General features: G+C 43.3%; 5 protein-coding genes, 5 long non-coding RNA genes and 2 pseudogenes across 10 annotated transcripts in view; 6 read left to right on the forward strand and 6 right to left on the reverse strand.

The window, feature by feature from the left end:
• Positions 1-4770: 4770 nt before the first annotated feature.
• LOC130515593 (Na(+)/H(+) exchange regulatory cofactor NHE-RF2) lies at positions 4771-18903 on the reverse strand. The gene is made up of 6 exons (XM_057015943.1): positions 18268-18903; positions 17650-17934; positions 9896-10117; positions 6283-6436; positions 6112-6212; positions 4771-6027 (listed from the first exon to the last, which is right to left on the reverse strand). The coding sequence occupies exons 1-6, from the start codon at positions 18472-18474 to the stop codon at positions 5869-5871; spliced, it is 1128 nt and encodes a 375-aa protein (XP_056871923.1). The 5' UTR covers positions 18475-18903; the 3' UTR covers positions 4771-5868.
• A 2943-nt stretch (positions 18904-21846) lies between these two features.
• On the reverse strand, positions 21847-26043 carry LOC130515134 (somatostatin receptor type 5-like). Its single transcript, XM_057015182.1, has 4 exons — positions 25748-26043; positions 23667-24373; positions 23209-23577; positions 21847-22817 (listed from the first exon to the last, which is right to left on the reverse strand). Exons 2-4 carry the CDS (start codon positions 24348-24350, stop codon positions 22710-22712), a joined length of 1161 nt encoding a protein of 386 aa, XP_056871162.1. The 5' UTR covers positions 24351-24373; positions 25748-26043; the 3' UTR covers positions 21847-22709.
• Positions 26044-27029: 986 nt separating this feature from the next.
• Positions 27030-29026, reverse strand: LOC130515136 (myeloid-associated differentiation marker homolog). The gene has a single exon (XM_057015184.1). The coding sequence runs from the start codon at positions 28679-28681 to the stop codon at positions 27830-27832; it is 852 nt and encodes a 283-aa protein (XP_056871164.1). The 5' UTR covers positions 28682-29026; the 3' UTR covers positions 27030-27829.
• A 681-nt stretch (positions 29027-29707) lies between these two features.
• LOC130515135 (myeloid-associated differentiation marker homolog) lies at positions 29708-31070 on the reverse strand. Its single transcript, XM_057015183.1, has 2 exons — positions 30690-31070; positions 29708-30344 (listed from the first exon to the last, which is right to left on the reverse strand). The coding sequence occupies exons 1-2, from the start codon at positions 30954-30956 to the stop codon at positions 29754-29756; spliced, it is 858 nt and encodes a 285-aa protein (XP_056871163.1). The 5' UTR covers positions 30957-31070; the 3' UTR covers positions 29708-29753.
• A 3701-nt stretch (positions 31071-34771) lies between these two features.
• LOC130515335 (lipopolysaccharide-induced tumor necrosis factor-alpha factor homolog) lies at positions 34772-38050 on the forward strand (annotated as a pseudogene).
• A 6067-nt stretch (positions 38051-44117) lies between these two features.
• LOC130515185 (interferon-induced protein 44-like) lies at positions 44118-47946 on the forward strand (annotated as a pseudogene).
• Positions 47947-51877: 3931 nt separating this feature from the next.
• Positions 51878-70557, reverse strand: part of LOC130514888 (uncharacterized) — a 71379-nt gene continuing 52699 nt past the window's right edge. Inside the window, 9 exon segments of the mRNA XM_057014758.1 lie at positions 51878-52317; positions 52402-52502; positions 55971-56076; positions 56078-56143; positions 56256-56405; positions 56939-57140; positions 64506-64536; positions 64727-64744; positions 65042-65204. Of these exon segments, the coding sequence (XP_056870738.1) occupies positions 52144-52317; positions 52402-52502; positions 55971-56076; positions 56078-56143; positions 56256-56405; positions 56939-57140; positions 64506-64536; positions 64727-64744; positions 65042-65204 (1011 nt within the window). The 3' untranslated portion in view covers positions 51878-52143.
• On the forward strand, positions 53586-58045 carry LOC130514934 (uncharacterized). The gene is made up of 2 exons (XR_008947091.1): positions 53586-54167; positions 54409-58045. It is a non-coding gene; the product is annotated as an uncharacterized LOC130514934 (long non-coding RNA).
• LOC130514935 (uncharacterized) lies at positions 54395-54889 on the reverse strand. The gene is made up of 2 exons (XR_008947092.1): positions 54686-54889; positions 54395-54597 (listed from the first exon to the last, which is right to left on the reverse strand). It is a non-coding gene; the product is annotated as an uncharacterized LOC130514935 (long non-coding RNA).
• Positions 59817-62239, forward strand: LOC130514941 (uncharacterized). The gene is made up of 2 exons (XR_008947098.1): positions 59817-60939; positions 61478-62239. It is a non-coding gene; the product is annotated as an uncharacterized LOC130514941 (long non-coding RNA).
• Positions 63605-70557, forward strand: part of LOC130514933 (uncharacterized) — an 11478-nt gene continuing 4525 nt past the window's right edge. Inside the window, exons 1-2 of the long non-coding RNA XR_008947090.1 lie at positions 63605-63990; positions 64229-64380. This is a non-coding gene — a long non-coding RNA (uncharacterized LOC130514933). The remainder of the gene's footprint in view (positions 63991-64228; positions 64381-70557) is intronic.
• Positions 66175-68347, forward strand: LOC130514931 (uncharacterized). The gene is made up of 3 exons (XR_008947088.1): positions 66175-66620; positions 67122-67296; positions 68015-68347. It is a non-coding gene; the product is annotated as an uncharacterized LOC130514931 (long non-coding RNA).

Consider the following 70557-nt stretch of genomic DNA (forward strand, 5'->3'; position numbering starts at 1 on the left):
AGGACAGAAGGCCTTTGGTGACCCCTTTTCTACGACAAACAACAATCTGTCGTGTCAAATAATTAGAACATTCGTAAATAAAATGATCATGGGCCCTTCACCACATTTTGATCGCATAAAAAACATCAAAGCTGAAGAGTAATTTGTTTTAATTAGTTTAACTAAAGATGGTTTCAGGCCAAACCTCTGTAGCAATTTGACATGGTGTAACAAAGGAAGGGCAAGACTTAGTTGCAGTGTTCTTTTGGCACCGTTTTATTGTTGGAATAAACAACCCCGTAAGCAATGAACGCTTGCATTTTCTTGTGAACTTTGCCCAATAGGTCCAATCGCTCCTTTCACAAACTGCCAAGATTTTTTCTGTGTGGGAAGCGACCCACTGTTGAGGTTCACTCCCGAACACTGAACTAGCAACCTCCCGGCTAATAAATGGTCTCACCTGGCAGCCCCCATCTCCATCACGGCTGGGCCTCCGCCTCCCCGCCCTCTTTTTTTCCCTTCATTCACCCATGACCCTGTCTCTGGATATTTGTGTTGGTAACTTTATCCAAGCTGGACCTCATCACTGAAACCCCGTCCAGAACAACACTCGGCGAAGTAAATGTAAACAAATTTTAGCCTAAAACTCAAACCGGCGACGCGGCTTTAAATGGATCCGCTCGGCTCTGGCGGGCCTGTCTTTTTTCTTTTTTCTTTTTTTATACTCTCTGGTCCCCCCCATTTCTTCACTTCTACCTCTCTGGTATTTATGTGTTGGCAGTTGCTGTGGCAACAGGACACACAAACACTGTGGTGGTAGACAGGAAGTGCTGCGGAACCACAATGGCGTCACTGCGGCTCTGAGCACGCTCTTGCCCTCTCTCCCTCTCTGTCTCTCTCTTTCTGTCCCAGCCGACGTGCTATTATCCTTAGCAAGCTAAAGCGCGACCACACTTCTATCTGTTCTCTCGATTCTCTCATTATTGTTAGCATTGTTTTTTCAGCTGTGCCCTCTTCAATTTTAGACCACATTAGCTTGACTTCTTTTGGTGGTGTGTGTGTGTGTGTGTATGTGTGTGTGTATGGTGGGGGGGGGGGGGGGGGGGCTGTCTGATTTGCGGTGTCTGGAATTCCGAGTGTTGGTAGATGTGCTGAAAAGTCACTGGAGCATTTTAAAGGGAGAACCTACACCCCTTGTTCCTAAGAAGTTCCAGAATATGTGTGTACATGCTGTGTTTATGCAAATGTCTCACCCAGTTGTGGATTAGTAGGTCGTACGTAAATATTTACCAGACTTATACTTTATATAGGATTGTCTGTTTGTGTGTTGGGGCGGGGGGGCATAAGTGAGAGCAGGGAAGGGCAGGAATGTGTGTGGTCCTCTTGCAGACTCTTACATCAGACTGACATTGCTGGAGCCGTGCACATCTCTCCTGTTGTCCTCCCGGCTTTTCTGCACACCCCAGCTCTAAATATACTCCTCTGGAAAAACCCTTTGAGGAGATACCGCCCTCTCCCACTCCACACACTAAAAATATCTAGCCGAGACCACCTTTACACCCCCCACGCTCACTGGCTTTTCTGCCCTCTGCCATCGTTTACTGCTACTACTGTTGCACTGATGCAGTGTGACTCTTCTCTTGTCTCTTCCTTTGCTCCTTCTCCTTTCCTTTGGTGCCTCCTTTTTCCAGCTTGGCATTTCTGCTGACATGGGAAGCCAAGGCAGCCAGTCGCTCCTGCAGCCAACCCAGCTGACCACCCAGACAGCCAAGTGGCCAGAAGAGGAGCGGTCCAGCTATCAGGGGTCTGGCTGCCGAGACGAACATTCAGGGCAACTAAACACAGACACAGAGGTGGATTTTACTGAAGTGAGTTCATGCGTGGCACGGAGCGTGAAATGAGATCCTGCTACTGCCAGTAAATACGCCTCATTTCTATGCATCATTCCCCTAAAATTGCTGCCACCATTTTCCCCCTTTTTTTCGGAGGAGCGAAACAAAGTTTATGAATCGACTGCATTCTGTCTGAAAAACTATCTTTGCAGCCCTTTTTGCTTCTTTGTGGTGTCTGACACCAGGGGAAGCCTATCCGTGACCATCTGCTCTTTCTGTTCCTCCATATAACCGCTGACATCACCTGAATTGACGGCTGACTTCCTCTTAGCCATTAATCACATGTACGTCAACGGCCGGCATTCGGCTCTGCCTCCTTTGTTGCAGCAGGCGCTCTCTAACGATCCTTCTCCGTCGGTAACCTTTGACCCTTTGATAACCCCCGCCATCCACCTGTCTCTCACCTGCTGTGAAGGAGCGGCCTGTTCAAATCCAGCTATCTCACATTCGGTAAAAACTGCACTCGCCTGCGCAAGAATCAACAGTAGAATCAGCCCGTAGCCAGTGGATGAGCGGCGACATATCAGGACTGTTATCTGTCCAGAGATAAAGATGATGAGCTCTGATTGGCTGGTTTCCAGTGAAGCCATTAGGCGGGTGGTCATTCAAAAATGTTTTTATCCAGACTTCTTGGACTAAATGGGGTTCATTCTTTACTGGGTTATTACTCTTAAATAATCTTTGGTGAAATTGAAATTACCAGAGAAAATAGAGAAATAGCAGCACATCCATTTTTATGATGCTGTAAAAGTATGCAGATGTAGCGTTGGAAGACGACGGATCCAGCAGGGTGGTCGACCTGCCGCTGCTCAGGATGAGCGGGGGAATTTCAGGGCCTGCTCAGACGACGTTAAAGTAGATGTCTATACGCAGGATGAGCTGTATGTTAAACCCTCCTCATTGTAAAATTAGTCATTAGCTCCACCTAACGTGCTCCGCTGCCGCACTGAGGGGTTGTGGGAACGCAAACCCTTCCCCGGTCGGGAGGGACCCAGATGACAAATGCATAAATAATAAGGCTACTCAATGTCACAATGCAAATACACCATTAGACCCACGCAGTACTTAAATAAAACCCACCCTACAACGCTAAAGGATCATTTTGGCTTCGTTAAATCAGCAACTTAGTCTTTTTTCCTTCGCTACCCCTGAAACATTTGCAAAACCAAATAAATGGAAAGTTTGTGGCGGCTTTTGCTGAACATGTAGGCGTCAGACAACAAATAGGTGGCTTAGCGAGTTGAGCCAAGGTGTGTGCACAGACTGGGTGTGTCCGCATGTGTGCGCATCTGCTCCCTCATGCCCAATGCGAAGGGTGGCCCATGGGACCCAAAATGTGCCCGTGATTGTGCCCTTTGGTTCCCCCCATTCTGGAGCACAGGTCCCTCCTCTTCTCACCCACTCAATTCCTCCTTTCTCACTCACATCTTTTCCATTTTGTTCCTTGTTTTTCTGGGTTAACACACCAGATATCCAGCTGGCTCCACGCACTCCCTTTTCCTCCCTCTCCATGCCCGTTGGCGTAGCTGTCCTTATTTGGCTTCCTTTGAGAGTGTGGGAGTATGAGCATGAATGTGACTGTGTGTGTTTCCTCCTGACTGTGAGTCACCGCCTGTCTGACTCACGAGCGCTAACAAAAACACTCGGTTGCCATGGTGGCAACAACCAAACCCCCCAACCCCTCCCTATTCCTGTATCTCCCGCCCTGTCATTCTCTGCTTCTTTGCTCCTTGAGGGCACCGCTGCATCTGAGGCAGCGCAGGCAGTCTGACATGGGTGTTGCTTCAATGAGGGTGGGGGGGGGGGGTGAGGTGGAACTATTTTTTTGAAGGGGTGGGGGGCAGTAACAAAACAGAATCGAAGGGAGGCCAAAAAAGGCTGAGGTGAAGGGAAAGTTCAGAGTCGAGCAGGACAAGAGAACCCTTAGGAGGGATGCCTGCATCAGGTCCGCCAGAAAAGGGGGCGCCTGTGGCTCTATTGACGACCTCTGTTCTCCAGCTTTTACCGCTTGCATCATCGGCTTGCCTTGGCGTCACCTCCCAGGAGCATAATAATAATCACGTGTAGCATGACATTGTCACAACCATCATGTCAGAGGCAGGTTGCTGTGTCTGCAGTCTCATGTTACACAGTTACTTCCTGGATGTCATTGCGCCGCCTTGTGGACAAATTATATAGTGCTGCGGCGCTGACTGACTGTTTCTATTCAACACATCAAGATGGTTGATGGTTTTAAATATATACATATTAAAGTGCAGATCAGACAGTGGATTTTTCATCTTGTTTTGCTGTCTTTTTTTTCTGAACATGATTTTAATGGATTCATCCATGAAGATGTGACAAGCAATTAAAAAAAAACGTATAAAGGAACGCACACATACTTCCTTTGCGAGGACTCTTTTTGATATAATGTATCCCCAAGCTCCTAACCATCACAACTAAATGCCCAACCCTCACCCCAATACCTAAAGTCAATTCTAACCTTTGCCTTCATCTTAAAGTTTTAACTCTCAAACGGTCCTACGCTTCATGGGTAAAAAATTGTATTCTGGTAGTATGTACAAGAACACACACACACACACACACACACACACACACACACACACACACACACACACACACACACACATTTTGAACTCTTTCTAACCCCTGTGTAGCCTGAGAGCTCAGAGCAGCAGCTGGTTAATTGAGATCAGGCAAAAACTGAAACTTTAAACTAGAATAATCTAGTGACAGAAAGGCCGACGGTGTGTACACTCAAAATAAAAGAGAAAAGATCAGCCGGTGAATCCGCTGGTGAGGCTGGTGGAAAAGAAAATACTGAACGAGGACAGATGAAATAAAAGCACAACAGTAGCAACATATGATAAATTAATGGGACGATCTGTTGGAAACGATGCCAGCTGACAACTTTACTGTATATTTTTATTGTTCACGAGATGTTTAACTGTGGCCGAACAGACAGAGCGATCACTCTTACACACACTGGTGACCCTCAGGACACCTAATCCAAGTGTGGATAATGCACGAGGCTGTGAATGGGTTTGATAAAAAGGGAAAAAATAAAAAGATCCCAACTTGGACCAGTGACATTAGAGCTCGGATCGTGCTATTGTGTGGGGAATGTGTATGACAGCTGTCCCTGTCTCATCCTTCGTAAGCGCTACAGTTCCCGCAGCGTCTTCCACCGTAGCCTCGAGAGCATCTCTGACCTCACGATGTGCTCCCCCCACCCCACACCCTTCTTTTCCCCCTGGCCTTATTGCTAGCTCGGTCAAAGGGAAAATGTGTCATTTTGTAAACTAGTTTGCTCTCCTTTCTGCTGCAAAATAAGGTGAGAAGATCTCCACTAAGACACCGGCTCATGTCACATACTCAAGCCCGAAAGGTTGCCCACTCTGATGGCCAGGCATCGTTTCCCTGAGGTAATAACACATCTCCTCCTTCACTCTTTTAATGCCAGTGGTGCCTCCCTTTGTGGATAGGATTGTCAAAATTCAGTCCTAATACAAACATTTGGATAAAAAAAGGCCTGATGCTACAAACAAGAAGACAAGAAGATGGAGGGCTGAGAACGCGCAGCTCAATAATCAGCTGAAGCTGTCCCGAAGTCCCATAATTATCACAGTCATTGACATCACAGTGTCCATTAAAATTGGTTAAAAAGCTGCACTTTACATTTGTTGTGTATTTACATATATATTTTTTATATAAAAAAGCAACATTCTCCCACTTCTGTGGGAAATAATGTCTCTAGTAATAAACAAAAGAGTAGAAAAAAGTGATGAATAAAGGCAGATGTGTGAGGATGTAGTATTAGTTCCCAGCGATGGAGGCGTATCGCTTCCGCCTTAAACAGTCCGAAGCAGCTTTGAGCGTGTGAATCTTCCATTCTTCGCTTTCAAATGCAAAAGAGAAACATCTGCTGCGTCTCCTGCGTAAAACCCGTCCGCAACGAGCGCGCACGCTCTGGTCCGTGTCCTTGAGAGGGAGCGCCTCAGAAGTTGCTGAACAGCTCGTACTTCTTTATCCAGTCCATCTGCGGGGCCTTCTTCTTCTCTTTGGCATGGATCTTCATCTTCTCCTCCGCCGCCGTAGCGCTGAGGCCCATCTCAGCGAAGGGGTCCATCATCCGGCTGCCTTCTTCATCTGCCAGCTAGGAGACATTGGCGATAACGATGACATGTTTTTTCAAACTTAAATCCCAAAGGCTCCTCCAGGGAAGACCGCCTGGACCCACCTGTGTGCTGTTTCCGCGGCTGCTGAGGGTGGAGTGTGTGGAGGAGCTGCCGTTCAAGCGAGCGCCGGTGGAGCCGTTCGATATTGATGGGCCATCGTAGTCTGACGATAGAGCACGACAGTGCCATAAACATCACAGGTTATGTTTAAAACGTCGTCAGTCGGGTCCTACCTGTGACCAGGGCGACGGTGGGAACGACCCCCCTCTTCTTGAAATGGGCGTCAGTCTCAGGGTCCACCACCAACAGCCAGGTCTCATCTCCGCCTCTCTTGATGAAGGCCACCACGTCCGCGTGCCTCATTCCCTCGATGTTTGTGCCATTGACCTGACAAACACACCCAGACAAGACAAACGCTTTCTAAGAAAATGGCAGGAGCTTTCTGACTGGCTTTGTTGACTGGTAAAGAACCACCATGCTGCATTCGTTCTCCTGGTTTCATTTCTGGGCCAAGACAATGCTGCCAACTGTCACTTGCTGACTGGTTTAACTGGTACCTGAAAAATGCACCTCTATTCAGGTTCTCAGCCAGTCTCAGCCTGACCCCTGATCACAGTTAAGCCCTGAGCAGGACCAGGCCCACATGGGATGGGCCAGGATGCAGAATATACATACCGTCAGCAAATGTAGCTACTGTTTACATGTTAGCTACAGCTAATGTTTACATGTTATCTATAAAGAATGCACATAGGCTTTGGAAGGCAGCAAAGGGCATATGGCAGCAGAAGAGAACAAGAAAGCAAAAAAAAAAAAAAAATCTCATCACAACATTTTGCTTTCTGCAGCAGACACACAGATGTCGCATTGTGCACAGCTTCAGGCATGACAGCCAACACAATGAGAACCGAGGACTTGTTTGACAGTCCTCATCCAGCCTGGCAACTATAATCTACACATTTTTCCTCCAAGCACTGATTGTTTTCCACACACTCTATTATAGTTTAGCAGTCTAGCTTTTTATTATTACTTATTGCTATTATTGCTTATTATTGCTTAAACTGCATTCGCCACCCAGGACTGCAGTACCACATCTAGACACTAGGTGGGGCCGTGGAACAATAAAACCGCTCATGCCCTGGTGAGAGTCCTCACTCAAAATTGCTCAATAGTCAAAACATATCTCAGACATTCAGTTTTAAGTGACCTTTAACAGAAAGCTCACAAATATCATCCTGTAGATGACAGAGAGGTGAACAATATAGGTTTCTCTCTCCTCTGCAGCTACAACAGCCTCGTTTGGCTCTTGCAGACATATTTGGCCTCAATATCAGGGTTTTTTTCCCCAGGGTTTTTATTTTCAGGGTTTTTTTTCTGCACAGATATTAGGCAGGTATATACTCACCATCCCAAGTTACAGGTGAGCAAATCTATTATTGATGGTTCTTCAGCTCTACAGCTACAGTGCTGGTTTCAGGTGTCAGCATTCTGAGGAGTAATTTGTTTTAATTTTGCTGCTTGTGAAATGTTTGGAAGGATATGCTGTAAGAAAATTGGGTGATATTTGGGTGATGGAGGCAGAAAGAAATGTTTTACAGGTCCCAAAGAAAAAAAGAAATGATGGGAAATGAGAATCTGGCACCAAAAAGGAGCTGGAAAAAGCTGAATCGACACAGAGAGGGCCTCATGATCCTCTCAACAATCCCTTATTCATGAATTTTGAGTGGCAGGCGGACATAAAAAGAAGACATCAGACGGACACTTGGATGGAGAGAGAACAAGCATCTTTGTATCTGAGCAAACAACAGGTGTTGTGTCATGTTTCACAGGCCTTTATTAACACTCCATCCCTCACAGGAGAACCTGCTCTCGGCCCACTGGGCTCATTTATACAGGTTAGAGGAAGAAGATGAGTTCTCATGAGAATGTTCCTCAGGGAACCTCTCCATAATGTCTGTTTTATTAGACCCGTGGGGGTGTGAACATTCTGCATGTAGCGTGTGTGTGTGTGTGTGTGTGTGTGTGTGTGTGTGTGTGTGTGTGTGTGTGGAGATTAGATTTACTGAACTAACTGATTCAATTATCCAAGCCCAAACAGTTACATTAGGAATGATTTTGGGCAAATATTTTATAAAAATCACAATGATAGCAGGTTTTATTGTCTGAGACCATTTAAATGAATATCCCAGAATGAACAATCTACACTGATTTTGGTGTTGTTTGACTCTCAGCAGAGTTTGGTCGTTTGCTCTTCCTCCGGAAACTCCGGTCTCATCCTCTCATACAATGTGCATAATGAAGTTTCTCAGACATTCTCGTAATGTCACACGGACATAAATCCTGAGGCAAATCTTGTATTTAGGCTCCATGCCTGCTACTGTGTGAGTGCACCTGTTTTAAAGCTAATGCTATCGCCAGTATGCTAACATGCCAGAGGTACCAGCGAGAACACAGAGCATGATGAGAGCTGATGGAAATGTTTTATGTTCATTTATGAGGATTTTGGCCTTTTATTTTATCATTAAGGGGACCAACCAGATGCCCATAACATTAGAGCTAATCAGCTGATCAGACTATGGCTGATTGATGAAGTAAAGCGACAGCAAAGAAAAGAGTCCAAGTCTGAGCATAAGAGAGTAATAAACACGCTATTTTAACCACATGATGTCCTGTAGCTGCAGCCTTGCCCCCCCGGTGGCCATTATGCTAACTGATGTCCTGTTAGCACTTTCATGTGGACTGTGTGTACGTCTGACTGGTCCGAACTCCACGTGCACTGTTAGTGAAGCCCGACCGTCGCCACAGCCTTACCTGCTGAAACAGGTGAGCTCCCCTCGCCAACATGTAGCTGACAGTGCTGGCAACACACGAGCGGGACTCCGAGATACGACGGAGCGTGAACGCACCGCTCCAAATAATCCTCGAGCACGTGGTCATCCCCAATGGCGGTCTGCTGCCATCTACAGTGACCTGCTGCAGGATGTTCCCACACAACGACGGTTCTAGTGCGGCACCAGTGCAAAATATGATCAACTGGTCTGTCTGGCTCCCGAGCAGAGAGATCACGTGCAGTCTCGGTCGCTGCCAGGAGGGTGCGGCCAGCGCACGCCGTCACAGGATAAATCATTGGAGGGGACGTGATGGGTTCACCATCCCCTCAGCAAAGATGCGGCTCTGATGGTTGTTCTGTTTTTGCGGAGTTCTGGATGAACTCTGTCTGACCTCCAGTGAACGCTCTGACGTACAGCCCGAGGGGTCAAAGGTCATGAGAACGGAGGCGAATCCCCTGGCTGCTAATAACGACGTCGCCGCCAACCGTAGTTTCTGAAATGTTACGTCCTTGTCAATCAGAAAAAGGTGCATAACACATTAACGTCCAACTGGTCTTTTTTTTTTTTCTTCCTGCATTTCACTTTTTTTTCTGCAGACATCAAAAAAGGTGCCCCTCCCCCCCGCCCTCTGTGGGCCCCCTCGTTCAGGCTGATTTGTAACTCCCCTTCCTCCCCCCACCTCCTATCTGACATATGCAGAAGATTGAGTCCAGACTGTTGAATTTGTTGATGCTGGGAACAGTAGATATAATGTTCTCCTGCCTCACGCCTCATCAGGCAGCGGGAACAGATTAATACTCGTTCTGACAACTGCGAGTGTGTTCAGGATGGGGGGGGGGGGGTGATCTGAATATTGGCGAGTGTTTTATCACAGCAGCTCCAGTTCTAGGACACTTGTGGGCAGTTCTCTGTGTTGGTGTGTGGTGACGTAAACACTCACGGGGGAAATCTAAACTCGGAGTGGAGGCGCCTACAGAGATAGAGAAAAGTCACACTTCTACTAACAACACTGTCCTACCTCGATCAGCCTGTCTTGTGGGCGGAGCCCGGCACGGTCCGCGGGAGATCCCGGGTCGAGGGAGCGGATGTACTGGCCGGGCCGGGATCGGTCACTGTGCAGGTTGAAGCCGTAACCATTTTCAGAGCGCACCAGGTGGCAGAGACGCGGCGCCAGTCTGGACGGGTCCACCTTGGGTTGCGAATGGGACTGGGTCTGACTGTCGGTCTGGGGAGGGGTCTCCTGGGAACAGGAAACAAGTACAATGGAATAATGCAGTAATGCACGACATAAATCTCCTTCTAGCTTCTTCTGTAGGAACATTTATAGAAGGTGTATTAATGTGCCTCCAGTTCTGCAATACGATTACAATGAAGTCCCACCTGCACACACACACACGCACACACACACACACACACACACACACACATTGGGTGAGGACAGGGGACAAAAGTGGCAGAAGTCATGGTGCAGAGTCCAATTCCAGTGGAACAAACATGTTGGTGGGACACAGCAGGCTGCCATGTGACATTTCCTCCACTGTCAGCAGGGGAGCGCTTGATTATCGGCCCTGCCGAATTTTTCCAAATGTTCCGGTGGGAGGTCCTGGGAAAAGGTGAGTGCCCGTGCTTTGTTCCAGGCGCGTGGATGTAGTCTCCAAACACAGGAAAATTCAACACTCGACATGCACAACACACAAACAAACGTGCTTTTTAAGCTCTCCGCTGCATTTTTGCACTGTACAGTATGGAAAAGGGTTGATTTAGGGAAACTACATTCCTTACCACAACATTCAAAGTGACTAATCCAGAAATGGACTGACCTGCTGTAGTTACGGTTGCTATGGCGAGACAATCGCTGCTCAGTTTATGAAGAACGAGTCATGTGAAATGTTTGTCTCAGTGATGGAAAACTACACTGTCAGTCACCCAAGGCCACAGCAGCCAGCGTTCCACTCTTTTATGCTATCAAATATATCAAAACAGCAACACACAGTGTGAAATATATATACTGTACTGCAAACATGCCATACATGGTATAGCTCACGTGCAATGCATCCACACGTAGCGTAGCAATGCACTCAGGCAATGACATGGACGCCTGTTCCCCTGAACATGCTAGCACGTATCAGAAATGCACGCAGAACTGTAGCTTCCTGTAACTTGATCCACCAGCTTCATGTTTACGATCAGATTTGTTGTTTTTCCACATAACTGTCCCAAACGTGCACGTTTGCTCTCGCGTGACCCGCAGCTGTGGCATTTGCCGCTGGTGAAACCAGATCGTAGCCACGTTAATAATTGATCGTTTAACCCTTTCAGGGTCGAGGACCAGCCGACCGCTGCCGGCGCCCATCACAGCGACGTACCCACGGGCTTTTAGGGGGGAATTTGTGTCAAGATAATATTACCTTCCTCATAAATCTGATCAAAATCACACCGAATCGTGCCATAATAATACCCCCGACAGGCGAGGTGGAGGACAAACACAGCATGTCCTGGTGGATCAGTAATCCAGTTTTATCAACGACTAGGAAACATTGTTTCCAACTACGGAGGAGGAAAATCCAGGCTGCAGTGAAGCTAAAAGGGCATCCACGAGTTGTTCCATGGCCTCGTTTCTATTCCCCAAGATTTCCAATAACTCCAGTAGACTTCTGCCACGACCAAAAACCTGCAGTGTTCTATTTTTTTGGGGTTAATTGTGGAAAAGCTCTGCTGGTTTCCAGTGCTACCTGCTAAACAAAAGCTAATATGAGCCCTTGTTTCCAGGGCCTGATCCCAGGCTTGCCCTTTCAACATTTCCCGTTGCTTTTGTTGCAGCACTGTAGAAGAAACACACAATGTTTTTGCAACGAAGGCATCAAGACAAAGAAAGGCTGTAACTGAATCAGGCTGTTGCTGGTTTAGTCAGACGGCTTCTCCGCGACTGCAACAATCGAATTAAACGTAACGGCGGAATGGGAAAAACTGCCCAGGAATGATGTCGTGGTCGATCCCGAGTTGCCATGAGTGCAGAAGTGGAGCCACATGATACAATAACACAGGAAGGGAGGCGGAGAGAGCAGACCCAGGACAGAAACAGAGACTGGATGAACAGGCAGGTTGCGTAACACTTCCGGGACATGATGGATGGCTGCACGTGCGGCGCTCCTGGGGCCACATCTGGCGCGCAGGAGCCGCCGAGGTCTGTGTAGCGGGCGGTCTAGTCGGGTGTAACTCGGGAGAAGAATGAGCAAAACGAGGCACATGTGGACCACAGAAGCAGGAGGTAAAACCGAAGCAGTTCCTCCCAAATAAATCCACATTTGAACAAACCATTTTCACTCTCAGGCGTCAGTCTGGGTGAAGATTTATCAGAATCTACAAGATCAAAGCAGCAGTCCGGAGAAAAGGGTCGCTGGAAGGAGGAGTTCGGAGGAGCTTTAGAGGGTTATGTTCTCCTGGCTGCGGAGGCTCTAATTCTCCCAAAAGTGTCTGTAAAAAAGACATTGCAGGTGTCATTTCATGTACTCGACAAAGCTCTGATAGAGCAACCGGCTTCTCTCGGCTGCGGCTCTGAGCAGAACGTGGGTGGGTCAGCGCCGCTGAGGTTCATCGCAGCATGTTCACCGGTGCTGTCGGAGGGACGGATCTCGTCTGGTCTTACCCACCTCCTCTCGTTAGCGTAGCCTGGCTGCCTTAAAGCCTTTGTTTTAACCTGCACCCCCAGTCTGCTCACGTTAGGACGCACATGTTGATGATAGAGCGCCGCTACATGCTAATTTATTTTTGCTCAATTCTTGCCAAGGCTGGGTTTTTTTTGTCACGTGTGCGTGTGTGACAGGACGGCTGTGATGTTATTCTGCGCTGGGCGTCCACGCCCTCGTTATCAGTGCGTGTCAGATATTTGTGAATCCTGCAGTGAGGGCAGAGGGAGGGGTGCGCCTACAGTGGCTGAACGCCCCAAAAGGTCACAGCCAGCAAACAGAAACATCAGCCCCTTGATTTCAGCACCTAAATCCAAAACAAGTGACGGTTATATGAGTGATGAGACATAAATAAACAAAAGAGATGGAGGATAAACAGATAAACGCCACCACAGAGAAGAGCACGCCCCTAGAGGTCACGTGACCTTCTGGTGGGGCCTCTTTGGTGATTAGGTTCCGGGGGTTGATTGTTGATTTTTGGATCTGGGTATATTTAAGACCAGTTTCAAGTTGCTCAGATGTTTAAATCTAAACTGCCAGTGGTTTATAATCCCACTTGAATTCAAGGCCATGCTGCCCAGTTAGGTAACATTACTGATTATCCTTTAAGGGTCTTCTACCATCTGACCAAATCCCAGTGCTGGACTGGGATAAAACCAGTTCCACAGATGTCAGCAGTGAGTAGGACAACTAGTTTTGGTGCTGCATCAACATTAGGGGCTGTGGTTGATTTGGGGGAAACATTATTTTCCCTCCTGCGCACTCGGAATCCATCAGGGGGCATTTTCCTGCAGCGCCGCACATAAAACATCTTTGTTAGCTCACTTACTCAAACGGAAATCCTGCATTTCCAACCTGAGAGAGAGGACAGCTGCAGACAAATTGTTCCAGAGTGTGTGAATTGAGCGAAACACAGCGACACTGGTGGGAGAGCAGAAGAAAAAAAGACCGAGTGTGTTGAGAAAGAGTTTAAACAGTGTGTGGATGTGTGGGAATGTGCGCTGGCTCACAGCTGTGGGTGCAGCAGTGCAAACAGAACCCGAGAAGAACCTGAAAAAAGATGTGAAACGGAGCCGCTGTGAGCTGGAGAGCTGTAAGAACGGCCTGGTGTGCTAACATGCTAACGTACACTGGATTTTATAAATGATCAGGACAGAGTTATAACAGCAATCCATCCAATTAGTTTATAAAGCACTTCTGTATGGTTGTGCACCATTTTAGCTATGCTAGCATCGTGCTGAGAAACTGCCCGTCCCAAATATTTTTCTTGACTCTTTTTATAGATGCTTGAGTCAACAATCATCTCTCTGTCTCACATGATGATGATGATGATGATGATGATGATGATGATGATGATGTGTGGGCAGAAGATCGATCCCTGGCTGCGCCCGGCCTACGCTCTGGCAGCTAATCTCACATTTAAAGAGTTTAAAAGATGACAGCTTATGTGAAAGCTAAAGTTGTGGGAAATATGATCACCCCACCGACGAGGGATGTGCGTGGCGATCCGAGGATGACAGGCCGGTTTCCCACGCGCACGTTTCATCGAACGTGGAGCCTCTGCGACGCTGGTGCCCCCCCCTGCTTGTTTCTGCCCTCGCAGCCCCGTCCCATCCGAAAGGGCAACGTTTCACTCCGGGAATTGGTTTTGCTCTCCGCCGCCAAACACTGACTCAGAAGCCTGGACCCCTGCGTTGTGATGCAACAGGGCTGGTATTTGGTGAGGGGGGGGGGGGCTTGAACACACACTCCAGATGTTGCAAAGACTGGCTCACCCTCGCTGACAGACACGGCCATCTTGAGACCAAACATTTCTTTAAAGAAAGGACAGGAGTTACTCGGTGTTGACGCATCAAAAATCCTCTCTGTTTCCATCCAGTCGCGGCTGCTCCATTCGGAACCCCCCCCCCCCACCTCCCCGGTCTATGAGGCTGGCAGCCAAATTGGAGCTGACAGGCAACATCTTTTGCCCATTATCCTGGACAAAGCGCGAAACTGAAGGCGGCAGGCCCGAGCCATCATCTCATTTAGTATTATTAGAAACTAATGGCCTCTGACGCTCGCCGGGATGGTTGCAGAGCGACACGGCGGCAGGAAATGAGGATTCAGCGCATCATTCATGGAAAAATGCAGTTTGCAACACAATTTCACTGCAGATTTGGGGGGAGTGTTTTGGGGCCTCTCGCACATCCGCCGTTGCCGCCAACGACGCCGCGAGACTTCAGCGGGTTTCTCAGTGTTCCCACACATCCTGAACACTCTGTGAAGGGAAGGTTCCCTGTCACAACATTGATGAGGGAATCGCTTGCTGACGTCCCGCCCGTGCCTGCTTTGTTTAGTCTCAGCTGGTGTTTGGATGGGAATCGCACTCGCCACCTGCGACGCACGGCCGCTGGCCCGTGACTCGGCACAAACATCCTCTTATAAACCGCCCACCCGTCTCTGGGCAACTAAACGCACCACGTCACCCCTCCAAATACACACAGCTGTACGTCAATCTGCAACTCTTCTGCCTCTGCAGCTGTTTGTACAGTTGTTTCTGGGCTGATGCTCAGCAGACCTCTGCATATCATTTAGTGTAGCGAGAGGCGCTAGTCAGCGTTAGTATCCATGCTAACATGCTGGTTTGATGAAACGGTGCCAGAACCGCATTGAAGCTCCGTTGTTGTAAAGGTCAAAAATCATAGCGGTCATATCTTTAAATGTCTCATATTTCAGAGGAAGAATCCTTTTTTTGGTGCATCCGTCTATTCAGCGCGCTCGGGTGATGCAGCCCGTTACCATAGCGAAGACTTTCTGATAGGCCCGCGGTTCACACCAAGCAGGAGGGCAGCGGGAGTGGAAAGAACAACAAAAAAGAGCACAATGTGTCTGTGTGAGTGATGAAAGCAGAAATAAAGCAGGTACGGGAGTGGAAATACACCAGGGACGCGACCTCCACATGTGTGTCCCTGCGTGGATACACCCCCCCATCTTCGCCTGTCTGTCTGTCTGTCTGTCTGTCTGTAGGGCTGCACCAACGTTCTCCATCATGGTTGTCCTCTTGTTTTCTTGTTTGGACAAATGAAAAACTCTCGTTGGAGAGAGATAGAGGAATAAAAGTCCGATCGTGGGTCTGACGCAAAACAAACCTGCAGCTTTCGTCAGATTCTTCAGTGTGATTTTAGAAAACTGGCGTCAATTTTTAGCAATATTCCCAAATTCTGACTAAGCCTAATGGCCTCCTCCTGACAGAACACAGTCTATTCAGACACATTGGGTTACTCCGACCTGGTTCCAGGATGTTCTCAGGCAGCGATGACCTTGTCTCAAAAGCACGCACGTACAGAATTTTCCAAAAGGGAAGCTGCTGTCTTGGGTTAATGTCCCTCGTGATATCAGGTTTAGTGAACGCATGTGCAAAGGCTGATACCGCCCTGACCTACGGAGGGTTATAGGGTTTGGAACAGGTTGTGCTGGGGAGCTCGATGATGCATTTAGTGGCTGTTAAATGAAACAAAACATTAGCCACTGTTAGCATCCCTTAGCAACATCTGCCACCCGTTCACTGAAACAAGAGGGAAATGACCAAAGCCTAATTCTGGACCGGCACGCTGTCAGTGCTGATGCCAGTGTACGCAGAATGGGTCATTTACACACATTCCTGCCATTTTGGTTGTCAGAGGATGAATCCAGTGGTTAAAGCTGCACTGGAGGCATCTCGGAAAAGATGCGAAAACTTTAATCTGGTGTTCTTTTTCTGTGCTTTGGAAGGTTTCAATCGCTATTAGCAAATAACTTAGCTGCTGCTCCTCTGCCACACAATGCTGTGTTTTTTTTATCTGTTAAACACTCTTATTTTAAGATAAAAGAAGATTCCCAGACAAACAAACACAAATTTGAACTAACAGAATTGTTCAGACCTCTTTAACGTCCTTTTCTGTTGGACACTTCCCCCCTAAAATATTTGCTTTATCTCGCTCCCTGTGTGTGTGTGTGTGTGTGTGTGTGTGTGTGAACTTCCTGAATCTCCTAACATGTTTAAGGTTGTGAGCAGAGACCGATGGCCGTTCTCCTTCCCCTCAGGCTGGGTTCTCTCTTCCCTCCATCGCTTTTCCTCCAGCCTTTTCTCAAAACTACAAACACGCCAAGAAGGGGAATCTGCTGCCGTCGGCAGTTCTAATATGGACCATGTGGTGAGAAGTCTGACAGAGTCTGAGACCCCAAAATAAACAAAGAGTAACAAAAAAAGGAAATAGGACCAATTCTAATGCTCAGGAGACGCAAATAACGGTTCAAACGGGTGGTCAGGGGAGCAAAAGCCAAACAGGCAGAAACAAGAGGCCTTTGAGCATTTCCTTACACACACACAGGCACACACACACACACACACACACACACACACACACACACAGATCTTGTAGTAATCGTGAAATAACCAGTGCTGCTCGCATTGGTTACACAAATTGGAAACACATGTTGTGCAGCCAAGGTTGAGCCGCCTCATCGCCGGCCCACACAGACCCGACCTAATCTGTCAGTTCAGGGGCGACCTCGAAAGGTCGCTGAACTCAAAACCTGAAAACGCAAACGTATCAAGTCACGGACGGCTTTCGACAAAGCGCATGTGTAAATACACCCAGGAAAAGGAGTAAACATGAAGGCAAAGTGAAAAACAAAACTCTGTGTTTCAGCACTGGGGGGAGAAACGAGGAGAAAAGACAGATGGTCTTTATTTCTACTGGATTTCCCGTTTGGCAGATTCCTGACTTTTGATGGATGCCACCTCCTGACCTCTGGTGCCCTTTGGAACTGCCATTAAATGTTTGAATTTTTGAGGAATTCTTCTCTCAGGGCACACACACACACACACACACACACACACACACACACACACACACACACACACACACACACACACACACACGCACACACAAGCAAGTGTGGTTGTGAGATCCCACAAGATTCCTTACTTGGAGCAATAACATTTAATTTTCTGTCCATTTTCCTCTCTAATTGGTTATTACGCTTCACACAGGTTGTCCAAGAGCTGTTTCCCTGACAACCAGCATCTGAGGGATTTCAAAGTTTCCTTTGACCAGCTTACCTTTGTCGCAGCCTTGGAAGGTGACCTCCTGGTGGGCTTCTGGACCTGGTTGCTCGCTGCCATGGGCAGCTTGGACGCTGATCCATTCTCCTGCTTTTTGCTCGTGGAGGACGGAACAGAGGACGACGAGGCCGTGGGAGAGGGACAGGAGTTGTGCTGCCCTGTGCCAGGAACAGCCATGTCCTCTGTGGCTGTGAGACGCAGGCTGCGCAGAGATTCTTGTGTCTCGGGATCCACCACCAGGAGCCGGGTCTCATTGTCCACCGCTTTGATCCGCTGAACCACCTGAGGACAGGTTGGCAGGACACAATATTTAGAATTTAAGTTTATCAGTGGAGAAAAGTGACATTTAATAACTGCCAAAGCCCAACAGGGATCTAATACAGCGGCTTCTGCTTCACTTGGATTGAAAATAGGAGCAACGTGTGAAAAAGCTGATTTAACGAGGGGTCAGGGCGCCGTGCCGGGTCTAAAACCAACAAACGGCAGAACGGAGGTGACTCTTTCCAAAGATATTGAGCGCGCAGGTTCTGGATCACGTGGTTGCAGGTGCGTCACAGACAGGTTCCACTCGCTCTTTTATTAAAAGAAGTGGAGAACTTTTCAGATCACTCTTACCTGATGGTGAGTTTCCTTCTCCACGTTGACGCCATTCACCGCCACCAAACGGTCCCCGGCGCGCAGCCCCGACGCTTCTGCAGGGGAACCGGGCTCCACTTTGCGGATGAATTGACCGCTCTTTCCTTTCTCACCATGCAAGTGAAATCCATACCCGCTGTCCCCTTTTGTCATGAGACAGAGCCGCGGTTTCCGCTCGCTGGTCATTTCCTGCTGCCGTTTAAAACCCTCGTGTTGGAGAAATACGCAATTTTCTTTTAAGAAAAATGGGACTTAAAGCAGCGGTTGGAGGGTTAAGCGTCACATTCTACCCGCCCAATGAGAGCGCATTGCAAACTATAAAAACTTCAGACGCCACAACACAAAATGCCAAAAAGAAAACACAAATTCAACACAGTTAAGAGTCAGGTAACGACGCGGAATGTCGTCCAGATCGAATGTCCCTGCGCAGGGCTGGAGCGCACTGCTGGCAACTCCAAGCGCGATGTCTGGCAGTGCGCAAAGACCCCTAGAGCCTCCAGCGGAGCATCACCAGCAACACTGCGGGCCTGTTTTTGAAGTCGAGGGGATCCCCGTCATGCACCTCTCTCTGACGTGCCAATAATAACAGATGCATGCGCGCACTGCACGCCGTTGCTGCCTGCGCAGACTTTGCGCGTTGTGCGCAATAGCACCTCCCTCTCCCTCTGCGACCAGTACTGGGAAGAAAGCGCGAGGACCAGCGACCAGGCGATTTTTAATTTCCCAACACTGCCACCTAGTGGCGCAATAAATTAGTGCGTTAAAATGGACCAATCGTGATGACGTCACCAGGGACCGCAAATAAAATGCAAATGAACACGATAGGGATATCTTCATTCAACACGTTCACAACTTGATTCTTTTTCAAGACACGAGTATTTTGGATGAATTCCTCAACCACCATTTCAAGGTACTTATGTAATTACGAGTTTTTGCCACAAGAGGTCACCAAACAGCAAACAGCATGAATGATGTGGCATTGAGACGTGTGCATGTTTTAACTATAACAGTATGCACAGATTAAGGTTAGATTCAAAGCCCAACAGTTTTAATGATAACGGAAACAAAAAGTTAATATAAATAAGCAGAAATTCAAAAATCTAAATTCATTTTACCTATATTTTAAAATAAATCTGCAGGAAATCTGGTGTCAGACAGCATCACTTGTCATAAAGTGAGTTTTCATTTTGGCTCTCCTGCAGTGTCCTGCAAATGTTTATGGTTGCTTTTGGAGCGACTGAGATTACACAGACAGTAAATACCTGGATATGGGAGAGGGGGAGATGATGGGGAGGAGAAGGAGGAGAACCAGTGGATCCTGGGCTGTTGGTAGATGTTAAGGAAGGAGTTTAGAGAAGCTTGAAAATGTAAAGAAAAACATGTGGAATGCCTTTGAAATGACTGACTGGGTCTTAAACTATCAGCATCACACACACACACACACGCACACGCACACGCACGCACACGCACACACACACACACACACACACACACACACACACACACACACACACACAAACATATGCAAACACACACACGTTTATACTAAAATAGACAGATGCTGCTAACAGCCCTCGGGGTGGGTCCACCTTTTTCTGTCACCTAAATATACACGGGTATCAACAAACACATGGACACACAGGTCATGGGACTAAAAAGGTTAGTTTGTCATCAGTGAATCTGTCATAACTGGACTGTTTATTCTAATCTGTTTATTGAGAGGACGATCAGTTCTGCCTGTCTTTGGTGTGGAAAAGAGAAAAAGGTTTAGGTTCAAGTAAAAATAAGCGCGTAATGAAAATTCCAAGTGACACCGCTCACATATCTGGGCCTTGGCTAATTGCTGAAATCACCTCTTCTCTGTTATTAAAACAGACAGAGGCAGAAGAGGCTGCAGGGTGAAGTCCACGTCTCCCATCTATGTTTAGCAGCAAGGGAGAAACCCACACCTCCGTCGGCCCCTACAGGTCCCCCCTGTGCTCCTCACGCTTTTGTTATTTGCAGCCACAACAAACTGTGAAACAGCTTAAGGTGAATGCAGTCATTTGCAAATCCCATAAAGCCACATTGTTCCTGAAGAACACAAACAACACATTGGATGTGGCGAGATTTGAGCATATTTTGAATGTGAAGGCAGCATGTGTTGCTCCCTTCAGCTGCACACGTCAGCAGCCTTTATGTAACCCCCCCCCCACCATCAGAGATGCAGGACGTCCACTCCTCTTTAGTCCACCTGTGGTTTACAAATGGAATTTAGAAATTTGAATCTGCCGGATCCTAAATAAATAAGTTCTGATTTAAACAAATGTTCTGGTCTCACAGAATCACTGCAGAAATTCTTGAACAGGAAAATTAGGGAGCAAGAACTCTGATGTCACATCTGCTCACAATCACTTCAGTATCATCAAGACTGATATAAAAACTGCTGTTTATTTACAGAGGGAGATGTCAGTACACAAACTGTCATTTGGAGTTCACATTTTCTGATTTATGTCCTCCCAGCACCATTAAATCTTGGTCAATACCAAGAGTTCCATGTTCTGACATTCCGTATAAATGTGCCTGAACGGGTTCCTGGAAGAGAAACCGAGCCCGGAGAGACATTCAGCTCTCATGAAGGTGCTTTAATTAAAGGCATGAATGTTGACACGGGCGACTCTGGACCGGTTAGCTTTGGCTACGTGGATATTTGCAAAACATTATGGAGACTTTTGAGGGGTTTTCTAGAGCTAGGGATGGATTTGTTGGTATGTTTCAGATGGATTTTAGAAGGAAACAGACAACATGTGGGTGTGTGCGACCTCGCCCCAGAAACATCTGGTACATTTTTTCAGTAAATTAGTGTGTAGGGCTCCGTCCCCAGTTTGATGATAATACTGGTTCTTTTATTGGAATCAACACACACTTCAAGGTAACAGTAGCTTCACAATGCTCAGATCATGTTTCTGCCTCCATGCTGAGGTTTTCAGTAAACATACGGGCAATAAGGGCAAAGACAGAAAACACACAGAGAGCTGAGGAGGTGTTTAAGGAGCGTCGGAAAGTAAAACACTCCTCGGGGAGAATGCGATGGATGAAGGTGGCTTTAATGAAAGTTTAGTCTGTGCGACATGTGATGATGGTGAAGAAAACATTCTTCATCTCCTGAAATCTCCTCCAATGACCAGCAGGACTCTTTATGAGTGCACATCAAACACCATGAAATTGTTGCATGTTGATGGTTGAATTTAGATTTAGAAGAACCCGAGAAGGGTTAGATCACAAAATACCACCACCATTAAGAACAACAAAATTTGCTTTAAATTAATTTTTTTAAAAAAAAGCTTGTTTAATTTTACCGACATTGACGTTTGGTTTTGTACATATGGTACGTTTAAAACACATCAAGCAACTCGGCCTGTAACACAAACTAAATGTTTTGGTGCTGAAGAGTGATGAGATTTTAGAAAAGGGAATGCTCTTGAAATTCATTTACCGTAATAAATTCTATTAATTTTATGTGTTTTAGAGGATTTGGAATCAAAGAGTTACTTAAAACAGTCCAAAATAATACAAATATTGTCTGAAGCACAAGGGAAATCGATTTATTGATCTTGATTCAAGTTTGTCTGCTTTAATCAAATCCTAACAGCAAATGTCCTGATTCTTTCCATCATAAACTATTGAAACCTGGTGGAACAGTGACTTTTCCATCACCTTCTTCATTTTTGTTGACCAGCTTTTGGCACCCACAGACCACCCAGGCTAGTTAGCATACATAGTAATTTGACCCCCAGCCACATTATGCTCCGACTTTACTGCTGTAATACAATTTCAACCAGACTAACTACTTTAAAAGTTGGTTTAGTTTTAGCACAAAACCTTTGTCCACCACTTCTAAATTCCCTTCTTCTTTTCCAGATAACTGGCATCAGTGTGAGCCAAGAGTCTGGTCGGGTTGCCAGGTAAAGGAGGACATTTGGCCATCTCCTAAGATAAGTGATGATGCCGGGGGTGAACACAACTGGCCGTTTCACCCGTTTACCAGTCGGGAGCTGGAGACAGGCCTTCACATGTAGCCTGCCAGGATCAAATTCCCTTTTACAACAAGGCCTGAAAAGAGATTCACACCAGTCTTCCCGCGGCCTCATCGGCTGTGAATAATCAGAATTGATTCCCCTAATAGGTAACCAAAAAGGAACCCTGTAATCACAACAACACCCCCCACCCCACCCACCCACACACACCCCCTTTTAAAATAGGATCACGATTACAACATGACAATTTTACACAGATGTTTTTGGTGCCACGGCAGTTGTGCCCAAGTTTATGTTTACGCGACCACATCTGTAATAAAATGAGCCTATGCAAGGTGGAGAAAGGCCGTTTACAGTCTTCTTCAAGTGCTCAGCAGCAGCACGACGTTCCCCCGGTAACACGTCTCACTGCAGCGTGACCGGTGTCATATTGGTGTCCGACTGAAAGCTCTGGCCGTTCTCAACCGTTTTTGAAGTCAAAGGTTCGCTGTCATGGTTCTTGATTATCGCCATCTGGAGAGAAAAAGAACAGACAATAATGTGACGGAGTAAACATTGGGGCTATTACAGATAAAGTTGAGATTGTAAACAAGATGATATCAAAATTGTTGTCACCCACTGAACGATATTGCTTGGAGTACAAATGACCGCCCCCTGCTGGTGTAAATAGCTATTGCAGCACTCTTTCACCTGAGTGCTGAATGTTTGAGCTACTTACCATCATTTCAAAAAATGTATTAAAATCAGGTTGAAGATGTTTGGGGGAGTGGTAGGGCTGTCATGGCGGACTATAGATAGATCTCAGACCTTTTGCTCTAGTTTCCAAATGATCAAAACTCAAATGTAGGGAGGTTTGTAGACGTGGAAGTGAACGTTCTTCAGCACACAGGTGGTGATGACATACCTGCAAGCACTGTGTTTCCTGTGTTGGGTTCCTGCTTGTGTTTTGAGCCGCTCTCCTCTGGTCTATGGCGTCAACACCATCTGGTTTGTAGGCACACAGGACCTTCTGGAAGCTCTGTTTGAAATTTTCGGAGAGGAATCCATAGAGGAATGGGTTGATGCAGGAGTTGAGGTAGGTGAGGATGACGATGATGAAGTAGATAGTGGTGTTGGCCTCTGGGATTATGTGGATCAGGTTGACCACGTTGGTGACGAAGAAGGGCAGCCAGCAGATGAGAAACACCAACACCATGACCACCACCATGCGCGTGACCTTACGCTCTGACCTCCGCCGCGTCGTCAGGCCCGCGCGCACGCCTACCGACCTCACCTGAAAGACGGATTGAGATGAGATTTTAAAGGTTGGACGTCCCCGAAACACCTAAAAGGTTCAGGTGGACGGCAGATAAAGGCGTTTACCCTGATCACGATCAGCAGGTAGCAGAGGCAGATGACGACCAGAGGAACAAAGAAGCCAAGGATGGACGTGTAGAGGATGAAGGCAATGGACCACGTGTTCTGTGGTTCCGGCCAGGTTATGTTGCAGGTGTTAAAATCCTCCTGCAGGTCTGAGAAGAGCGTGACCGGCAGGACAATCAGAAAGGACACCACCCACACCGTGGTGCTGAAGATCTTTGCCACCTTCAGCTTGCGCAATTTGAAGCTGCGAATGGGGTGGACCACGGCCAGGTAACGGTCGATGCTCATCACCATCAAGGAAAAGGTGGAGGCAAACTGGCTCACGGCGTCGGCGGTCATGCACACCTTGCACAAGAATTTTCCATACGGCCAGTAGGAAAGCACGCTGTTAGTGCCCAGGAAGGGAATTCCCAGGATGTAGAGTTCGTCCGCAAGGGCTAAATTGAGGATGTACATGTTGGTCACGGTCTTCATCTTGACATAGTAAAGCACCACGTAGATGGCCAGCGTGTTGCCCAGGAGGCCCACGATGAAGACGACCGTGTAGACGACCGCGGTCACCACGTCGAAGTGCATGGGCAGGTCTCCGCCTGAGCTGTTGTTGTACGTGGGATGGACGGGGTAAGTGTGGGAGGTCGGTACGCTGACGTTCTCAGGTGGAAAAGTCCAAACGGGACCATCCATGTTGAAGGAAGGGTGGGGGGGCTCTGGCAAAAAGAAACATCAGCAGAGGTTATCACGTAGGCTAGTCTGACGCTCAGCACGTCTACACGGATATCGACTGTTATTTAGTGTCCTTTTTCCCCCCGATATGTTTTTTTATGTGACTGGGAGAAACTGAGAGCAGTGGTGTGAGCCTTGGTCAGACTGAGGCACGTGCACACAGGAGAAATTTGACTGTGATGGGTGGGAGCTCAGAAACGGCATTTGTTGCAGTTTCAGCTCGGCTAAATGTGTTTGAGTGCGTTAAAAAAAAGAAGAAGAAGTCTACAGACTTTTTAGAATGTTAAAAACTAGCATTTGTGATTTGGACTCCTAGAGGTTTGAACTGGTGTTACAAGCCTGAGAGTCACACGCCAACAGCAATAGGGTGACGACTATAACATCAAGACACTGTTCTTTAAATTCATTGTTCCCTGATCTTCCATTTCTACGAATTAAATGGAACCAGTGATTGAATAAATGGAACTAAAATTCTGGGTAAAATCAAAGCTCATAACAATGGGAGTTCTCTCTGGGAAAGCCGCCCACTTACCAGGTAAAAGGAGAACTTCCCTCAGAAAAGGCTGGGCACATGGCCAACATTTCTCTTAATGGGAAATTACACAGCAGACAGCATGAAGTGACACTGTGGTATCAGAGGTCAAGAGCTGCAAACTGCATCAGTATAATTGCTTATGGCCACTGCAGGATAATGAGATCAGGAAAGATTAAATCGTAATGAGGGAATTTATGCTGCCACGGCTCAAACTGCCATTTCCTTTTCATTGGATGGATGCTGTATTTTAAAAAGTGGAAAAACTGACGGATTCGGACAGAGCAGCGTCACGATTCTGGGACTTGGGTTTTCTGAGCAGGGGGCCGGTGTTTGTCTCAACGCGGCCAGGGATGGATGCGCGGCCTGCACTAATAACCGTCCGCTGACTGTCTCTGAGCCCTGCCTGTGAAAATGTTGCACAAATAAATAGTTTGACGTGACGATTCATTGAACCGCGCTGCAAAAACACGGGAGTGACGCGCGGCCCGCAGCGCGCTGTTGAGAACACAAACAGCCGAAGCCCCTCGCAGGCTGCAGGTTACCCAATGACATCTCTCACAGATGTCATTGGATCCATGTGGGAAGTTCACACACACACACACACACACACACACACACACACACACACACACACACACACACACACACACACACACACACACGGCTCATTAAATCCTCGTTTAATGGATAACCTTTAATTCTACCAGCATTTTTCACCCGGGGATTTACAATGATTAATTTATTAACTTAATCGTGTCTACAAATACGACAAAAGTGTATTTTTACTCGCTGATAAAGTTTAGAAGTTAAAATATTTGCCCACCTGTCGTCTCTCTTTTGTTCTGTGCACCGGCAGTTTGCGCGTCCTCCGCGCTCCTTTACGCGTCTTTGGAAAGGCGCGTTCGTCCTGCGGTGGAAATATGTCTGTTTTTAACCCGTAGTTGAAAGAAAAGTTTCCACCTTCAAGCATCTTCACGGACACATCGTCTCACGGATGCCAGGGCGCGAGGCAGCGTCCCTGAACGTGGCCCCGCAGCGAGTCATATCCGACCTGGTGCTGATGGAAAGTCCTTCACTGGCGCGCTGGAGGCATTTATGGGCAAAGCCGCGCACGGACTTTAGCCCCACCCATGGGTGATGTGGTTAAATTTTCTTTGGTCCATTTCTTTTTACTTTTTGTTTACGCGTGAGGGATTTAACACTTTAAAGTGAATTAAAAAGAAAACTAAACTTCACTCTGCAGTAATTCGTTTGAGCTGATTTATATTTGTTTAGATGAGGTAATAAAGCAGGAGTGCACGCGCCATCGTGTGACGTGCGTTCATGTTTACATGTTTACATCGGGCACATTTTCCACAGCATCAACTGTGTGGGGGTTCCTGGTCTCTCCTCCTCCTGAAGTCGGTCTGCAGTTGGTTAGAACGTGATGAGTTCTAACTTCTCTTTGTAATAAATCTTAAAATTCTGGTCTAAGAATTGTCATCATGTGAACCTTTTTGAATTCAGTTTAGTTGTAGCGCTGTTCCAGGGAGAATTGAAATGTGATGTGTCATTCCCATCAGGAATGGTCCCAGGGGCCCCCTTCATTATTTTTAGTTAATAGAAACAAACTGCTACATTTGCTGGTGGCAGTAACCTGATGCGAATCACAGAAGGAAGCACTGTTATCTCACTGCTCCAGGGCCCAGAGTTCCTCCTCCTCACACGTCCTGTTTGCAGCACTCTGTAAAGTCTACAGAGGTGTAGTAGCATTCCCTGCGACTCTTCTTCCCACATTCAGGATCTCCTCGGGGTCTGCATGAGGAGGTAATTTTTCACGCTCCACTTGCTCCATTTGATCCAACTTCACTCACTCAGATTGATGTGTCAGAAAGCACAATAGCTGTTGGATTAGTGGTCAGTTTGGGCCTTTTCCAGTTGGTTAAAAAAAGAAAAAAGACGGTTGGAGAAGAATTCAGTGAACCCTTTCGGGCTCTCCATCTCAGCCCAAGGAGAAGCTAAATTAGAGATAAGACACAGAATACCCCAAGACAAATAGCTCCCCCCCTCCCTTTTTTTATACATTTCCCACACTTCCTGTGGCAATCTGGATTAATCTCCCCCCATTTTCTTGTTTGGAGTATTTTAATGTTGCGTTTTGTTTCACCACCCTAGCCTTTATTCTCAAATAGAGACAATATAGGAATCACACGGGGCTCCACGGTACTCTCTCTCAGTCATTGCCCTTTATATCATCTTATATGGTGCAACGTTTACCAGGAAATTGGGAAGATTTTGTGTGCTTACGATAACTGAAGTGCTCTCATCCTTCAAAACGCAGCTTTAGTCTGGTTCAAATATTAAATGAAATCCTCAACTCTTGACTTCAAACGCTTTATTGTTGTTACTGTATCCGGCATCACACTCTGGCCTCATTACACCAGTGCACTCAGAGCCCCATATTGACACTAACAGTCTTTTACATTTTTTAGAGGCAACTTTTTAATGTCCCCTTTTTAACAAACTTTACAGCACAACAGACACAAGCCGCTAGCTTAGCATAGAGGCTTGTCCGCCTGTGAAGGCAACTGAATCTGAAGCTCTCTGATCAATTACAGTCCATAGATTACATTTATCATCCATTTTAAAGGTTTAAAAGGAATACAAGAGACAGAATAAATAGGAAAACAAACATGCTTACAGCTGTACACAATCAGTGTTACCTTCTGCAACGCTGTTTTGGATATCAGAAGCCAAAGTTTGGCCCTCAGTTTTAAGAAGTTGAAACAACACTTTTGATGATCAACCAGCTACTCCACAACAAATGCTTGGTCTCTTATCTTTCAGAGTATCAGCATGTTGTAGCCATGTTGGGAGCCGATCTGGGGGTCACATTATGTTCCGCTCCCAGTAAATTTTCATAGGCTCATTGGTTCATAGCAATGAACACCATCCATATGGAAAAAGCGCTGTCCACAATGTAAACGATACAGTTGGTAACGCTCATGAAGGTGACCACCACCAGTTTGTCCCAGCTACAGAGGTTGCCGCAGTCACTGGGCCTGGGGTTGCTGCGAAAACTGAACAGAGGCCAGACGACCATGGCCGTCAGGTACATCACCGCTGCTACAACGTTGTGGACGACCACGATTTTGTCAAAGGAGAAAGGAAATACGAGAGTCATCTGTCCAATGGTGAGCACAATTATAAGGATGGCGAAGATGAAGCACAAGGAGTAGACAGCAACACACCACTGCAGTCCTGGTGAGTGATACTGGCTAGTCTCCAAGGACATGAAGATGAGACAGGCGAAGAAAGCCTCCAGCATCTTCATGATACCGGCGTTGGTGGAGAGGAATCCAATGGTCTCCCCCCTGGGGTGAAGGTGAGTGAACACCACTTCCACAGCGTACACCACAAAGCACAACCACGACACCACTGAGGCGCCGATCTGGCGGGGGCAGGTGCCGCAGGTAAAAAAGATGGGGTAGATGATGGAAGAGGAGAGGCACATGAGGCCGGCCAGCATGGCGAAGGCTTTGGTGAAGTCATCCCAGGCTAAAGGCAACCTGCTGCTGAGCGTGGTGAAGTCCAGAATCAGGATGAGACAAGTGACGAAGAAGCAGAAGCACCAGGTGAACATGCACCACGCCCAGTACGGAGATGAGACGTGTCCCACCGTCGCGACCAGGATGAAAGTCACACAGGTGAGGACCACGGAGATGGTTCGCAGTATACCCACCGGCTGGGTGACCGAGTGAAAGTCCACGGTAACCATAGCGACACAAATTCTTAAGCCCCTTCAGGAGTGGAAATGGAATGGAAATGCTGTCGTTGTTCCCCGATTCTTCTTGGAAAATGAAAGCATGACAGCTGAAGCAAAACATAGTGGCTTATCTGTGCCGTTTATGGCCTCGGCTTGATTCCTGGATTGGGTATCATCGTTTGTTATCTGCTGCGCTGGACTCTGCTCCCCCGTAAAAACCACCTTCAGAAGCTTCTCAGACAGTGACAGGCAGGAAAATCTCTCCAAGAAGGGAACCGCTCAGGAATGAACGCTTCAGAGAAACTGTGTTTTAACGCATTCACATCAACCTTATAAGGTCTGTTTTGCTGCATCTTTTGTTTACATTGTAAAGGGCACCAACCCCTCCTTTGCTCAAAGGTCACCACTTCACCAGATAAGCAGAGATTACAGTTGACTCATTTGGTATAAATGTTGCTTGACCAGAGGGCTAAACGCTGTTTTATACGTAACACGGTAATAGAAATGAGCCACTTTTGACGACGACTGAAGCACTGACCACTGTCGTTGGCATCCTGTCCACTTTGGGGTGCCATTACTGAGGTCATTGGCCATTTCCAACGTCTCAGTGATGCCACCACCTGGCTGAGCTTCCCCAATTTCACCAGTTAGTGGTGGACATGTGTCCAAATCCTGGAGAATCCCGTGCATCCAATGCATAAATACATTTCTTCTAACTGGCCTTCAATTAAAAGGTTTCAGCATATTTTTATTTCTTTTATTTGACTAATTTCTTTCCTTTCATTATAATGCGTTAATGCAGATTCTCGCTTGGGTTATGGATCGTTGATACTCTACAAATAAAATTGGATTTGTCCTGTGAAACAGACCCGGTCTTGTTACCTGTTTTCACCATATATGCACATTTACACACCTTTGAAAATGATTTCTCAGAAGAACGTGGGTGGTGCCCAGTTAATCTTTAACCACGTTATTGGTTCACACTTGATTCATTCAGTTACAGATGTTGCAGCAAGGTGGAATAATGTACAACAAATCCTCTATTTTTGTTAGTATTTATTATCTTTTTTTCCATGGGGGATGTCTACGTGCTGCTCATGAAAAACACCAGCCGGACGGAGTAAACTGTATCCACGATGTAAGCAACCAGGTTAACGCAGGTCATGAAGGTGATCACTGCGTAATTGTTCCATTTACACAAAAGTGTTGTTGAGCATAAGCTGGGCCTGGGATTGTCCAGGAAGCTGTAATATGGCCAGATGACCACAGCCGTCATGTACATCAACACCGCCAACACATTGCACCCCGTTAGGACTTTATCAAGCGGTGCTGGTAACAGAGCCAGGAGGCGGCCGATGGTGAGAATGATGACCAGGGTTCCAAAAATGAAGCAAATGCAGTAAACTGCAACACACCACTGGAGTCCTGGAAACTGAGGGTATCTGGTGCCATCCAGGCAGGTGAAGATGACGCAGGCAACGAAGACCTCCAGAACCTTGAGAAGGCCCGGGACAGTGCCCAGAAACCCACTGATTTCGCCGGGCTTGGCTCGGGTTAGCCCAACCTCAACGGCGTACAGGATGAAGGCCGTGAAGGAAAAAACTGTAGCAATAATGTAGAAGTCGCAGGACCCACAAGTGAAGAGGACAGCAAATAAGATGGAAGCGGCCAGCATCTATGGGAGGAAAATCAAATGTTGGACTGAAAGCTGAAGCGCGCATTATGATATACGAGCCCCTGGATGCACTCAAGAAGAAAAGGGCCTTGGTTATTTCGTATAAAAGCAGCCTAAACCTTTTGAATCACAAGAAATGACCTTTAATGAGGCGTTTTCATCGCACAACATTTCTATACAACATAACATGTACATACAGTATATATGCATGTGTGTGTGCGTGCGTGTATGCATGTGTGTGTGTGTGTGTGTGTGCATGCATGTGTGTGTGTATGTGCGTGTGTGTGTGTGTGTTGTGTGTGTGTGTGTGTGCGTGTGTACAGCAGCAGCAGCAGAGTCACCCACCATTAAAGTTGCCAGCATGGCAAACGCGGTGGTGAAGTCGTCCCAGGAGATGGGCAGTTTGGAACTGAGACTGGTGAAGTCCAGGACCAGTATCAGGATGGTCACACAGAAGCAGAAGCACCATGTAAACATGCTCCACGTCCAGAAGGAGTCGACTCTGTGGCCCACAGCTGCCACCAGGCTGAAGGTAATACAGGTGAAGATCACCTCCAGTATTCGGACGATGCCCACCGGGCACACCACTGCCCTGACGTTCAGCATAACCATGACAAATAGGCGGTTGTTCTGTACAGACAGGCGATTATTCTCTCTGCGTCTTTCCGAAAGAGCTTTCCTTTTCGTCCTAGTGCGTCATTCTGCAGGCTACAGACAGAAAGTAGAAGTTCAGGGCCCCTCCTTTATTACCACCTTTGTCATGTATGCAAATATTAAATGGTTGACAGGTTTATTGTACTGCATGATAAATGAATGTTGGTCAACTCCAGTGTCTTATCAGTGGCGTTTGTGAGCTTTAGCCAATAAAAGAAAGATAGTGATTGGTGCAGGAGCCCCAGGATTCACACACCCTTTGCTAACTTAAACCAATTAATGTGTTACAGAAGAAATCTTTGTTGGACTTTAGAATAGTTGATGCTACGGCTTTGACCAGCAGAGGGAAGCAGAGGCCGGGTGCGTTCAACGTCCATTAGTGTGATCTTTCACAGGAACAGTGTTTTGTCGAATACACGGCCGACCTGCACTAACACACACACACACACACACACACACACACACACACCACACACCACACACACACACACACACACACACACACACACACACACACACACACAACACACACATATAAAGGAATTCCTGTTTCAGTGCAGCTGTGGGTGAATAAACCAACTATTGCAATACAGCAGAGTAGCTGTGTGGTTCTCTGATGCACAAATAGACGACACCACTTCCTTTTCCGCCTGTAGTCTGTGCACGTACGAACAGGAATGTTTTTGTGATTACCCTGTCATTTGTTATATCCTCCTGTCCTCTGACAGTCGCCAGGGCACCTTAAGAGGATCTCTGACTGCTCTGTGTGTGTTTAAGAATTCTGAAGAAGAGGGTTCGGGCAGGTTGTGATGAATGTTCAGGGAGACGAATTATCAGGAATTATCAGGAACTCTTGAACAAATGAGTGAATAAATGAATTAGGACATTAAAAGAAAAATATGAACATACTGTAATAACTATCAGCACTTGTTCTGGTTGAGCTGATTATAAACACAAGAAACACAACTTCTGCTATACAACAGTATCACTTTCGATGCAGAGGACTTGATTATCAGACCTTGTGAGTGATGGGGATCGACAGGCGGCCTTAGTACGCTAGCCCACTACACCGGTTATGTCAGCTGCATCTCATGTGGGTTCTGTCTTGAGACCACGGGATTCGAGCATTCCAGCCGATGTTTTCTACGCATGTAGATTTTCCAGATTTTGCTGCAGATCTCAACATATTAATGAAAAAGTCCATTCAGACTTCTTTTGCTTGTGGTTGGAAACCCCCCAGAACATGACCCCAAATTAACAAAACTGGGTTCTTTCACTGCGCAATCTGGAAGGTTCCCTGGTCGATGTCATCTCTACAGGACAGGTTTTTATTGATGCTCCTACATGGTAGTCCCCCACAATCGGAAGTGGATTGACATGTATGAGTGTGCATGTACCAGAGAACCAAAACTGGTGTAAAAACTAGTTCCATGTAATACCGTAGAACCAGAGGAAGCAGAGGATTTTCCTAATCACAGTATCCATGTTCTGCCCTTCATCGATTTGTTGGTAACAAATCGATGTGTTCACCAACCATACCAGCATGCATGACACGTAATGGTTTGTTTGTTCCAAGGAGTCAGACATTAGTTTCCCTAATGTTTGAGATTAACGTAAAGGATCAAGCATAGTGGTTGTGCAGTTGGAAAGTCGCTTCTTCACTTCTTATGCCACCAGACACTTCATTTTAAAATGAAACTGCAGATTTCTGCCTTGTGGACCTAGAGTTATTCATTAGGTATTATATTATTATCATTGTTATTAGAGATAACAATACCAATAACAATAAACTAATAAAAAAGAAGAAAACAGACTGGGAGGATGAGCCAGATTGGATACAAAGAAACAAAAAAACACCCTGAAGTTGATCTTTGTTCCCTTTCAGTCAATTTACTCAGTACAACACATCTGTATGGGAAATCACGCTCTCCCGTGGCCCGCTGAAAAAACCTCTAGTCACACCTTTTAAGGCAAATGACGTGTGGCGACGTATGTGAGGTCTGCTCGCACATATAAAATCCCATCGCCATGGTCATATTTCAGTTATTATGCTCTTCACCTCGCTAAGAACACCTCCACGAGTCAGGCTAACTGGGTGCTGCTAGTTAGCTTTGTCTTCGTTACGGCTGCAGCCGGCTCAAATTTAGCTGAACTGCTTTTGTTGGTTTAGCCACCAACTACCCACGGAGCACCAATTTCGAGTGCGTCTTGGTGTCATTTTCCGTCTCGCTATGAGTTTGGAACCTAAACATGCGAGCAAGAAGTCAGTTTGCCCCTGTCCTCAGGGGTGCGGCTTCTCCATGTACGAAAAGGATCTCCACAAAGATTGTCCAGGTTTTCCTGGGGATTTTCCATGCCAGGAGGGCATTGACGGAGCTGGTCTCATGTGCACATTGCCGCCTGCTCTGTGGTTCAACCCTCGAGAGACGAGTTAAATTTGTGGAGAAAGTACTCGGTAAGGCAACCGTGGCTCAGCCGGACTCACTTTTTTCCTTGTCGAAGGACCTAGCTTTGTCTGTGTCCAAAGGTGAGGAGCTTGTGGTTGGAGACCCTGTAGAAAGCTGGGCAGACCACATGGAGTTCACTGACGGGTCAGCCGAATACGAACCAGGCGCTGACTGGTAACCAGCCTCTACAGGGGCTGGACGCCTGTCATGACCTGCTGGACATCGGCCTGAACACACGAGGGTTATCGGAGGATGAGCAGGAAGAATTGTCGTCAGATCAGTACACTGCTGCTGCACAGTGGCCATCCAAGTCAACACATCCTTCCTCTCACTGTGCCATCGTACAGCTAAAAAGCTGTCCGTTGAGTGGCCCTCTCCTCCGCCAGCTCAAAAGCCAACGCGATTCATGGGATTTTTCCTCCCCCCTGAACCGATGACTGTTAAGAATAGCCTGCCTATGTACCTAGACATTGTCGCGGACATTCGACGTGGCACAAACCACTGTCTACCCGGGACATGGAATTCTTGGAATTGGATGAAGCGGAGGAGACCGGTCTGGTCAATATTCCACCAATGGAAGCGTCCTTGGCCTCGTACCTGGCCCCGTCCCATAATCACGGTGTTGGTGGCTCTGCCATACTCCCATCAAAGCACTGCAGGTTCTCTGCTTCACAGCTGGAAAAAAATTACCGGTCGCAGGCTAGCATAGCTCGTGCCTTGAGCTCCATTACTATGCTCCAGACATACCAAGCTATGTCTCTGGCAGAACGCGAGGAGAATATGCCTTCTGACAGTCCACTGATCCCTCTGATTAACAAAGTTAGGATCACGACAGATCACATCCTTCATGTGTCCCAAAGGGGTGGGCTGGTACTGCCATTTCCTGCCGGCACACCAGCAGACGACAGTCCCTCGCCCACAGTACTGCAGGTCACACGGCTGGATGTTCTTGGTGGCCTCCCTTGGTGCCGTGCCGCGAACAGAGGCTGGTACAGCCATCATTTCGTTGTTTTGAAGAAAGGAGGAGGACTCCGTCTTCTGTTCCCTGAAGGAGAGGAACGAGGTACAACACTAAGTTGCCCCACTGTGCAGCCAGGCTCGGTGAAGCGTGGCTGTCAAACTGAATAATGACCGTGGCGATAGGAGTTTATGTGTGCTGGCGGACCTCACATACGTCACCACGGGCATTTGACTTAAATGGTGGGAATAGAGGTTTCTTCAACAAGGACGTGATACCTCGTTCCTCTTCTTCAGGGAACAGAAGTTATAGCCATAACACTTTGTTTCTGTTTTCCCTCCCCCATGAAAGCGTGTGCTAACCACAGGAAACAGAAAAAAAGCAAGGGGCGGATGACAGAGAAACCATAATGCATGTGATATGGTGCAGCGAAACTTATTACTGTGTCACAATCACAATTTGTTATCACTGATTTAGTTTATGAGGCTGTTGATCTACATGGAGGTTTGTGTGGCTTTATGTGTGTGTGTATGTGTGTGTATGTGTGTGTTTTCAGATTCTTGTGTTTGTCCCAGACCTTTATTACTGAATGTTTCCACTGTGTCAGTTGAAGTGAGGGGATTTGTGGGAGGGGAAAGAGAGAGTGGGTTGCAGCAACAAGCTAGTAAGGAAGTAGTTCTTCCTCATTCTGTTCTGCTCTTTACACTCTTTTATAGCGTCCGTTCTTTGTTAGTTGTTCCTCGTCATATTCGTCTGCGTCATTGGACTTTTGTCCTGACTCAGACAAGGGAGAGCCAGTTCAGCAGCTTTTCCTCACTCCTTCCAAGCAGGTATGTCTCCTTTGACTTCTGAATGTTAAATTCTGTGCTTGTGATCGTGTGACTGCAACTTCAGACCATTATAGATGCAGGTCAGGTCGAAGGTTGTCAAGCTTCTGAACTGGGATCTGTCACATTGTGGTAGCTGTAGCTTAGCTCTTTCAGCCCAGAGACATCGATACTAGTGTGACGTGTACTTCCCTAATTGATTGAGGACAGTTTTATTGATAGAAGAAAGGGAAGAGAGATTGAAAGTCTACCCCCTTATCCTCAGCTTGAAATAGGTCAACTGGAATTGCTTCGATTCTCTTTCAAACTGAGGAGATTTCTTCTTCCCGGACGACTGACAACGCTCAATGACATCACATATGAGAATGAGAAATTAGGTCAATCAAAAAAGTTTCATCTGTCAGTTACAGATTTTCCTACAAGTCGTGTGATCTTATGGGTTGAGCGGGAAGTGGGATGAGCATTATATTGAGACAGGGTGGACAGGGCACAGGTGGGCTCTGATTTAGTTCCAATTTTTTAATGATAGTTTTGGTGCACAGAGGATGACAGTAACATTGGAAGTCAGAATATGTGGCCTTTAACTGTGGGTGTGCCGATGTCTGTGTTGATTCACTGATGAAGAATTTTCAGGTCAGCTGATTTCCCTTAACACTCTGTCGGCCATCAATTAGTGCCAGATAAGCATTCATTCAACCTGTGTGATTCTCAGAGCAACTAGCCCACTCAGCAGAGTATTCAGAAGCCACATATTTGCCCCTTGCTGACAAACCATAAACCCCAAGAATATATATTAGACTTTACCAAGGTGACCATGGACTTGACATGTAAAGAGCCTTTCAAATTAGTTTTCTGGTTAGAGATGTTAACAACAATGGTTGACTAACTTACAACATGTGTATCCACATGTCTTCAGATTCATTTCAGATGGAAAAGGGACACCCACCACAGGACTTGGCTCCTCCGTACCCAGGACCCCCTGAATTATGGAGCGCACCAGGAATGTATCCACAGCCTGGAATAAACCCTCAGCCTGGCCCCGCTCCACCTCCTCCTGGATACCAGGGAGGTCTGTGTCGCCATACAGCCATCATACAGTGTCCAGATGCACTGAATGACACAGAAACATTAGAGTCAACAAAAACAACACTTCTCTTCCATAGACTATACCTAGAAAAATCTATTATACAAATAAAAATATACTCAGATGCATCCTTGATGTCCTGAGGTACACCTAATTCATTTGTCCCAGCTTTAAAACAGCATGTGTTACATCCTGCAGGTGTTCCTTATTGTCCACCCCAGACTGCCGTACATGCAACTACAGGTAAGACCAAGCATGGACCCCAGCAGAGACAAGACACTGACAGACTGAGGCATCACTGCACTTTCACCCAGATATTTTTGCCATCAGCAATCTTGTAGCTAGCTTGCCCCTAATGGTTCTTTGGCATTGTTTATTCTTCTTCCAAGGGTTGATGAATAACTCATTTGTGTCTGACAAAAAAACAAACAAACAGTTGTTCTGGATAAATGTCATTGTTTTGTCTCTCAGCCATGTGAAAGAACCCTGCTACCTTACTGCACAGCTCAGAGGATATTTATATTTTAAACTCTTTCAGGTGTTGAATCTGGTCAAATTAAGTCAATGCGGCCTCTGTGTACATGCAGGAGAAATGAAAAACAACAACAAAAAGCATAAAAGAGGGCCCTTTTCAATATAGTTTCCATTCTCAATAATGCACATCTTGCAAACTGCTTCCTTATATGAGACTGTGGACATTTCAAAGTTTCTTTTGTGTGTTTTTCCTCAGTGACACATGTAGTAGTGTCTCCTGCGCTCCATGACGTTCCAGGGCAACTTTGTGCCCCCACTGCCAGCAAACAGTGATCACCAGGACCGAACCGACAGCAGGTCTGATGACCTGGCTCGTGTGTGCTGCACTTGGATTTTTTGGGTAAAAACCAAAGAGACAAGAACAAAAACAAAGCAAACACACAAAAAAGCACAACTTTGCAAACCTGAATGACTTGTTTCCTCCTCACAGGTGTTTCCTGTGCTGTTTTATCCCGTTCTGTATTGAATCCTGCCAAGACATAATGCATCGCTGTCCATCCTGCAACAGGGTCATTTACATCTACAAGCGAATGTCCTGAATGTCCTGAATGTCCTGCTCTGACAGGGACAACAATGATGACTCCTTTTTATCTGTGCCTTATTTTGATTCTTTTTACTTTTACTACCACACATTCATATTTTGTTATGGAACAGTTTTAATTTTATTTCCTTTTTTTACAAAACAAGGAAAATGCTAATATTCTCACTGTGCTGAATGGTTGTGGAGACTTTCACTCAGATTCAGAGACTGTCCACATTCTCCCACATCCTGGGGAACATCCTGTAGTTTAATGAAGGAAGGAAGAAAATGAAGGAATATTACACATTCAATTAGTCCTAAAGCTGATCATCGTCACAAGCAGACGGTGCAAGAATGAGACATGCAAGGGACACCAGCAGGGCAGCTGTGTTTGTCTGCAATGTTGTGGAACCAAAAAAATCACATTTCATGCATTTGGTTTCATAGGTGCGTTTTGCCATAAATGAAGATAATGAAAACAAATGTTGTGAGTCGTCTTTTATACTATTAAACTCTGGATCAGGAACACAGGTTGGTTTTTCTTGATTTTCGTTTTTAATGTAAGGTCCACTGAAAAGTTAGTCATTAATCACTGATATGTTTTTAAAAATGAGTCCTGGACCTCCTGTAAGTCAAGATTTTTTTGGAAGAAGAAAATAAAACTGATATTCAAATGTCACAATTGCTGTGTGATTCAGTCATTCTTTATAAGATCAGAGCAACTAAAGTAAGGAGCTCCAGTGTTTCTTTTAAGCCGTTTCTTTTTTAGATAGATAGGTTTTAGATTTTAAATAGAACTTGCTGGGGACCGAGCTTGAAAATATAGCCCCTGTGGACCATTGGTATGTTGATGATCCGAGTGGTCACCTGAGAGTCGTTGGCAGGGTAAAGCTATTTTCAAGCTCGGTCCCCAGCGAGTTCAGAACCGAACAGCGTTCTGGATAGAAGGCGAAACGTCTTCAAGAAGAAACACAGTCCAGCTGACAGAGAAAACTACCTTGGATGAGGCACAAAGTAGCAATATGATATGTTAGGAGATGAACAGAAAACCCACAATATCCATTTCTGGTTTTCATCAAAGAATTAGACAAAGCTAATGAAACAGCTGCCCAAGATTTGTGTTTAGTGTCAAATATCAGCATGTAGCAGTGGAGCTTGATCAGAACCTGAGCACCAAAGTCCAAATATTAGAGAACCAAACATGTAGAGTAAAAGTTTGATCTCACCTTAGTTGTGGCACACATGAGAAAAATACACAGAGACCTTGTTGACTTTGTGGGTTTGCCAGTGTACTTTTGCAGGGGCCAAGTAAACAAATGTTTTACTTTTATTTGTATGAATGAATAATAATAAATAAGTTCAATCAACAAATAATGGAAACCTTGAATTTCTTTCTTTTTCTTTTTACATATAATGTACATGCAAATACAAAAACATCCTGCCACAACTAATTTAAAATAAGGCATATACATACATTCATGTAAAATGATTTATATAATTTATATGGTATATTCAATGTGAATTTTTATTCATTTTGTTAAATGTGATATGTGTGCGTCCTTACTCATTGTGTCCTGCAGAGGGTAATGTTCACGGTGCGTCATGGACATGACGTCACTACCTATGGACCTGTTCCGGTATAGTTGTGAACAGAGCGGCAGCTCATTGCATCTCCCTGTCTGATTGATTAAATATGCCTAGAGGAGGCTAAGATAATTCTGTTATCTGAGAGTTTGAATCTCCACCGCAAGGTACTCCGCTCAACAGGTATGGGCCCAGGAACGCAGGCTTAGAGCAACGAGTAAGGTAACAGAAGAAATTAACTGTTAGCCAAGAGAAGCTACTAGCTTGGTTTGAGTGGAAGACGGCGCCGAGAGTCTCACGTGGAAACTAAAGACAGTGAGGACACGGACATTCTACAAGCTGCGCAGCCCAATTTTTGGAGATAAAGTGAACTTGGAAAGAGAACGTTAAAATGGCCACAGCAGGAACGCCCCAGCAGATCATATTCGACGGAACTGAAGATAAGTATGATCTGTGGGAGACAAGATTCCTTAGCCGTCTACACATTCTTAAGCTAAAAGACACCATACTGCGAGTGCCTACGGATGACGCTGCATTAGTTGCAGACCCAGGGAAGAACGCTGACTGCTATGCTCAATTAGTGAATGCACTCGATGATAAGAGCCTGTCTTTGATTAGACATGAAGCTGCTGAAGATGGAAGGAAGCTCTCAATTTTGAGGGAGCACTATTCTGGAAAGAGCAAGCCTAGAATTCTCAACCTGTACACATCCCCGACCACCATTCAAATGGCAGAAGTGAAACTGTTACTGATTACATGATAAGGGCTGAGAATATTATTTCAGCTCTTCGTGATGCAGGAGAAACATGAGTGATGGGCTGCTTGTAGCACTATTCTGAATGGACTGCCAGACTCTTCAAGCCATTGGCTGTCCATGTCACACAGAATGAGGACAACGTGACATTCACAGACTTCAAGAGAAGACTGCGAGTCTATGAGGAGTCTGAGAGGATGAGGGCAACTGGTTCTGCTGACAGTGTGAAGACTAGCTCAAAGCAAAGCAGACAAGGCACCAAAATACACAAGAAGGATGGGGATGCCACTCTGACGTGTTACAAGTGTGGACAAAGAGGACACATCAAAGCAAGTGCTACCAAAAAGTGTGGTGCAGTCACTGCATGTGTTTTGCCTACAACCCACAAGAGAAAGGGAAAATGGATTCAAGAAGTGTGCAGGGTCTTTTTATTGGTTACGATAAGATAGGGACTCTGCATGTGTGTTGCACACATGCAGAGTCCCTATGCAGGAAAAGGGAAAAGCAGATGAGCCAGGAAAGTTGCCGAAGAAAAGAAAGGGACATCGATGATGAGGACCAGTGCTTCACGGCCAAGCATACCAACAGCGAGAGACCATCAGCCAACGTAAAGAAGAAGGGGATCATGGTGGACGCTGGAGCAATGTCTCACATTGTGAATGACATCACCAAGTTCCAGAGCTTCGACAGCTCATTCCAGCCCGCACCCATTCAATCGAGCTGGCAGATGGAACAAAGTGCAGCGGATGGCTCAACGCAGAGGGACGGCGCTGATCTACCTACTAGACACCGATGGACGTCAGCGCAGAGCCTGGCTGAAAGACGCACTGTATATGCCAACCTATCCCACGACATCTTCTCAGTGGCAAAGGGACAAATGGTGGAGCTACAGCACTTTCAAGAAAGTGAATTATGAGGATGTGCAAAAATTACAGGATGTGGTAAGAGGCATGGAGATAAAGGCAGTGCAACGAGGCCAGCACAACTTTGTGAAATTTGTACAAAAGGGAAATTCCCACAGACAAGGACAGAGAGCCAGACAGAAAGGCTACAGAACCTTTACAACTGTTCACACTGATTTAGCGGGTCCTATGAGAACCCCAAGCAAAGAGGGTCACAAATATGCTATGTCTTTTACAGACGACTACTCAGGTGCTATAACAGTGTACTTCCTGAAATCCAAAAGTGATGCTACACATGCCACAGAGAGATTCTTAGCAGACTCAGCACCTTATGGGAAAATAAATGTCTACGGTCAGATAATGGAAAAGAATCAGAATCAGAAGAATCAGAAGAAGGTTTATTGCCATTGTACATGTAATACACAGTATTACACAAACTAGGAATTTGTCATGGTGTGCCGCTGCGACATTCAACATAACATTAGACATCAACACCCACACTAAATAAGATAAATAAAAAAAATAAGACTTATATACAGTATTTACATAAATAGTGAGTGGTGAGAATAGTGCAGGTCCATGAGGAGTAGTGTATTGTTCGTGAGTCCGGCTGGCTGCTGTACATGGTGCTTAAGTGATAAGTCACTTGGTGTTCAGCAGCCTGATGGCAGAGGGAAGAAGCTGTTAGTGTAGCGGGAGGTTCTGGTCCGAATGGACCGTAGTCTCCTGCCTGAGGGGAGGGGGGAAAACAGTCCCGTGACCAGGGTGGGAAGGGTCGGCCGTGATCCGACCTGCACCTCCGGGTCCTGGAGATATACAGGTCCTGGATGGATGGGAGCCTGCAGCCGATCACCTTCTCGGCGTAGAGTATACTAATAGGGAATTCAAAGCACTGTTAACCAAAAATGGCATTAGGCATGAGACATCCGCACCATACTCGCCTCACCAAAATGGCACGGCCGAGAGGGGGTGGAAAACTCTCTATGAGATGGGCAGATGTATGCTGTTAGACAGCAAGTTACCAGACAAGCTATGGAACTATGCTGTACAGACAGCAGCCTACATAAGGACCGGTGTTACAGTAGACGCACAAGAAAACACCGTATGAAATGCTAACAGGCACGAAACCGAGCAATGTCAAAACTTCAAAATTTGGATCTATGTGTTTTGCCTACAACCCACAAGAGAAGGGAAAATGGATTCAAGAAGTGTGCAGGGTCTTTTTATTGGTTACGATAAGAATAGCCCATCTTATCTTGTGTACTATAAAGACACTGAAAAGGTTCAAAAGCACAGGCTGGTAAAATTCACAAACAAGTCAGACAATGACAAAGAAATGCAGACACGGGCCACACTCGAATGTCATGACAGAGAGGTGTACCCCAAGGTACTTGACATTATGGAAAATGATGATGACAAAATGGAAATGCATCAGGTCAAAGTGTTCAAGGTGATGTTTCTGAAGTTGAACTGCCAAGCACTGAGCATGTAACTAGGAAGAATCCACCTAGAACTAGGAGAAGCCGTGTGCTTGCAAGATTATGAGACTGAGGATACGTAGACAAACTGGTAACATGTGTGGACTCCTGTTATATGAGCTGTCTGTGACATAACCACAAACTACCAAGATGCTATAAGGTCTACCAAGTCACAGCAATGATAAATGCAATGAATGATGAAATTCAGTCACTTGAGGAGAATACACATTCAAAATCACCCAGTTGCCACCAGGCAAAAAGGCAGTGGGGGGTAGATGGGTGTATACCCTCAAGAGTGATACTGATGGGTCTGACAAGTATAAGGCCAGATTTGTTGCAAAAGGTTATAGCCAAAAACAAGGTATCGACTATGAGGAAACTTTCTCGCCGACAGCTGACATGACACTGTTCGAGTGTGCAAAGGCAGTGCAGGAAGATTTAGTTTTACATCAAATGGATGTGAAAACTGCATACCTACACGCACCCATTGATTGTGAGGTCTATTTGGAACAGCCTGAAGGTTATGAGAAAAAGTCCAAATCAGGAGAAAAACTGGTATGCAAATTACAGAAGTCACTGTATGGTCTTAAGCAGTCAGGCAGGAACTGGAATACTCTGTTACATGCATATCTTACTGAAAATGGTTTCGGACAAAATCCTGCTGACAACTGTCTGTACACAAGGAAAAACAAGATGAAAAAGTGATTCTGATCATATGGGTTGACGATCTGATTATCGCTGCAAACACTGAAGAGTTGTGAAAAGTGTCAAAATGATTTCACTGAGAGATTTAAAATGAAAGACCTGGGGAAACTGAACAATTTTCTGGAATAGATTAAACAATCAGATGGTCAAGTCACAATGACACAAGAGGGTATGCCAACAAGATCCTGTCAAGGTTTGGTATGCAAGATTGTAAGCCTCGAGAGACCCCATGTGAGTCTAAACTTGGATACACTGATGGTGCTAAGAATTGGAGAATCCAAGGGTGTATAGAGGGCAGTGGGAAGTTTGATCTACCTGGCAACATGCACTCGACCAGATTTAAGTTTCGTGGTCAGCAAACTTTCCCAGCGTTTCTCAGAGCCAAGTGAAGAGCACTGGAACACTGTGAAGCACGTGTTCAGGTATTTAAAGGGTACAACAAACCATGGATTGTGTTTCAAAAAGGATGACACGGAGGCACTAGGTCTAATGGTCCATAGTGATGCTGACTGGGCAGCGGATGTCCACAAACCGACGTAGCACCACAGGTTACTGTGCCAGTCTTAGTCAGAAAGCTCTCTCATTTCATGGAAGAGCAGAAAACAACCAACAGTAGCACTATCTACCTGTGAGGCAGAATATATGGCCTTAGCCTCAGCTATACAGGAGTGTATGTACTTACAACAACTACTCAAGGAATTGATAAATATCAGTATGCCCAAACCAAGGTGTTCGATGACAACCAAGGAGCAATTGCACTGGCCAGGAACCCAGTTAACCGGCAAAGGTGTAAACATATTGATATAAAATATCATTCATTCGTGAACTGTGAATAGTGGGAGGATCTGTTTAAAGTACTGTTCCACTGACAACATGGTTGCTGACTTGATGACAAAACCAGCCACAAAGCTAAAACTCCATAAGTTTGCACAGTATTTGTTTGGCACATAAAGTGCAAGAAGAATGTGCCAATATGTTTTTATTTACTTTGCACTGAAGACCAAAGGGAGAATATTTTTGTTTATTTTCTACCACTGAGTGTACCACAATAAGCAAGGTCGAGTGGGGGTTTAAATGTGATATGTGTGCGTCCTTACTCATTGTGTCCTGCAGAGGGTAATGTTCACGGTGCGTCATGGACATGACGTCACTACCTATGGACCTGTTCCGGTATAGTTGTGAAACAGAGCGGCAGCTCATTGCATCTCCCTGTCTGATTGATTAATATGCCTAGAGGAGGCTAAAGATAATTCTGTTATCTGAGAGTTTGAATCTCACCGCAAGGTACTCGCTCCGCTACACATTATTGAGTGAATGACTCCCAGTGAATTACAGTAGAGATTTTGAAAAAAAACTTCCTGCCTCAAAAAATTCTGAAAACGAACCAAAAGTGAAAGCAAAATTTCACCGAGTTGTGCCGTTAAAATCGTTGTGTGGATCAGTCGCCCTTTACAAAGGAATAAAGGTAAGGGCTCTAGTTTTTCTTTTAGGCTACTTGTATGGACAAACAAGGTCGAGACGAACGTCACCAAAATGTTAAAATAACTACAACAGTTCACCTATTATTTCGGTGTTTGTCACCTGGTCTAATCTTCTCCAAAGCCTTCTAGGTGTTTGGAAAACTAGGTTACCATAAAATGGTTCACCACTATCCAAATAAATGCTTCGCTATCGATACATAAAATCCAACGATCGGTCTTTTGATATAATTCGTTTGGTGCAAAGTCTCGCGTGAATACGTCACTGAAGGCATCGTCAGAATCTTCAACAGCTGATGTCGGGACGTAAATCGAATTTAACAAACAAAAAAAGGAAAAGCACAAGCTGTACAAAACAAAAACAAACAACAACAACAACAAAAATCGACATTCAAAGTCATCTTACATCACGCAAGACTAGCTTTGTTGATACCAAGGCTGCTTCTCTGCACCACACATCCGAAAAAACAATAAACTAGTTGTAATAAAAGATCGATTTGGGGGTTTAAAAGTTGATAGCAAAGCATTTATAGGTCGATGAAGTGATTTTTCTTTACCCATCCCTTCTGCAAATTAATCAACTGATTTTTTAAACACAATTAAAAAGCAGAAAGGAGCAGATTATTTGTGCATGTCGTTCAACCACTTAATATATTCTCTCAATTTACAGGTGCGTGATGGGACAAAGTAAGTCTATTTCCAAATAGAAAGCCCAAAAGAGAGAATATTAACTGGATATTGTTTGATGTTTAGCAAAACAATCACGGAAAACTACACATAAGATTTAACTCACAGACCACAAATAAAATTTTGCCTGATGTTCGTTTAAACAAACAGGTTTGGTCACTTCGCCATGGAGGGAAATGCCAGCGTGAGTAGCAAATCTGAGTGTTGATGCAGTTTCACAGTTAAACTGACTGTTTTTAAGAAGCTCAAATAAAAATTTGTATCAAATGCAGGAACAACAGAGAAAATCTCAGCTTTGTCAAACATTACGAACCTGAAAACACTGACGTCCAACATCTCAGAGTTTTGCTGCATGGACCAGTTGGTGCTGGAAAGTCCAGTTTCATCAACTCTGTTGACACTGTTTTACGACGTAAAATCACTGGCCGAGCTCTCACAGATGGAAATCTGTCTGAAGGCAGCTTCACCAAGAAAGTAAGCAGCTTTGACTGTTAAAGAATAAGTTCTATTAATTTTAACAATCCAACACAGTTTCAAATGTAACTTAAATAAAACAGGAATTATCTAGAATGATTTACTACCATAATTTAATTCCTTTAATTTAATTTTATATTTCAGTCAAAATTACAGTGAGGCATTTAGTCACAATTTTAATTAATGCCCAAACTCGAAACCTGAAGGATGACTGGGGAGACACCTAAACTCCTGGCATCATGGGGACATTCAAACCCTTCCAACACAAGCTGGTGATGAGGAGATTCCTTTATTAGCTAAAAACCCACAGGAGTCAAGGCAATGCTACAAAGCAAAGGAGCAATCGGTGCTGTTAACTCGGAGGAATAAATATGACTAAAAGACCCAAAATGAGAGCTATTTATCTCAAAATGGGAAAAGAAAGCCTTGCTAGTTCTATTACTGTAGTTTCAACAAGGCAAATGTGGCCGCTAGGCACAACAAAAGAAGCGCACTGTCATGATGATAAGCCACCTCTGCAAAATGGATCCACTGGCTCAAATCAAGCTGGCAGGAGGTCGAGCAGAGTGAAGATGGAAGAGCTGGCTTCCAACGAATCAACTGTACAAGCCAGAAAGCAGAAATGGCCTGTCAGAATTAACATAAAGTCAACAAATCACAGGCACTGGAGCGAGGACACAACCACAATGGAAATGTTTAAAAGGATTTGTTGTCCAAAATTCTAGGCAAAGGAGTCCAACTAGAACAAAGGAGACAATTAGACCCAGAAAGAGAGATGAGAAACAGATAAAAGAGGAGAAGAGACAAGACAACAAAGACAGACTGACAGAACCTGAGAGTTTTTCATGTGATGAAATTTAATGTAATAAAAATGTTAACTCGAAATTCTTTTGTTATATATAGTATGAAAACTACAAAATGATCCGAGATTGCGTCTCTTTTAATGACATCGTCGGCCTTGAGGAAACAAAGGAGTTTATGTTGATGACATCATCCTGGCCCTAAAAGGACACGTGAGAGATGGTTATGAGGTAAAATCACCTCATATTTGATATCTGAACATTTTAGAGCTGAATATGTTTTCACTTAAAAACACACATTTAATTAAACAAAAATTGTTTATATTGCTGTGTTATTTTCCAGTTCAATCCATCATCTCCTCTGAAAGAAGGTGATGAAGGTTACAACCCCTCCCCCACTCTGCAAGACCGAGTCCACGTCCTGGTTTCTGTCATTCCTGCTGATGGTGCAGTTATAATAACTGATGAAATGGTGAAGAAGATGAGAAAGATCAGAAAAGCTGCCAGTGACATGGGTGAGACTCAATCTTGGGTTAATTTCATAAAATCTGATCAAACATGACCCCAGTATTCAATGACAAAATTTATGCCACAAAAGCATTCTGTATTTTACCAGAAAATATAACATCATAGTTGTAGTAAATCTAATAAACGAACTGGGCAATGCCACAAAAGAAATTAAGAAGTAGGCTGGCAGCAGGAGAGGTCTCGGGACATTTTTCCAGCACTGTCAGAGTGCCCTTTAGCAAGGCACCTAACCTAAAGATGCTCAGAATGCCTTTCGAGGGTGGCCTTCTCACACTGAAAACTGTCCCTTAATAATTATATGTACATGTGTTTTTTGTATACAAACAGTAAAAAAAAAAAAGTGTAAAAACAGTGTCATTTACCCACTGAGGACTGATAAAGGATGCTGTTTCTTCTCTGAAATGGGCAAGGACCAGTATAACCACTCATGAACACCCTTGGGGATACTCTCCACAGCTAAGTTTGGCTGATTCAGTTTGTGTTTTGTTCAGGAATCCCACAGCTGGCCATTATCACTAAAGGTGACAAAGCCTGTCCAGCTGTGAAAGACAATGTGGGCAATCTTTACAAGAGCAAATACCTGAAGCAAAAGGTGATTTAAATGATGATTTCTGTGTTTTTTATGGATCATCATGATGTTACTGTTGCTATGACATGTTGTTTGAAGTGTAAACTATATTTTATGCTTTAGGCTGAGGAATTCTGTTCCAAGCTGGGGATTCCAATGAATTGTGTCTTTCTGGTGAAGAACTATGAGAAAGAAACCAGCCCCAAAGATGATGTTGATGCACCCATTCTCTGTGCACTGACACAGATCATCAGCTTTGGAGACGACTTTCTCAACGATGTGAAAAGAAGGAAAAAATAAAATGTAAAATGTTAATTTTCCTTGGTGAAATTAGTCAGCCAAAAATTTGTAATGAAGGTTAAAAATCATATTGGTCAACAAACGTGATGAATTCCACATTGATGAATGTATAATTATATCATTTAATCATGTCCATTGATTGAACAAACCAACAACCAACTCAACATTCTGTAACAATCTTATAACACAAACTGGTATCCTCTGTTTATTCTGTTTTTAGATTTTCATCTTTACACAATATATTATTATTAGCAGTAGTAGTAGTGGTGGTGGTAACAACAACAACAATAACAAAACATAATAATAAAAACTTAAGACACTTTTTGTCTTCTTCACTTTCCTCCTTTGTAAATTCCATTACGACATCAATTACCATGCACATGTGGAACAAAGGGATGTTTGCAAGATTCAAGAATCAAGATGTACTTTATTCATCCCCGTAGGGAAATTGAATTGTATTAGCAGCCTAACGTGGATTAATATAACTGTAGACTAGGTTTTGTATTTACAAAGTATAGAAACAGAATAAATAAATACAAATAAGATGAACGTTAAGAATATATGCAGCATATATATAAGCATATATATATACATACATATACATATATATACATATATATATATATATATATATATATATATATATATATATATATATATATATATATATATATATATATATATATACACATATTATAAGCATTGAAGGCCCTCTTCTTGTTCAAAAGGGCCTTCAGGTCACTTGTCACCCATGGTTTGTTGTTTGGGTAACAGCGTACCTTTTTGGTGGGGACGGAGTTCTCAGTGCAGAACTTGATGTAGTCGGAAACACAGTCTGTCAGTCCATCCAGGTCCTCACCATGTGGTTCACAGAGAGCAGACCAGTTAGTGGTCTCCAGGGCATCCCGCAGACAGTCCATGGCACCATCAGACCATTTCATAACAGTCCTCACAGTGACCGATTGCTGCTGAACCACAGGTGTGTATGATGGGGAGAGCAGCACGAGATTGTGGTCAGACTTGCCTAGTGGAGGGAGTGCAGTGGAGTGTATGCATTGGTGACATTAGCATACAGTAAATCCAAAGTCTTCCTGTCTCTCGTGCTGCACTGGACATACTGGTGGAATGTAGGGAGAGTGGACTTAAGGGAGGCATGATTGAAGTCACCTGTGATGAGGATAAAGGCTCCGGGATGTTTAGTCTGCAGGTCAGCCGTGACAGAGTGAATGACGTCACGGGCCGTGTCCGCTTTACCGGTCGGAGGAATATAAACAGTGATGGCGATGACATTAGTAAACTCCCTTGGCAAATAGTATGGACGGAGTCCGATAGCAATAAGTTCCACGTCGGGACTGCGCACGCGCTCCTTGACGTGAATATACTCGGCCAGTCCCCCTCCTTTCTTCTTACCGGCCGCGGTGGTGTCTCGGTCCGCTCGCACAGTGGTGAAACCAGCGATCGTCACATTAGAGTCCGGTATCAGTCCATGGAGCCATGTCTCCGTGAAACACATGATACTGGCCTCTCTGTACTCCCGCTGCCACAAAGGATGGTGGTCTTAGAGCCATCAGCTGGTCTCGCGTATAGACAATACCGCTCCGCTTCTCGGCACAGCTGATGGGGGCCGCGAATAACCCAAGCACCGCAAAACAGAGAAAAAAGTGTTCGAGCCTCCAGAACATGGTGTCTGAATACTCCAGTTGTAAATGGAAAGAAAGAAAGTAAATCCAAATAGAAAAGAATCTGAACAAGTATAGCAAACACTAGGAAAATTTAAAAAAGAACACTTAAGTGTAGGGAGCTACTACTACTGGCTGCCGCCTGGGACAGCGCCATTTTGAGTGGCCTGTTTTTCATCAAGCCTGTTTTTGAACTCAAGAATGTTTGGATTGATTTGTGAGTCTTTCGTAACTAATCGCACAGAACATATGTAGTTGAGGACAAAACTTTAACTTGCAATCTTTTATTGTTGCAATCAACATTTAAATTTGGAAGCAAAACAGCATCAGAGTGCGTTCAGTACTGGAATGGTAATCCTGAAAGGCTCGAGTTCATTGACGGGTCCCCTCACAGACAACACAGATGAAACAAATTGCAATTCCAGCTTAGAAGATATAACTTTTTGTTATTTACTATTATAAATTTTGGTGAAATTAGCCTTCCGGGTGTTAAAACTAGCCCCAAGACAAAATACTAAGGACAGAGTGTTACTGGCCATAGAATGACACACACATAAGATTTCAGAGCATTCTTTCGAAACAAAATTTTTACATTTATATTTACAACTGAGCAAAATCAAATATTTTGCATTGAAATATTTCATTTGTTGCCTAAATATCTTGCTGCATGATGTTATAATATTCACACTCCCTTCATGGGAATTTACAACGGTTGCATGTTTTTAGAAGATATATTGCTGCAACCAATTCAGGAGCACGGATGAGTGAAGGGGATTGTCTGTTTTCTGCATGTTTTTGTCTTACGTTAGAATTAGTTTAGATTTTAGTATATAATTAGTTGATTTTTAATATAATCATTAGCAAGTTTAAAAAAGATTAGTAGTCAGTTGACCCTTCCTTGACATGACTGTTGTTTCGATAGTTGTGATCAGTGGAGACAGTCAGGCTGAAAGTGTTAAACGACCCATCATGAAACTAGACAGCATAGTTTAGTGGTGCTGATAAGTTCATCTGCAAGAAGAATGTTATAGAATCTATTTGTTTCTATAAAAGACTGGGTCGAGGGATAGTTTGGTTGTAGGGTTTTGAACTGGCCCGGTGCTCCGTAATATTTGTATGTTGAATTGATTCTATTTGCTAAATACATTTTGAAATTGGTATTTTTCTCCTTAGAGTCTTCATTCAGAGAACGCACGGATTAACAGTGACACACTCGAGAATATTGCGTTGCAACAATAGAGAATAAAGAACTGGTCTCAGCACAAGCCAAAGAATCGAAGAAGTGGCAACACAATACAGGAAAGAGGTATGGACGAATTATTGGACGAATACAGGTTCGGGAATTGGGACAACGGGCAACACTGAAATTCTCTAGCCTTAACAGTCAAGTCCAAAATGGATTTTAGACAAAGCAAAGATGAAGGTTGTGGGATTGCTAATTCAGTCCATTCTCCGAGAACAATTAAGATCAGGTTTTCATTGGTTCAAATTATTTTACATGTTTATTTCCACATCATAGATGAAGTCATCTCCAAAACTGATGATCTGTCTCAGTGCACATCGTCCTGCTGGTTTCTATAGAATAGTTCTTCACCAGAAAGACACAGTTGGATGGAATCCCCAGCCTGACACACAATCCATCAACCTAAAGTTCAAACATATAGTTTACACTTCAAACAACATGTCATAGCAACAGTAACATCATGATGATCCATTGCTTCAGGTATTTGCTCTTGTAAAGATTTTCCACATTGTCTTTCACAGTTGGACAGGCTTTGTCACCTTTAGTGATAATGGCCAGCTCTGGGATTCCTGAACAAAAACACAAACTGAATCAGAATATGAACTTCTCTCTCTCTCTCTACCCAGCCCCCCATCAGCAGGAGGGTTCCCTGATATGAGCTTGGTCCTGCTCAAGGTTTCTTCTTGTTAAAGGGGACTTTTTCCTTGCCACTGTTGCTTGTTGGGGGTCAGACCCTGGGATTCTGTAAAGCACCTAGAAACAATTTTGATTGGAACAGACTTTGATTGATTTGATTGTCACTATATTGATTGATTACGGTATCTATGAGTGCTCTGCATATCCAATATCAAAAGACGTCCAGGGTATCCTTGTTGAAAAGCTTCTCTGTTGGAGTGAGCCAGATTCTTTACAAGGAGGTAAATGTCCAACTCAAACTGCATACTTTTGTAATCAATGAGACACTTTTCCCAGTGAACAGACTGTTGGTGGATCAACACTGTATTTGAGGCTTGACACTGTCAAGGTTCATTGTTGTACATCATCTCCTTCTCTCCTGCTGCTGTCACTCTCACCTTACTTTCTCCTCCTTTTTCCAACCAGCCATCAGCGGGAGGGTCTCCTCATATGACCCTGGACCTGCTTAAGGTATTTTCCTCTTAAAAGGGAATTTACTCCATCCCACCGTTATTTGTCTCGGGGTCATGCTTATCGAGAGAAACTGATAGCATCATAATATCTCTAAAACATGCTTGCAAACACCCCTTGTATGCACGGATGAGCCTGGTGAAAGACACTGTATGTGGAATCTAAATTAAATGTCGAAGAAAGTGGAGAAGATAGGGCCTGGAGCCTCAAAAAGCTTTTATTTTCTTACCATTGCCAAATGATACAAAAAAATAAATCAATCCAGTACACTCAAGATTTAAACATGCTGTTAATTGCATATATTGTTTCTTAGATAATACGTTATTGCAAAAAGATTTTTAGCCTTCATTTCAATCACTTCATAATGTTCTTTTTATTTATGCAATGTGACTTTGCATTAATTGTACCATAAAATATTAATGTCAGGGTTTTGATTAGTTTAAATGATGTTACATGTTATTTTGTTGGTCATTGAGGAACCTTTCTCCAAAGCTGATGATCTGTCTCAGTGCACAGAGAATTGGTGCATCAACATTATCTTTGATGTTGGGTACTACGTCATAGTTCTTCACCAGAAAGATGCAGTTGAGTGGAATCCCCAGAGTGACACACAATTCATCAACCTGAAGTACAAAAATTACATTTCAAACATGTCATCTAACATCATAAACAACCAAAGATTGTCCAGAAATCATCAATTAAATCACCTTTTCCTTCAGGTATTTGCTCTTGTAAAGATTTTCCACATTGTCTTTCACAGCTGGACAGGCTTTGTCACCTTTAGTGATAATGGCCAGCTGTGGGATTTCTGAACAAAACACACAAACTGAATCAGAACCTGAACTTGTTTGGACTCAGAACCCACCAGGATAACAGACAGACAGCTGGCCTAACCGAGCTGAGGAGAATATTGTCCACCAGGGGGAGCTACTAAAACACAATCACAACATTCAATTAAAGCAGGCATGTCCAAAATCCGGCCCGGGGGCCAATCATGGCCCGTGGTAAGATTTCATACGGCCTGCAACTTCAGTCTTACAATGTATTATTTATGGCCCGCTGGCACTAACAGAATAAATAAATCAAAAATGTAATTCCTCCTTTCTTGTAGATCTTGTAAAAGACAAGAGCAAAATTTACTTGTTCTAAACTTGAATGATAACAGACAACTTTGCATTACATTTATCAAACTCATGGAAATTTAAGGTATTCCACACAGTTCAGTGTTCAATGTTATCTGACTCTCCAGATATGAATTAAAGGCAGAATTGTGTTTTTAGAGTTGTTCATGTCTGCCTGAGTGGCTTATATTTGGTTACACTGCCATTTGAAAAATAAGAGAATTGTGACCATGAAAATTGTTTTATAATAGTGTACATTTGCATGTAACTTTTCTGGTTAAAAAAACATCAGAAGGATCTACTGGCCCCAGGGCATCTTCACATTATCAAATCTGGCCCTCTTTGCAAAAAGTTTGGACACCCCTGAATTAAAGGCTGATCCATCAGTACAAACCCCATTAGAGGCTAAGACAGAATCTCTATATGGGCCTGAAGTGTGTTGTTCAACACTGAGTCTGTGTATTATTAATCCAGAGCATTTCTAGCTCTGAATAGCCAACATGGATTTACAGGTGTCAGACCAGTCAGGGTCATTACTGAGGTCATGAATGATCACATTTCCTCTGGTAAAAAGGAAATCTGAAATGAAGACCACAATGAGACTCACCCATGTCACTTGCAGCTCTTCTGATCTTTCTCATCTTCTTCACCATTTCATCAGTTATTATAACTGCACCATCAGCAGGAATGACAGAAACCAGGACGTGGACTCGGTCTTGCAGATTGGGGGAGGGGTTGTAACCTTCATCACCTTCTTTCAGAGAGAGATGATGGATTGAACTGGAAAATAACACAGCAATATTAACAATTTTTGTTTAATTAAATGTGTGTTTTTAAGTGAAAACATATTCAGCTTTAAAATGTTCAGATATCAAATATGTGGTGATTGTACCTCATAACCATCTCTCACGTGTCCTTTTAGGGCCAGGATGATGTCATCAACATGAGTTCCTCTGCTTTTCTCAAGGCCGACGATGTCATTAAAAGAGACACAATAATAGTTGTTTGGATCTGACTGTCGAGTGAATCTGTAGTTTTTGTACTGTAAAAAAGAATCTCCAGTTAATGTTATTGTATCAAACTGGATCAAACAGATCAACTTGTCCCTCATCTTTTCTGGGGTTTCAGGCTCAATTACAGACTCAGCAGGGACAGAGAAATCTGTTGTCTCTTTCACGGACGAGACAGTAAAATGAAGTTCTTCTTTTCTAACAGCCCTGCTTTGGAGTTGTTGCAGCTTGTTCTCACACACCAGCGGAGCTGAAGCACAATTCTTTTCTCATCTGTTGGGAGCCTGAATGTTGTTCACACAGGAGAACGTTTCAAACCAAAGTGGTTTCCAGAGGAAGAGTGTGAGTCTTTCCTTCAGAAAGCAACAATCCTGAGTTCCTGTCTTCATTTAAGTTTCCAGTCTTGGCCTTGATTTTAGCTGATGTTCTCAACTGATCTTTCTCAATAAACTTCAATGAAAAGAATTGCTGTAATCAGTAGATTTGTATTTTATCTGTTTCATTCACGTCCAATTTGAAACTGTTAAATGTTAAATTGTTAAAGCTTATAGTCTTTATTCTTAATCTTCTTTTCTTGGTGAAGGTGCCTTCAGACAGATTTCCATCTGCGAGAGCTCGGCCAGCGATTTCACCTTGTAAAACAGTGTCAGCAGAGTTGATGAAACTGGACTTTCCAGCACCAACTGGTCCATGCAGCAAAACTCTGAGATGTTGGACGTCAGTGTTTCTGGGTTGGTAAGTTTTGACATAGTCCAGATTTCCTCTGTTGTTCCTGCATTTGATACAAAGTTTTATTTGAGCTTCTTAAAAACAGTCAGTTTAACTGTGAAACTGCATCAACACTCAGATTTGCTACTCACGCTGGCATTTCCCTCCATGGCTGAGAAAATGCTAAAAAGATAAAATATGTTAACGAACATTGAGACAAACCTGTTTGAAACATCAAATAAAAATGCATTTTTAGGTTTTGGGGTAAACCAGATGTGCAGTTTTATTATTTATTTTATCATTATTTTGATAATCATCAAATATTGTCCATTTATTATTTTATTGCTCATTGTGGTAAATTTGAAATAGACTTACTTTGTCCAATCACTGCTCCTGTAAAGAGAGAATTTATTGATTTATTAAATTGGTGAGAGACATGTGCAAAGATAATCTGCTCTTTTACTAAATTCTGTACTTTAAAGTGTTAAAATTACCTGCTGACTGATTTTTGAAGATATAAATATAGGATGTGATTATAATTGCATGTATTTTTGATTATTAGGGGTTTCAAAAAAACCTAGTGATTAACTTTCATTTCATTTTTTATTAATTTTGTTTTTCTACTCATGCTTCACAATAATTTCAACAAGACTACAGTTCAGGTATTGATGAGTTCAAATTAATTTACGTGTTTCATTACTGAGAAAGTTGTCTCCAACGCTGATGATCTGCCTCAGTGCACAGAGAATTGGTGCATCAACATCATCTTTGGGGCTGGTTTCGTTCTCATAGTTCTTCACCAGAAAGACACAGTTGGATGGAATCCCCAGCCTGACACACAATCCATCAAACTAAAGTGCAAAAAAATAGTTTTCACTTCAAACAACATGTCATAGCAACAGTAACATCATGATGATCCATAGAAAACACAGAAATCATCATTTAAATCACCTTTTGCTTCAGGTATTTGCTCTTGTAAAGATTTTCCACATTGTCTTTCACAGCTGGACAGGCTATGTCACCTTTAGTGATAATGGCCAGCTGTGGGATTCCTGAACAAAACACACAAACTGAATCAGAACCTGAACTTGTTTGGACTCAGAACCCACCAGGATAACAGACAGACAGCTGGCCTAACTGAGCTAAGGAGAATATTGTCCACCAGGGGGAGCTACTAAAACACAATCACAACATTCAATTAAAGGCTGATCCATCAGAACAAACCACATTAGAGGCTAAGACAGAATCTCTATATGGGCCTGAAGTGTGTTGTTCAACACTGAGTCTGTAGATTATTAATCCAGAGCATTTCTAGCTCTGAATAGCCAACGTGGATTTACAGGTGTCAGACCAGTCAGGGTCATTACTGAGGTCATGAATGATCACATTTGAACTGGTAAAAAGGAAATCTGAAATGAAGACCACACTGAGACTCACCCATGTCACTGGCAGCTCTTCTGATCTTTCTCATCTTCTTCACCATAACATCACTTAACATAACTGCACCATCAGCAGAAACGACAGAAACCAGGACGTGGACTCGGGTCTTGCAGAGTGGGGGAGGGGTTGTAACCTTTATCACCTTCTTTCAGAGGAGATGATGGATTGAACTGGAAAATAACACAGCAATATAAACAATTTTTGTTTAATAAAATGTGTGTTTTTCAGAGAAAACATATCCAGCTCTAAAATGTTCAGATATCAAATATAAGGTGATTGTACCTCATAACCATCTCTCACGTGTCCTTTTAGGGCCAGGATGATGTCATCAACATGAGCTCCTCTACCTTCCTCAAGGCCGACGATGTCATTAATAGAGACACAATAATGGCTGTTTGGATCAGACTGTCGAGTGAATCTGTAGTTTTCGTACTATAAAAAAGAATCTCCCGTTAATGTTATTGTATCAAACTGGATCACACAGATCAACTTGTCCCTCATCTTTTCTGGGGTTTCAGGCTAAATTACAGACTCAGCAGTGACAGAGAAATCTGTTGTCTCTTTCACGGACGAGACAGTAAAATGAAGTTCTTCTTTTCTAACAGCCCTGCTTTGGAGTTGTTGCAGCTTGTTCTCACACACCAGCGGAGCTGAAGCACAATTCTTTTCTCATCTGTTGGGAGCCTGAATGTTGTTCACACAGGAGAACGTTTCAAACCAAAGTGGTTTCCAGAGGAAGAGTGTGAGTCTTTCCTTCAGAAAGCAACAATCCTGAGTTTCTGTCTTCATTTAAGTTTCCAGTCTTGGCCTTGATTTTAGCTGATGTTCTCAACTGATCTTTCTCAATAAACTTAATGAAAGAATTGTTGTAATCAGTAGATTTGCATTTTATCTGTTTCCTTCATTTTCTATTTGAAACTGTTAAATTGTTAAAGCTTATCGTAGTCATTCTTTGATCTTCTTACTTTCTTGGTGAAGCTGCCTTCAACCAGATTTCCATCTGCGAGAGCTCGGCCAGTGATTTTATGTCGTAAAACAGAGTCAACAGAGTTGATGAAACTGGACTTTCCAGCACCAACTGGTCCATGCAGCAAAACTCTGAGATGTTGGACGTCAGCGTTTCTGGGTTGGTAAGTTTTGACAAAGTCCAGATTTTCTCTGTTGTTCCTGCATTTGATACAATTTTTTATTTGAGCTTCTTAAAACAGTCAGTTTAACTGAGAAACTGCATCAACATTCAGATTTGTTACTCACTTTGGCATTTCCCTCCATGGCTGAGAATTGCTAAAAAGATAAAATATGTTAATCAAATTGGGACAAATGTCAGACAACCAGCAAATTTGTATTTGAAGGTTTTGGGTTAAATATTGTGTCCAGTTTTTCTGGTTTTATTTTCAATATTGTTTTGCTAAACATTAAATACCATCCATTTATTGTTCAATTGCTCATTTTACAAAAATTGAATTGGACTTACTTCTCCCCATCACTGCACCTGTAAAGTGGGAGAATGTATGAATTCACTAAAGTGGTGGAAGAGACATGCACTAATTATCTGCTCTTCAAGCAAAATTCTACAGTATAAATGTGTTACTGATCAGCTAATTAACTTGAAAACGTACAAAAACATAAATACAGAACGTGTCAAAGACCTTCAAAGCTGTGGAGAAGTTTACATCAAAAATTACAATTGAATGTATTGTAATAATTAACATCTCTTTAAATTGTTGGTAAAAGAGAAATTTGACGAAGACATCATGGAACATTTTCACATTTTTTCAAAAACAATTGTTGTTCCCTTTAATAGTGATTTGGTTGTCATGATCCAGTTTTTTATGTCCGTTTTGCAGTTGCTGTTTGCTTCCACCAGGCGGCGTGGCAGTCCTGTTTAGACATAGACTTTGCAACTTCCCTCTTCCTGTTTGGATGAACCTGGTGTCTTTTCTCCTTCCGAGGTCTCAAACTCAAAAACCGACGAGCAACGTTCCGTGTTGGGTTTCTCCGCACGATTCACCGCGGCGCGTTTGGGTATCACTTGCCCTCTGTAAATATTGTTAATAAACGTTTCAATTTGAGATTTCCCAAGCCCCGTCTGTATTCTGGGTTCCGCCCAAGTCTAAGAAAAAAAATTTCTACCGCTATTTTTTAAAATCACACCTGCATTTACATAGATTTTAAAATGACAATGTCTTAAAAATAAATAAAAATATAAAGTGAAGTTAAACTCTGACCTAGTTCAAAGGTCAGTATTGTGCGCATTAAGGAACCTTTGCACTTGTGGAGAATAAACTACCGGGAAGTGAAGCTGGTGAGTGGAGGAATTTTCAGTAGGAGTGATTATCTAAACAGTTTCTGAGATTAATAGTAGTAAAGTGTTGAATATTGATCTTTTCTGTCACCCACTCTAAGTTATTGATACACACACACACACACACACACACACACACACACACACACACACACACAATTTGTTATTTTAGAGGAGTGTGTCAAGCGGTAGCCCTTCACACGACTCGGTACCCATGACGTAGCTCTTGGTTTCACAAAGGTTGGTGACCCCTGCAATAGACTATAGCAAAAACGTCTAAAAAGAAACACTGGACCAGCTTACCTTTGCTTCTCTGCTCTTGTAAAGAATGACTGAGGCGCCCAGTGATTACGATGCTTAGATTGGCTTCAGAGAACTTTTCTTTCACTTCTGTTATTTGCTCCAATGAAAGACTTGCAGAAAGATACGCTCATTCTTTTTGGGAAAAATATGTAATGCTGTACATTGAATGTGCCACACGAATCAGTGATAAATGACACACATCTGGATCCGTTTTCAGTGGACTTAAAAAATCCACAAAATAACCCTGTAGAGCTGATCTACACACAGAGATTGACAGTATAATAAAGACCCATCACCATTTTTATTAAGTACTTTTTCCAATCGTACTTTTCCATAGTTTAGCTCGTGGCTTGTTATTAAGAGGTGATTTGGGGTCCCAAAGCGAGATAGAATATATGAGTTTTAGTTAAAACTGGTTGAGGTACTGTCATGAAGGAATAAACTCCAGACCCTATGTTAAAAGGGAAACGAGGACAGATATGGAAGGACTTCGGCCATTGTTCACGTTATAGGAACTTGCAAAACAAAGGCGAGCGTGACAGTCTTCAGTTCAGTGTTCAGGATCCTCAGTGGACAGCGAGGATGCAACTGTGTTGGATAGTGCAGGATTTGATCCGTGCTCTTATCACAAGTGGATTTAAATAACTTAAATGAAAATGTCAAATTCAAATATAGACTCATTGAAGATTCATGTTTTAAGTGTTGGATTGTTAGAATTTATTGATTATGTCTTAGATCAACTGAAAAACTAAAATTGCGTGATACGAGCGCAGTTGTTGTCATAAATACGACGTGGTCACGTGATACGCTCACCAGCTCAGCTGTCGTCATGGTGCCTTCATGTGTATCGGATTGGTTTACAAGATTTTAGGGAATACGATGCGGCTGAAGATTTATCCGCTGTAACCTAGAGGGTTTGAAACATGCAATCATCTTTCAGTTTAAAACAAACCCTCGCAGCCTACTTTATTTGTTTCGTTTCTCAATGTCAAGACGTTGCTTGAGTGTATTACAAAGGTGAAAGGACTTGCTATAGGATTTCTGGTAGCGTCTCCATTACACCCAATAAACCAGCAAAGGTGTTCTGTTTTTTAGATGAGTAAAAAAAAAAAAAATCATAGATACACAAATAAACTATCTGGTTCAGGAACGCGACTTCGCCGATTCATTTCGACCTCACCGAAGCTAAAAAGTCGGAGCTTTTTAAAAGCATATGAACGCAGCAAAGCAAGTGAGGGAAAAGGAGGAAGACATCCACGTCGCCTTTCTTCCAGCGTAGCGGTCCATTCCTACAACCTCCTCAATGTCTTTGTTTATTTAGCGAAACGCCCCCTTTAGTTAAGTGTATAACGGCGTCCTCTGTGGCGACCTAACGAAGAATAGCTCATATAGGCCCCGTATAGTGAAAGGCAGAGCACTAAAATGGAGCTGGAAGACGGGGTTGTGTACCAGGACGACCCTGGGACATCAGCGATGATGTCCGAGCGGGTATCGGGCCTGGCTAACTCCATCTACCGCGAGTTCGAGAGGCTTATTGGGAAATACGACGAGGGCGTGGTGAAGGAATTGATGCCGCTGGTCGTGGCCGTCTTGGAGAATTTGGACTCGGTGTTCGCGGAGAACCAGGAGCACGAAGTTTTGATGTTGTTGTTTTGTTTTTGTTTTTCCAGCTTGTGCTTTTCCTCGTGTTTGTTAAATTCGATTTACGTCCCGACATCAGCTTTTGAAGTCGCTGACGATGCCTTCAGCGACGTATTCGAGCGAGACTCGCTGGGCGAATACCGCGCTGATCTCTGCACCAAAGATGAAAAAACGAATTCTATCAAAAGACCGATTTTTAGCGAACCATTTATTCGGATTGTGGTGAACCGTTTTTTGGTAACCCAGTTCTAATTTTTTTTAAAGTTTTCCAAACACCTAAAAGCCTTTGAGAAGATTAGATCAACATTTTGGTGACGTTGGTCTTGAACTTGTTTTTCCATACACGTTGTCTAAAAAGAAAAACTAGAGCCCTTACCTTTATTCCTTTGTAAAGGGCGACTGATCCACACAACGATTTTAACGGTACAACTCGGTGAAATTTTGCTTTCACTTTTGATTCCTTTTCAGAATTTTGTGAGGCAGGAAGTTTTTTATTTGCAGTTGAAGATAACAATAAATAAATAAAAAATAAAAACAAGGTTTCCATAATTGATTTCCTGAGCTTATTTTTATTAGTCAGTTCAAGCTCATTTTAATTTTATGACATTCAAAATGAAAATAAAACATTTGTTTACTTGGCCCCTGCAAAAGTACACTGGCAAACCCACAAAGTCAACAAGGTCTCTGTGTCCTTTCTCTCAATGTGCCACAACTAAGGTGAGATCAAACTTTTACTCTACATGTTTTCATCAAAATACAAGTAATTGTTAAATTAAGTGCTGGATAAGATAGCAAGATAACAACTTTGTAAACATCCTAAAAGGTAAGAGAAACCTTTTTGGAAACCAGTTTTTCATAGTTAAAAAAAGTGATTTGGAGCACAGAAAAGGAAATAAGGCCTCTGAAAAAGATGGCTCCTTTCTTCAAGTGACTGCAGCTATGAACAGAAACATATTTTACAGAATAGCAAGGACTTATCTATGAGTGCTCTGCATATCCAATATCAAAAGAAGTCCAGGGTATCCTTGTTGAAAAGCTTCTCTTGGAGTGAGCCAGGTTCTTTACAAGGAGGTAAATGTCCAACTCAAACTGCATACTTTTGTAATCGATGAGACAGTTTTCCCAGTGAACAGACTGTTGGTGGATCAACACTGTATTTGAGGCTTGACACTGTCAAGGTTCATTGTTGTACATCATCTCCTTCTCTCCTGCTGCTGTCACTCTCACCTTACTTTCTCCTCCTTTTCTCAACCAGCCATCAGCGGGAGGGTCTCCTCATATGACCCTGGACCTGCTTAAGGTATTTCCTCTTAAAAGGGAATTTACTCCATCCCACCGTTATTTGTCTCGGGGTCATGCTTATCGAGAGAAACTGATAGCATCATAATATCTCTAAAACATGCTTGCAAACACCCCTTGTATGCACGGATGAGCCTGGTGAAAGACACTGTATGTGGAATCTAAATTAAACGTCGAAGAAAGTGGAGAAGCTTGGGCCTGGAGCCTCAAAAAGCTTTTATTTTCTTACCATTGCCAAATGATACAAAAGAAAAATCAATCCAGTACACTCAAGATTTAAACATGCTGTTAATTGCATATATTGTTCCTTAGATGATACGTTATTGCAAAAACATTTTTAGCCTTCATTTCAATCACTTCATAATGTTCTTTTTATTTATGCAATGTGACTTTGCAATAATTGTACCATAAAAATATTAATGTCAGGGTTTTGATTAGTTTAAATGATGTTACATGTTATTTTGTTGGTCATTGAGGAACCTTTCTCCAAAGCTGATGATCTGTCTCAGTGCACAGAGAATTGGTGCATCAACATTATCTTTGATGTTGGGTGCTACGTCATAGTTCTTCACCAGAAAGATGCAGTTGAGTGGAATCCCCAGAGTGACACACAATCCATCAACCTGAAGTACAAATATTACATTTCAAACATGTCATCTAACATCATAAACAACCAAAGATAGTCCAGAAATCATCAATTAAATCACCTTTTCCTTCAGGTATTTGCTCTTGTAAAGATTTTCCACATTGTCTTTCACAGCTGGACAGGCTTTGTCACCTTTAGTGATAATGGCCAGCTGTGGGATTCTGAACAAAACACACAAACTGAATCAGAACCTGAACTTGTTTGGACTCAGAACCCACTAGGATAACAGACAGACAGCTGGCCTAACCGAGCTGAGGAGAATATTGTCCACCAGGGGGAGCTACTAAAACACAATCACAACATTCAATTAAAGCAGGCATGTCCAAAATCCGGCCCGGGGGCCAATCATGGCCCGTGGTAAGATTTCATACGGCCTGCAACTTCAGTCTTACAATGTATTATTTATGGCCCGCTGGCACTAACAGAATAAATAAATCACTAAAATGTAATTCCTCCTTTCTTGTAGATCTTGTAAAAGACAAGAGCAAAATTTACTTGTTTTAAACTTGAATGATAACAGACAACTTTGCATTACATTTATCAAACTCATGGAAATTTAAGGTATTCCACACAGTTCAGTGTTCAATGTTATCTGACTCTCCAGATATGAATTAAAGGCAGAATTGTGTTTTTAGAGTTGTTCACGTCTGCCTGAGTGGCTTATATTTGGTTACACTGCCATTTGAAAAATAAAGAGAATTGTGACCATGAAAATTGTTTTATAATAGTGTACATTTGCATGTAACTTTTCTGGTTAAAAAAACATCAGAAGGATCTACTGGCCCCAGGGCATCTTCACATTATCAAATCTGGCCCTCTTTGCAAAAAGTTTGGACACCCCTGAATTAAAGGCTGATCCATCAGTACAAACCCATTAGAGGCTAAGGCAGAATCTCTATATGGCCTGAAGTGTGTTGTTCAACATTGAGTCTGTGTATTATTAATCCAGAGCATTTCTAGCTCTGAATAGCCAACATGGACTTACAGGTGTCAGACCAGTCAGGGTCATTACTGAGGTCATGAATGATCACATTTCCTCTGGTAAAAAGGAAATCTGAAATCAACACCACAGTGAGACTCACCCATGTCACTTGCAGCTCTTCTGATCTTTCTCATCTTCTTCACCATTTCATCAGTTATTATAACTGCACCATCAGCAGGAATGACAGAAACCAGGACGTGGACTCGGTCTTGCAGATTGGGGGAGGGGTTGTAACCTTCATCACCTTCTTTCAGAGGAGATGATGGATTGAACTGGAAAATAACACAGCAATATTAACAATTTTGTTTAATTAAATGTGTGTTTTTAAGTGAAAACATATTCATTTTAAAATGTTCAGATATCAAATATGTGGTGATTTGTACCTCATAACCATCTCTCACGTGTCCTTTTAGGGCCAGGATGATGTCATCAACATGAGCTCCTCTGCTTCTCAAGGCCGACGATGTCATTAATAGAGACACAATAATAGTTGTTTGGATCTGACTGTCGAGTGAATCTGTAGTTTTTGTACTGTAAAAAAGAATCTCCCGTTAATGTTATTGTATCAAACTGGATCAAACAGATCAACTTGTCCCTCATCTTTTCTGGGGTTTCAGGCTAAATTACAGACTCAGCAGGGACAGAGAAATCTGTTGTCTCTTTCACGGACGAGACAGTAAAATGAAGTTCTTCTTTTCTAACAGCCCTGCTTTGGAATTGTTGCAGCTTGTTCTCAAACACCAGCAGAGCTGAAGCACAATTCTTTTCTCATCTGTTGGGAGCCTGAATGTTGTTCACACAGGAGAACGTTTCAAACCAAAGTGGTTTCCAGAGGAAGAGTGTGAGTCTTTCCTTCAGAAAGCAACAATCCTGAGTTCCTGTCTTCATTTAAGTTTCCAGTCTTGGACTTGAATTTAGCTGATGTTCTCAACTGATCTTTCTCAATAAACTTCAATGAAAAGAATTGTTGTAATCTGTAGGTTTGTATTTTATCTGTTTTATTCACGTCCAATTTGAAACTGTTAAATTGTTAAAGCTTATCGTAGTTATTCTTTAATCTTCTTACTTTCTTGGTGAAGGTGCCTTCAGAAAGATTTCCATCTGCGAGAGCTCGGCCAACGATTTCACCTTGTAAAACAGTGTCAACAGAGTTGATGAAACCGGACTTTCCAGCACCAACTGGTCCATGCAGCAAAACTCTGAGATGTTGGACGTCAGCGTTTCTGGGTTGGTAAGTTTTCACATAGTCCAGATTTCCTCTGTTGTTCCTGCATTTGATACAAATTTGTATTTGAGCTTCTTAAAAACAGTCAGTTTAACTGTGAAACTGCATCAACACTCAGATTTGCTACTCACGCTGGCATTTCCCTCCATGGCTGAGAAAATGCTAAAAAGATAAAATATGTTACGAACATTGAGACAAACCTGTTTGAAACATCAAATAAAAATGCATTTTTAGGTTTGGGGTAAACCAGATGTGCAGTTTTATTATTTATTTTATCATTATTTTGATAATCATCAAATATTGTCCATTTATTATTTTTTTGCTCATTGTGGTAAATTTGAAATAGACTTACTTTGTCCAATCACTGCTCCTGTAAAGAGAGAATTTATTGATTTATTAAATTGGTGAGAGACATGTGCAAAGATAATCTGCTCTTTTACTAAATTCTGTACTTTAAAGTGTTAAAATTACCTGCTGACTGATTTGTGAAGATATAAATATAGGATGTGATTATAATTGCATGCATTTTTGATTAATAGGGGTTTCAAAAAAAACCTAGTGATTAACTTTCATTTCAATTTTTTATTAATTTTGTTTTTCTACTCATGCTTCACAATAATTTCAACAAGACCTCAGTTCAGGTATTGATGAGTTCAAATTAATTTACGTGTTTTATCATTGAGAAAGTCGTCTCCAACGCTGATGATCTGTGTCAGTGCATAGAGAATTGGTGCATCAACATCATCTTTGGGGCTGGTTTCTTTATCATAGTTCTTCACCAGAAAGACACAGTTGGGTGGAATCTCTAGCCTGACACACAATCCATCAAACTAAAGTGCAAAAAAATAGTTTTCACTTCAAACAACATGTCATAGCAACAGTAACATCATGATGATCCATAGAAAACACGGAAATCATCAATTAAATCACCTTTTCCTTCAGGTATTTGCTCTTGTAAAGATTTTCCACATTGTCTTTCACAGTTGGACAGGCTTTGTCACCTTTAGTGATAATGGCCAGCTGTGGGATTCCTGAACAAAACACAAAACTGAATCAGAACCTGAACTTGTTTGGACTCAGAACCCACCAGGATAAAAGACAGACAGCTGGCCTAACTGAGCTGAGGAGAATATTGTCCACCAGGGGGAGCTACTAAAACACAATCACAACATTCAATTAAAGTCTGATCCATCAGAACAAACCACATTAGAAGCTAAGCTAGAATCTCTATATGGGCCTGAAGTGTGTTGTTCAACACTGAGTCTGTGTATTATTAATCCAGAGCATTTCTAGCTCTGAACAGCCAACATGGATTTACAGGTGTCAGACCAGTCAGGGTCATTACTGAGGTCATGAATGATCACATTTCCTCTGGTAAAAAGGAAATCTGAAATGAACACCACAATAAGACTCACCCATGTCACTGGCAGCTTTCCTGATCTTTCTCATCTTCTTCACCATTTCATCAGTTATTATAACTGCACCATCAGCAGGAATGACAGAAACCAGGACGTGGACTCGGTCTTGCAGAGTGGGGGAGGGGTTGTAACCTTCATCACCTTCTTTCAGAGGAGATGATGGATTGAACTGGAAAATAACACAGCAATATAAACAATTTTGTTTAATAAAATGTGTGTTTTTCAGAGAAAACATATCCAGCTCTAAAATGTTCAGATATCAAATATGAGGTGATTTTTACCTCATAACCATCCCTCACGTGTCCTTTTAGGGCCAGGATGATGTCATCAACATGAACTCCTCTACTTTCCTCAAGGCCAATGGTGTCATTAAAAGAGACGCAATAATGGCTGTTTGGATCTGAATCTTGGATCATTTTGTAGTTTTTATACTATATATAACAAAAGAATTTCGAGTTAACATTTTTATTACATCAAATTTCATCACATGGAAAACTTTCAGGTTCTGTCAGTCTGTCTTTGTTGTCTTGTCTCTTCTCCTCTTTTATCTGTTTCTCATCTCTCTTTCTGGGTCTAATTGTCTCCTCCTGTGTTCTAGTTGGACTCCTTTGCCTAGAATTTTGGACAACAAATCCTTTTAAACATTTCCATTGTGGTTGTGTCCTCACTCCAGTGCCTGTGATTTGTTGACTTTATGTTAATTCTGACAGGCCATTTCTGCTTTCTGGCTGGTGCTCACAGTTGATTCGTTGGAAGCCAGCTCTTCCATCTTCACTCTGCTCGACCTCCTGCCAGCTTGATTTGAGCCAGTGGATCCATTTTGCAGAGGTGGCTTATCATCATGACAGTGCGCTTCTTTTGTTGTGCCTAGCGGCCACATTTGCCTTGTTGAAACTACAGTAATAGAACTAGCAAGGCTTTCTTTTCCCATTTTGAGATAAATAGCTCTCATTTTGGTTCTTTTAGTCATATTTATTCCTCCGAGTTAACAGCACCGATTGCTCCTTTGCTTTGTAGCATTGCCTTGACTCCTTCTGTGGGTTTTTAGCTGATAAAGGAATCTCCTCATCACCAGCTTGTGTTGGAGGGGTTTGAATTTCCCCATGATGCCAGGAGTTTAGGTGTCTCCCCAGTCATCCTTCAGGTTTCGAGTTTGGGCATTAATTAAAATTGTGACTAAATGCCTCACTGTAATTTTGACTGAAATATAAAATTAAATTAAAGGAATTAAATTATGGTAGTAAATCATTCTAGATAATTCCTGTTTTATTTAAGTTACATTTGAAACTGTGTTGGATTGTTAATATTATAGAACTTCTTCTTTAACAGTCAAAGCTGCTTACCTTTGTGGTGAAGCTGCCTTCAACCAGAATTCCATCTGTGAGAGCTCGGCCAGTGATTTTACGTCGTAAAACAGTGTCAACAGAGTTGATGAAACTGGACTTTCCAGCACCAACTGGTCCATGCAGCAAAACTCTGAGATGTTGGACGGCAGTGTTTTCAGGTTCGTAATGTTTGACAAAGCTGAGATTTTCTCTGTTGTTCCTGCATTTGATACAAATTTTTATTTGAGCTTCTTAAAAACAGTCAGTTTAACTGAGAAACTGCATCAACACTCAGATTTGTTACTCACTTTGGCATTTCCCTCCATGGCTGAGAAATTGCTAAAAAGATAAAATATGTTAATCAAATTGGGACAAATGTCAGACAACCAGCAAATTTGTATTTGAAGGTTTTGGGTTAAATATTGTGTCCAGTTTTTCTGGTTTTATTTTCAATATTGTTTTGCTAAACATTAAATACCATCCATTTATTGTTCAATCGCTCATTTTACAAAAATTGGACTTACTGCTCCCCATCACTGCACCTGTAAAGTGGGAGAATGTATTAATTCACTAAAGTGGTGGAAGAGACATGCACTAATTATCTGCTCTTCAAGCAAAATTCTATAGTACAAATGTGTTACTGATCAGCTAATTAACTTGAAAACGTACAAAAACATAAATACAGAATGTGTCAAAGACCTTCAAAGCTGTGGAGAAGTTTACATCAAAAATTACGATTGAATGTATTGTAATAATTAACATCTCTTTAAATTGTTGGTAAAACAGAAGTTTGACGAAGACATCATTGAACATTTTCACATTTTTTCAAAAACAATTGTTGTTCCCTTTAATAGTGATTTGGTTGTCATGATCCAGTTTTTTATGTCCGTTTTGCAGTTGCTGTTTGCTTCCACCAGGCGGCGTGGCAGTCCTGTTTCCCAGCTGATGCTGGCTGCTGCCTCAACTTCGGCTGATCAGTTTGATTGGAAGTCTAAGCGTCCAACACCAGTAGATCAGTGTCAGATCGTGCTGTCGGTAACTGAGAGTTCATAGACTTTGCAACTTCCCTATTCCTGTTTGGATGAACCTGGTGTCTTTTCTCCTTCCGAGGTCTCAAACTCAAAAACCGACGAGCAACGTTCCGTGTTGGGTTTCTCCGCACGATTCACCGCGGCGCGTTTGGGTATCACTTGCCCTCTGTAAATATTGTTAATAAACGTTTCAATTTGAGATTTCCCAAGCCCCGTCTGTATTCTGGGTTCCGCCCAAGTCTAAGAAAAAAATTTCTACCGCTATTTTTTAAAATCACACCTGCATTTACATAGATTTTAAAATGACAATGTCTTAAAAATAAATAAAAATATAAAGTGAAGTTAAACTCTGACCTAGTTCAAAGGTCAGTATTGTGCGCATTAAGGAACCTTTGCGCTTGTGGAGAATAAACTAACGGGAAGTGAAACTGGTGAGTGGAGTGCAATTTTCAGTAGGAGTGATTATCTAAACAATTTCTGAGATTAATAGTAGTAAAGTGTTGAATATTGATCTTTTCTGTCACCCACTCTAAGTTATTGATACACACACACACACACACACACACACACACAATTTGTTATTTTAGAGGAGTGTGTCAAGCGGTAGCCCTTCACACGACTCGGTACCCATGACGTAGCTCTTGGTTTCACAAAGGTTGGTGACCCCTGCAATAGACTATAGCAAAAACGTCTAAAAAGAAACACTGGACCAGCTTACCTTTGCTTCTCTGCTCTTGTAAAGAATGACTGAGGCGCCCAGTGATTACGATGCTTAGATTGGCTTCAGAGAACTTTTCTTTCACTTTCTGTTATTTGCTCCAATGAAAGACTTGCAGAAAGATACGCTCATTCTTTTTGGGAAAAATATGTAATGCTGTACATTGAATGTGCCACACGAATCAGTGATAAATGACACACATCTGGATCCGTTTTCAGTGGACTTAAAAAATCCACAAAATAACCCTGTAGAGCTGATCTACACACAGAGATTGACAGTATAATAAAGACCCATCACCATTTTATTAGGTACTTTTTCCAATCGTACTTTTCCATAGTTTAGCTCGTGGCTTGTTATTAAGAGGTGATTTGGGGTCCCAAAGCGAGATAGAATATTTGAGCCTTAGTTAAAACTGGTTGAGGTACTGTCATGAAGGAATAAACTCCAGACCCTATGTTAAAAGGGAAACGAGGACAGATATGGAAGGACTTCGGCCATTGTTCACGTTATAGGAACTTGCAAAACGAAGGCGAGCGTGACAGTCTTCAGTTCAGTGTTCAGGATCCTCAGTGGACAGCGAGGATGCAACTGTGTTGGATAGTGCAGGATTTGACCCCTGCTCTTATCACAAGTGGATTTAAATAACTTAAATGAAAATGTCAAATTCAAATATAGACTCATTGAAGATTCATGTTTTAAGTGTTGGATTGTTTGAATTTCATTGATTATGTCTTGAATCAACTGAAAAACTAAAATTGCGTGATACGAGCGCAGTTGTTGTCATAAATACGACGTAGTCACGTGATACGCTCACCAGCTCAGCTGTCGTCATGGTGCCTTTCATGTGTATCGGATTGGTTTACAAGATTTTAGGGAATACGATGCGGCTGAAGATTTATCCGCTGTAACCTAGAGGGTTTGAAACATGCAATCATCTTTCAGTTTAAAACAAACCCTCGCAGCCTACTTTATTTGTTTCGTTTCTCAATGTCAAGACGTTGCTTGAGTGTATTACAAAGGTGAAAGGACTTGCTATAGGATTTCTGGTAGCGTCTCCATTACACCCAATAAACCAGCAAAGGTGTTCTGTTTTTTAGATGAGTAAAAAAAAAAAATCATAGATACACAAAATAAACTATCTGGTTCAGGAACGCGACTTCGCCGATTCATTGGACCCTCACCGAAGATGAAAGGTCGGAGCTTTTTAAAAGCATATGAACGCAGCATAAAGCAAGTGAGGGGAAAAGGAGGAAGACATCCACGTCGCCTTTCTTCCAGCGTAGCGGTCCATTCCTACTAAGGATGGGCGATACCACACTTTTGGGATTCGATACGATACCGATACTTTTCTTGTATTTTCATCGATATCGATCCCGATCCCGATACCGTTCGTTTCTTACTGGCAATTTTTGTCAGTCAAAATATTATTACATTTAAGACAAATACAGACCATTTATATACAATTTATTATGGTCAATTGATTAGTAGGATTCCTTATCCTTAAACCTGCATAGACAGTTGTTCCATAAAAAAAATAATTAGAACAATGTCTGACACCATCACACCTTTAGTGCACTTGAGGTATGTCATCACACTTTACTGAAGTCTCAGATTGCTTTTCAGAAATCGTATCATATTCACATTTTCTGCTTTAACACGATTGCGTCTCTGGCTGATTATTTCCTCTGGCT

The sequence above is a fragment of the Takifugu flavidus genome, chromosome 18 (assembly GCF_003711565.1).
Source record: "Takifugu flavidus isolate HTHZ2018 chromosome 18, ASM371156v2, whole genome shotgun sequence".
Lineage (NCBI taxonomy): Eukaryota > Metazoa > Chordata > Actinopteri > Tetraodontiformes > Tetraodontidae > Takifugu > Takifugu flavidus.

Excerpts from the sequence above, each read along its gene's own strand:
- LOC130515593 (XM_057015943.1), bottom strand. The coding sequence starts at position 18,474 with ATGACCAGCGAGCGGAAACCGCGGCTCTGTCTCATGACAAAAGGGGAC. Across the intron at positions 17,935-18,267 it reads AGAAGGAAACTCACCATCAG|GTGGTTCAGCGGATCAAAGC; the intron begins GTAAGAGTGATC and ends ACCTGTCCTCAG. Across the intron at positions 6,028-6,111 it reads GCCGCGGAAACAGCACACAG|CTGGCAGATGAAGAAGGCAG; the intron begins GTGGGTCCAGGC and ends AATGTCTCCTAG.
- LOC130515134 (XM_057015182.1), bottom strand. The coding sequence starts at position 24,350 with ATGGATGGTCCCGTTTGGACTTTTCCACCTGAGAACGTCAGCGTACCG. Across the intron at positions 23,578-23,666 it reads ACCTGCTGATCGTGATCAGG|GTGAGGTCGGTAGGCGTGCG; the intron begins GTAAACGCCTTT and ends TCCGTCTTTCAG. Across the intron at positions 22,818-23,208 it reads AGGAAACACAGTGCTTGCAG|ATGGCGATAATCAAGAACCA; the intron begins GTATGTCATCAC and ends TTTTCTCTCCAG.
- LOC130515136 (XM_057015184.1), bottom strand. The coding sequence starts at position 28,681 with ATGGTTACCGTGGACTTTCACTCGGTCACCCAGCCGGTGGGTATACTG.
- LOC130515135 (XM_057015183.1), bottom strand. The coding sequence starts at position 30,956 with ATGGTTATGCTGAACGTCAGGGCAGTGGTGTGCCCGGTGGGCATCGTC. Across the intron at positions 30,345-30,689 it reads CCATGCTGGCAACTTTAATG|ATGCTGGCCGCTTCCATCTT; the intron begins GTGGGTGACTCT and ends TTCCTCCCATAG.